This window comes from Haemaphysalis longicornis, unplaced genomic scaffold (assembly GCF_048455015.1).
Source record: "Haemaphysalis longicornis isolate Haplotype H1 unplaced genomic scaffold, Haemaphysalis longicornis Haplotype H1 scaffold_9, whole genome shotgun sequence".
Classification (NCBI taxonomy): domain Eukaryota; kingdom Metazoa; phylum Arthropoda; class Arachnida; order Ixodida; family Ixodidae; genus Haemaphysalis; species Haemaphysalis longicornis.
In genome coordinates this window covers 133,307,304-133,379,392 of record NW_027526460.1, presented here as the reverse complement: position 1 = coordinate 133,379,392, position 72,089 = coordinate 133,307,304, and the positions used below count along the sequence as shown (strand labels likewise).

General features: G+C 46.7%; 1 long non-coding RNA gene across 1 annotated transcript; it reads right to left on the bottom strand.

The window, feature by feature from the left end:
• Nucleotides 1-13,219: 13,219 nt before the first annotated feature.
• LOC144151511 (uncharacterized) lies at nt 13,220-57,496 on the bottom strand. Its single transcript, XR_013318888.1, has 5 exons — nt 57,406-57,496; nt 44,358-44,506; nt 42,690-42,769; nt 37,926-38,006; nt 13,220-13,462 (listed from the first exon to the last, which is right to left on the bottom strand). It is a non-coding gene; the product is annotated as an uncharacterized LOC144151511 (long non-coding RNA).
• Nucleotides 57,497-72,089: the final 14,593 nt, after the last annotated feature.

Genomic DNA, 72,089 nt, shown 5'->3' with positions numbered 1-72,089 from the left:
GGCATTTAAACAAGATCACGAGAAAAGATGTCTAACCGCTTCCGCGCATTCACGACGCTCTCGACTGCCTGCATGGTGCCAGACACTTTTCACCGATTTACCTCAGATCTGGTTACTGGCAGATAGCCGTTGATGAGAAAGACCGCGAAAAGACTGCATTCGTGACCCCTGATGGCCTTTACCAATTCCGGATTATGTCATTTGGTTCGTGAAATGCTCCGACCACATTCGAGAGAATGATGGACTCCCTTTTGCGCGGTTTTAAGTGGACCACGTGCTTGTGTTATCTAGGCGACATACTAAATACAAGCGCAGAAAAACGCGGGACAAAGAGAACTGCACAGGACCTGATAGCGTTATCAGTAGGGACTTCTGTGGTGAAAGTCAGCCCCATCCCGCACTGATTGAACTGCTTCAAAATATCAATCATGTCCCGCATCATGTCCGCTCGGCAGCAGAAGACTATGTAATCGTCGACATATCTACATACTTTTAGAACTGTAGCCTCAAGCGCACGCTCAAGGGACCTGTCCACATAATTTAGAAAAATGTCGCTTAAAACCGGCGCCACTCTTGAACCAATACAAACTCCGGATCTTTGAATATGCACGTTGCCTTCCCATTCAACGAAAGTGGAGCGCAGGTAAAATTCCAACAGTTTAAGAAATCCCTCAACCGAAATCCCGCAGCGATTTCTAAAAGCAACAACATCGTTCAGCACAGTAATGCAGTCTTTCACAGATTGCATAAGCTGGGCATGCGGCAGGCTGTAGAACAAATCCTCAACGTCTACACTGAACGACTGCATTACTGTGCTGAACGATGAGGTTGCTTTTAGAAATCGCTGCGGGATTTCGGTTGAGGGATTTCTTGAACTGTTGGAATTTTATCTCCGCTCCACTTTCGTTGAATGGGAAGGCAAAGTGCATATTTAAAGATCTGGTCGCAGATCTGGTCCTGGGAAGGCAAAGTGCATATTTAAAGATCTGGTCGCAGATCTGGTCCTATTGGGCGTGGAAGAGAGTGACCGCGTGCGCATCAGTCTCCGTCCGCAGTCGGGACAGTTTTAGTGGCAATTTGCGATCGCTCTTATTTCTGCGCCATCGTTTGTGGATTCCTCGGTACGCCTCCCAAAGGTGATTGAGACGGTAGTCTATGATATCGGAAGGGATGTGGAGATCTAGGTCCTTGGTGACTGCTTTAATGTGTGCAAGTAGCTGTTGTGTCCATTCCTTTGTGTCCCCAATGTATTCCGGGCTTGCGCACTCATCCGCATGGTTGCTGCTACATTCTGGGATCGTTCTTTGAACTAATCCCAGTTAGTCATAGTTTTTGGCGGAGGGTTTCAGTGATTTTATGTTTGGGTATATTCACTATCTCGGTTATGAGGTAGTTGCTGCCCAGTGTTTGTTCGGTGACTCCCCATGTTACCCTGTTTGTGTGCAGTGAGAGAGTGAGATCCGGGGTGGTGTCACGTTGTGCGTTTTTACTATTTGTATAGGGGTGTGAATGCCACTCTCTAACGTAAAATGATGTGTCTGTATTCGTTCCCAGAGGTCTCGTCCCTTTGGCTCACAGGCTGGATATACCCAGGCGCTGTTAGTATGAACACGTACCAACTCGCCCAACTTGCAACTGTCCTACATTTCATCCCTGGATATCCCCAGGCCGTGGGAGGAGCATTAAAGTCTCAAACTATGAGCAGGGCGTGTGGGCCCACCTCCTTCCTCGTGAGCGAGAATAGGTGGTTGAATCGGTCTGTCTTAGATTTATGGGCACTATACACGTTTAGAATATAAAGTCTTGTCACTCACCTTTTGCGTGGGAGGACAGTAATTAAGTCATAGGGGATGGCCACGCTGTCGAATTGACTCCTATATGACGGTATATGCCTCTGTACGAGGACCGCCGTTTTTAGGTCCGTCGTACTTTCATCGTAAGTAGCGCTAGATGCGGGACACAGAAGAGAAGACACACACTTTTAAAGGCCCGGCAACCGGGCAATTTGACAATGGCGTTCGTCTCCTGCAGTGCTATAATTTCTGGAAGGGGGAGTCTAGCGTTTCTAGGTACATGTCTAAATTATGCTTTTTGAGTTTGTACCCTCGGCAGTTCCACTGCCAGACCTTCATAGGGTTGTTGTTTTTATTGTTACTGCGATCCATTGTGTGTTTCGGGTTTGGGCGCCAGATTGGGAGCTATACCGAGCCTGTTCATTATATCTTGCATGAAGCTGTGTAGTTCCGAACTGTACAAGTCCACTTCGGATCGGAATGATTTTATACATGTGGTTTCTAGTTTATACATGATTCTATACATGGTGGAATGATTCTATACATGCATGGTTCAGCGTTGCTTCTCCCAAGACCGATTAATTTACGGTCAAGTTCCTGTTGCTGCGGGGACTCTTCTACCGGGTTTGGAATATGTACGAAGGCTGCCGCAATCGCTCGTTTTTTGGGTGCGGGGGAGGCAGGTTCTTGATCGGTGGAATTTGGCTGCAAGATTGCTGCGTTCTGGGGGCCAACCCTGAGGAGGTCCTTTATTAGGTAATTGTTTTCTTTCCTAAGAGCTGCCATTTCTGCTCTTATGTTGGTTAGCTAATATATTAGCTGTTTATAGACGTTTAGAGGGGGCTGGGAAGAGGTGCTGGGGCGGTAGGCCCCACCATCGAAGCTTACCGACTTTACGTTGTCGGCCATCTTCTGTCTGGTCGACGGAAGGTTGGCCCACCTCTTGGAATTGAATTTGGAGCGACCGGCCGCATGGAGATCTTGCCTTGTGTTTGGGCAGCGATCTCGACGGGGCTCTTCCTCTTTCCGGGGTCTGCGTGTTGGGGGGTTCCCGGCCCGGAAGAGCCGGCTAATCTTGCTGGCTTCGAGCGTACAGCGGAGCGTCTTCTTTTCCTGTCCTGTCCTTCGTTGTTTCTGGCAGCGGCCGGGGGCGACGGTCTTGAAGCGCTGCGGGCACTCTGCGGTCCCCGTGAGGTGGGCTGCTCCGCACACAATGCACTTAGGCTTGCACGGGTGTCCCTCACTGGGGCTGGTGAATTTTTGTCTTGTACATGTGTGTTGAAGACTGGTAATAACGTAAAAAAATTCATAGCGCTGTCGGGAGCGCGTTTCGTTCCTCCCGTTGCGGCGGAAAATCCTGGCGCCACCGCCTAAAGTGAAGGTTTTCCAGCGATGTCATTTCCATGACGGATGTGACGTAAGTTTTCTTAATGAACCCGGCTTAAGAACTTCCGTGTTAAAAATTATTTTGTCGCTTAGAACAAAAGTACTGCGAATGAACTTTCAGAAATAAGTGCCCTATCTAAACTTTTTCAAATAAATCCAAGCCTGTTTTTTTAAACCAACCACCACACAGTGATAAGTGACTGAACATAAGCAATATTGCAATTTTGTAAAGTAATATGTTTAGCTCTTCGATACAAGTTCGCTACTGCCATACGTTTTTCCCGCACTTACCGTCAACAGCATAAACAAACTGCGCAGCTGCATATTGTCTATTAAAAAGATGTAAGAGCTTTAAAAATGTCCATACAGTAAAATCTCGTTGATATAATTCGGCAATTACGTTTTTCCGCCTAATACGTTTTGTTTTTCGTTCCCGGCCAACGTCCCTTAGAAATAATGCAATTTCGTGCGTTTTTACCATCACATTTTTGACGAAAATGGGATAATACGATTTCGAAAGCGGATATCCACTGACATTTCTAGTAATCTTACTTTGATTCTTCGGTATACTCGCTCAAACCGCATTCCAGCAAGCCACGACCTGCAGGTTGCAGAGACAGCGAGGGAGCGGAGGCGCCGGTTCTGCGGCAGAAACTTTACTGCAATGCGTGGCCCTTCCGTGCAAGGCTGACGATAAGTCAGGCGATGCACCCCGCCATGCAGCAAATCGTATCATAACTAAGGAAGAAGGCGCACAATTCTAGTGGCAGGCGCGACTTCCCTTCCCGAACTCTCGCATGGACCGTGCTTCCCGCGCAGTGATTTGTTCTCTTTGTCGTGTTCTGTCTGTGGGCGTGTTTCCAGGCTTGTGACAATCAAAGAAATGCAAGGCGCAGGTGAAAATTGTACACCAATTCGAAGAGAACCCGAAGAGGAAGTGCGTGGAATTGGAAAGCGAGCTCTCCTTGGTAGCGTCAACGCTCAACACTATTGTCGGTCAGCAATAGTAGCTTCCAAAGAAGCTGCAAGTTTCTAGACCTGGTGTAAAACAAACGCGAGGTGCGATGCGTGAGTAAAAGGAAAACATCCTGCTTACATGGTTCAAGAGAAGTTAGAGCGACAGGAGTGAGCTTCGATGGGTCAGTCCTACGCGGAACAGTTGACAACGTCGCGCTCTCCTTTGGTATTTAAAACTTTCAATCATCTGGAGGTTGCCTTCACCAATTTAAGGCACGACACAGATTGCAGTACAAGGCAGTGTCCGAAAAGCAATCAATACCGGCAGCTTCTTTTTGAACGTTTTCGAAGTATTTACTCCTGGATATTTACGAGAAGAAAGGGCAGCACAAATTAGAGTTACTTCAATTTTCCACAAAAGTGAGTTTCTGACGAAGATGCACATTTTTCTGCTTTTTTTCACTTATTTGGTAATACGACTTTGGGATAATACGTTTTATTTTCCGGTTTCCGTGAAAAACATATCAATGAGATTGCACTGTATATAGACCAAGAACGCCACATTGCTTCGTCACCAAGCACATCCTGACACAATACTAGTAGCTGGGAACGCGTCGTAGCAAACAAACGCGGTTATTCTAAGAGCAAAGCTGTTGAGAAAATCGTTTGCGAATGGTGTCCGCAATTTTAACCGCGCGCTCGTCCACGGGTGTCTCGAGTGCACGTTCGTCTAAGCGTACCCACTTAGGAAGGTTGGGTAACATTGGCCACGAAAAACTGCAGTGTTCGCCGTATCGTGGCAAAACCTTCTCGGAACGAGAAAGACAGGTCATGGCGTACGCCCGGCGTTCGTTCGTCCTCGTGTCGTCGTGCGCTCCTCAAGTCGCTCGTCAAGTCGTCGCTCTGTACCGTAAGGGAGCCTTGATTTGAATGTCGCAGCTGCTGTAGGTGATCACTGACTCCACATGGCCCCTCCGCGGATAATTCGCACGGCTTAGGAAGAGGCCGCGCATCGAGATGGTCGGCGTGCAAAGCATCCGCTAGAATGGATAAGTCGCGCTTGCAGAGTGGCGTACGAAAACGTCGACCAAAAAGAAGACCTCCACCTGGCCTTGCTCATAAGGTCATTGAAATACCGTGCCGCCGACGCAAACCACGACACCACAACAACACTAAAACTAAACTTTGTGTTCGGCAGTGGTCATTCAATAATAGCGAGGGAGTGCAAGATTCCCTGAATTGTTTTTCTACCATCTGGAATTTTTTCCATCCCTAGGTATTTGTTACTGGCACGATATTTAAATTGCTCTAAGAGAGACAAAAAATTCTACCCCACTTGGCCATGAAAACGACCACTTCGTTACTTCAACATCAGCGCGAGCCCTTTCGGCAGCCAAGGGAAAGAGCTGCTGCATCTGGGATCCTAGATTTCAAGTACCATCTTTGAGCTGTATGACACTTCTCTAATCCCTTGTCGACAAACCAAACTACTTCGTCTTTAACGAAGCTCTCGACGCTATCTATGTCTTCGGAAAGTAAAAAAACTTTCAGTCCGGCATAGAAATTAAAAAATAAACACTTCGAAACACTGACACTGCAACCTTCTCCGTTAAGCTGACCAAACAACCTGCAGCCCCAATCTTTCAAGCTCACATCTTAGGCCACAGAAGCCCAAAGGGCCCCTGCTGTTCCTGTTCCACGGCGATTAAATACCTTTGCCCCTAGTCTTCCTTTATTAACTGACCTTACATGCTCCGGAAGGATAGTTCGTAAATGCAGCGATTCCCTTGCAAAACGCTTTTGAGTAGTCGAAGTAAGGCTATCGCGTCGTATATCCTAAGGCATAACCTAGATGTAGTTTTTAACATTTTCTAGGAAAGGCGGGAATTCGCGTGCTCTGCGTGAAATGGGCGGAGATGCGTGTTTAGCCGATAGAAGTATTCCTAGCCAGAGAAATGCGGCCAACGTTGTGCTTTTTTGGGGTACGACCGGCACCTTTCTTGTGCTGTGAGAAGAGGCCGTAACGTATTGAGCGTAGGAAACGGGCTATGGTAATAAAAGGGCCAAGGAGAGTTATGATAGCTGCGGGTTTATTCCCGGGGACAAAAAAAAAACATGAATGGCGAAATGCGAAAGTGAATATACCGTGGTTGAACTGACCAAAGATATAGGTTGTGCATTCGATTCGTTCCGAGTAGTGATGTATCTTGTTTGCGACGGGGATGTGTCATAATGGGCGGTATTGGTGGGGGCGGGGAGCACTGCGTTCTCGGCATTCCGGAAGACATGCGACGTGTTAGCAAGGAGTGTAGTCGGCGCGGAGCCTCGTGTAGCGGCCCAATTTTTTCAGTGGAAGATACGATGGATTTATTCTAGAAGGTTGAGATTTAGATAGACATGTCATTTGGTTCGTTGTGTGTTATGGTAGGTTTGAGAAATATTTTTGAGCACTCAGGTCACAGAGTATTGGTTCAGATGATTATATGTGCACTCAGTTACGCTAGTTTCTCAATGGGGCTAACCAACGGCCTTATGTGAGTTATATTTGTGCTACACGAGCGTTTGGAAGTACATTTCGGTCGAATGACCATCGAAATTTCAAATGTCATTCGAACCGGATGGAGTTCTGTCGATCTACACGACCATTCTCAAAGGCAGTTGAAAGTTTCCGCGTTCGCCCGCCATGTTTTGGTGTCGCCACTGCTACCATGTTTTTTTCTTGGCGAAAATGTTATTTTAGAGTTAAAATGGGCCAAAAGCAATTATTGAGTTGAAATTGATAACTATCTACAATCACGCAAAAAACATGCACAAGGCAGCCATTTTCTTTTAGATGCAACACATCTCTTTCCCTCGCCTTGTCCCTCCGGCGTAGTCCGGCGGCGTCCGCATCCCTCCCCCATTCTCCTCGCCGCGCCAGCTGCGCGCTAGCGCCGCTCTGACCGCAGCGCCATCTGCGTGTTAGCGCTCGGCTGCGCTCGCTCCGTCGCCGTGCCAGCTGTGCGTGGGAGCGGGTAAACACATGGGCATGCGCTGCTCTGCGCTGCTCTCTCTCATTCCCCTCACCGTACATATAAACGCGGTAACTGCGCCGCTCCGCTCAGTCGTTCCGCCGGTGCTCCTCCGATGACATCCTCCGGTGACCGCCGATGATTTGAAATAGAGACTATAAAATTTACACCATCTTCCCACGAGGGGAACCATGGGGTAGATGCGACGCATCGGGAATGAACATGCTGCGTAAATAGGACACATAACAACAGCAATCCACACGCTAACATAACGGAAACGCAACGACAACCCCCGATGCATCGCATCTACCCCATGGTTCCCCTCGCGGGAAGATGGTGTAAATTTTTGTCTTTTTTCGCACCGCCGGTGTAGAGAGTACCAAGTTACCTCGTAATCGTAGAGAGAGTGACAGAGAACGAAAACAAGTGAACAAGTGAAAAATTATGAAGATCTTTCACTTCAAACACGAAGTTTTACTCGTAAATAATTGTTTTTGTTATTACGGCTTGCAGAAACTGAGTCAGAGGGTACGACCGTTCCTGTTTCAAAGGTCTTTGAGACTCTCAAAGGTCAGTTGTCGTGCTCCTTTGACTCAAATGCCATTTTAACCAACTGCCTTCGAAAAAAGTCGTGTAGAAGCTCAAAGGTGTCATTTGAGTCAAATGGCATTCGACTCGAAGGCCTTCGAAACGCTCGTGTAGCATGGATATTAGCTGATGGGCCTTCCTTACTCTCGGTTGGGACGCCCAATTCGAAAGGGGGTTTGGGAATAAAACAGAGCTGTTTGTTGCTTGGGTACAGACAAGAGGAGAGGCCGGGAGATTCTCGCTTGTGAGATAAGTTCCGCTAAGTCAGTTTAAGTATTGCTCCTGTTTTCATGTGTGAAGTGTAAGATCTGAAATTTTGTGCCGTAATTGTATGCAGATGGCGTCACCGTTTAAATTAACCATGTTCGAAGACACACTGGCACTCTTTATGACCTAAATCAACATGCCACAGCCGCGGGGTTAGAAAAAACCGGTCGCTACCGAACCGTTCAATGAGGTTGGCTGATCCTTTCGGCTGTAGCCTCAAACCGGCACACAACCACGAGGGTCTGGCCATCGCTGCGGTGAAAAGTCAAGTAAACTGAGCTAAAATGGCTCTGCGCCGTACAGGTGCTAGGGTAAACGCAAGATTGTCTAGTATTTATTTCTATAATAAAAAGATTGACGAAGGCGAAGAAGCTTTTGGAAGATTGATGGTAGAAAAACTCAGCTAGCACGGTATTCATGCAAAACGCAAAATATTGCAGCAACGCCCGAGTGCCTTTCAGTGTGGCATACGCTAGGCGGGTGGCAACAAAATAGCCAATTATTTTGGGGCAGAAGATACAAGAGGGAGGGTACGAATATCCCAGATGGCCCTCAACTACGCTTGAGCAGTGGGAAGCTAGCATGCGGAACTCAAAGTCTACAAGCCAAGAAAAAGTATTGGACTGGGTTGAAAATGAGGCAACGGCATGCAACGTTTAGCCTATTTCCACCCCTCATCAGCTGCTTTTTGCCTACCAGAGAAAGAATGTGTTCTGCCCACCACTACCAAAAACATCCGACACAGTAAACACATCGGCAGCTTGAAAGCGGTTAAAACCAAGTGCAAAATGCAGCTACCTCGTCAGGCGCCTTATGGGTCGCTATTTTACGCCAGCCAAAGAGCGGCAGCCACTTCGATTACGATGCTCATCAGTATTTCAGGACGGGTAAGGTAGGTGTGTAACTCGTAGCTGTGTTTTACCAACGTGGTGGAAAAGATAAGATATTATCTGTTGACGGGAACAATTACATAAACTGCATGCCTAAAATACGGTGCCTAAATCGCTGCGATGGCTCAGTGGCTAGGGGGCTGTACAGAAAAAAGCTTTTTTTCTAATGGAGGTGAAATTCCATAGAACCCGGGCTCGGGATTTAGACGCACGCTGAAAATTCCAGGGTGGTCACAATTAACCCAGTGCCCTTCATTACGGTGCTCTTCGTAGTCCTGTCGTAGCTTCGGCACGTAAAGAATGGCGACAACGAAAATTTAGAACGACACGCATAGACAGGCGTTGGCAACCACTGAAGTTTCAATTGCATACCGTTTATAACTGGCCCATTACAAAGTGGTTTTCGAAGCATTTCGCAGCACCGACAAGCAAAACTGGCTGCTCTCGCAAGGCCACCAGCCGCATCCGTTCGTGGTGCGAGCGCGCACTAGGTGCTTCTATTGTCTTGGCTGAGCATAACGTCAGAAGGACGATACTAGGCATTTTCAATTATTCTACTTGGGCATTTAGCTTCGCTTATAATATTCGCCCAAGTGTTTTGTCATCGTTTCATCTGTTGAGCATCCGGTCCAGTACGAATAGACCTTTCCGGAAAGTTGCGCGCGCCCCCAAACGGCGGCCGCAAAGCAGCCTGGGAACTGTGAGCGCCGCAGCAGCCGCCGCCGCTGCCGCCCGGGCCGCTCTTCATGTAGCTCTACCGTGCCAAACCGTGCCGTGCGCGACAGCGCCTGTGGAGGGAGCATTTGTTGACGGTGCAGCTTCGGCGTTTAACATTGTGTGATGCATGCAGAACATCTGCTGTCCTGGACAGCTGACCCGCCGCGGTGGCTCAGTGGATAAGGCTATGCGCTGCTGAGCACGAGGTCACCGGTTTGATTCCCGGCCGCAGCGGACGCTTTTCTGATGGAGGCGAAAAGCAAAAACACCCATGTGTACGAGATTTCGGCGCACGTTAAAGATCCCCAGGTGGTCAAAATTAATCCGGAGCCCTCCACTACGGCGCGCCTCATCGCCTGCGTTGCGTCGGCGCGTTAAACCCCACAATCAATCAATCAAGTCCTGGACAGCTGTTTTCTTCACTGGCTTCTTTTTCAAACTTCAGCATTCTTACCACCGCCCGCATTTCTTCAACAAACTGCTGCATTTTGGGGAGTTGCAGTGTGTATACCGTCCATTCATGCTACACTATGTCTGCATTTGTTTCAAGTACTGGTGCCCAAGAGGTGGCGAGTCTTATTGTGCAATCCTAAGCTCTTTTGATGTTTTCGGCTGTGTGTAAATATGAAAATAGAAATGTTTATTTCAGTCGAAAAAAAGACACGTACACTTTTAATTACTCCGTTAGAAAAACTAACCAGTACCGACTAAAAGGTAAAACTGTTCAGAGGGCGCTAATGCAAAACACGCATAGTTGACATTTTGCTTAATTATCAATTGAGAAGTGGTTCATGTGTGAAGTTGCTCAGGTAGCAACAAATTTTCCGTATCCGGTTTGGCTTGTCAGCCATCGCATTTGGGAAAACATACCACGGTATTCTCAAGTTCTTCACTTCTCGAATAACTCGCTCAACGTGTCTCCCAAGGTTGGCGATTTGCCGTGTGCGTGTTTCCTCCGTTACTGTCAGTTGACGCCGACCATTTAACATGGGGGATCTGTTCAATTTAACGCCAAGCTCACGGAGCTCATCTTCGATCAAGAATCCTGGGTCAGCTATGACGAGCTGTCTCCTTTGTTTTCTCACAGGAAGTACACCACACCTTAAAAGTGGGAAATAATAATTCCACAATGAGCGACCGAAAAGAAATAGTCGAAATGCTGAACTCACTACAGCAGAAACCCCGTTACTCCAATGCCGCAGGAAACAGGCTGCAGGCAGTCGCTGTCGTTGGAGAAACCGCATCGTTGCCTGCTGGAGTGAAAATATTGGTTTATGCCCTGTTACGCCGTTTGTGCTAAAAATCATTACAAAACGGGCGTTGATTACTCTGAGCTGACAGGGGTATCTCGACAGTGCTGCATATCACTAGTTCGTCTTGGATGCCTGGAAGCGGATGCCTGTAATTTACGTTATAATGCTGGGCGTACCTGTCTTTACCGGAGGACACCCCTCGGAGAAGACCCGGTGTGGAAAAATGGTCGCATACGGTTCATGTAACATTTGCGTCTGCTCGCGTTGAAATGGGCTCCACATATCCTGTGATGTTCGGACGGCTCCCACAAAGCGAATCGGCCATCACGACCCTGGCGATTTATCTGGCGAACTTATTCCTTTTTAAGTTTCTTGTCCTTCGGAAACTTGTGCAATGAAACATGCCGGTCTCGTAGCGTATTGTTGTCCCATCCGATCATGCAGCACGTTTTTCCGCCTCCTGCAGCTTCCTTGGCGCCATATCGTCAGTATCGCGTGAACTACAAACGCTAAGGCAGGTCGTAAACGAGTGTAGCTTTACACACGCGGAAATGCATCACGAATAACGTGTGCACACGATATGAGCTTCGTCGTTTTCCCACACAGCTCCCCGCGGGCTGCCGGGGGCAAGAGCTGGTTATTTGTATTTTTCTTTGGGAGCTCAAGTGCACATTTGTTTTTTATTTCCTCGTGTTGAGGAATTTCTATTTTCCCGCGCGCAGCAAGAAGCACGAAGACGCCTTTCAACTGCCAGCAGCTAGCAGACGACGTTGCTAGCAGACGACAAAAGGTTCTCATGCGGTGCAGGAAGCTTCAGAAGGATGCGGAGTTTATTTCTTATTTTGAGTTCTATGGTTTAAAGATGATTTAATTGATGCGCAACATAACTTTGCAAGCCCATCCTTTCGCGTTACTTAAACTTGGTCCTTTGGCGGACGCCGCGAACGCGGCGCGCGGCGCGACCACCCCGTCGGCGCTCGCCCCGCGCGCGCACGCAGTTCCCATGACGCCTTGCGCGCGCCCGCCAGGGGAAGGAGCGGCGCTGTAGTTTCTGGAAAGGTGTATTGCGGTAACAATTCTTCGGGATGCTCCCAAGGCGAACTGTAAGGGATGATCACTGCCCGGATAGCAAAGAACAACGCGGGTGCTAGTAGCGCTGTTAAGGGCGGCTGCATTCTTGTGATGACTAGGCCCCCTATTTCTAATAAAGTGATGTTTCATTAGTAAGGACTCATTGGGAAGACGATACAGTTAGCGGGTGGATCACATTGAAATTTGGGCAACTCCCAGGCAGCGCAGGAGTCATAAACGGAGCTCATCATGTGAAATTTCGCGAAACAAGAGGTGAAACAGTGTTTTGTAGAAATAACATTTAGAGAAGCGAACCTGCGCCCCGCAAGAAAATACAGGATACCACCTAACGTCCATGCCCAAGAAGCCGTCAACAAAGTGACGTGCATAGTTTAAAACAGGAGAAAAACGTGAATAACATTGACAATAATTCCAGTGAAACAAGAACGTGGTATCGGTAATAAGGTGACAATCTTTCTCAATGAAACAAAATTGCGCGGCACGCAGTACGACAGCAGGAGTAATTGGGTCGATCCGTTTGAAACGCCGAAGAACACTGTCGTTACTACGCGTGGTTCACATGCATAAATAAAACCAATGCAAAGGCAAAGGCGGTGGCCAAGTCTTGGTGCACGTAGCTGTTATTATTCCGAAAAAGATGTGAAAAGGTACCGTTGCAGCTGAGTTGTTGTTAACAATGTTACGTCAGTGTAAACAAGTGTCTTTTGGAATTTCGGCGAGATTGCTTGCCAATTTCCTGGGTTTTTTATAGCCACTCAGAACAAGTCACTGCCATAAAGTCGTAGAAAACTACGCTGCCGAAAAAAAAAACGTATTGCCATAGCGGGACGAGCGGCGACCTTAAGGGTGCAGCAGTCTTCTTTTTCTACTACATTCTTGGAGGAGCAGCGTAGCGCTGTCGATTATGATATTTAAATTTAAAAGAATAGTTTTCTTATTTGGCCCATAAGTGTTGTTGTTCCAGCTAACCGCTGTAGCTGCACTTAAGCATTTGAAATAATTTTTTTGTGATCAAAACCTGCGTAATATCGAGTCTGTGTAAAATAGGGTGGAATGATACTGTTCCCAAAATCTTTCATTCCTAATAAAAGATATGAACATGCCTCGCGTCATGTTACACTCATGAAGCTGCAGTCGTGTGAATGATAAGCAAGCATTCGGAATGCTGTAATGAAGAAAAATAGCACTGGAACTTTGATTTACTCAGAGAAACGTCTTCACGAATACACCATAAGTAGTTTTGTGTGTCCGGATATCTTTTATTTTTATACAGATTGCACTGTTGGCCAAACGCAAGAAAACGAACGCCCATGTGGGTAATGTTTTGAGGAGCGGAGCAAGAATTTTCCTAAACCACCACGGGTAGTTTTCTTGTTGTTATTTGCCTCTGCATGCGCCGTTTGAAATCTTGAGCCGTTGGATACAATGTTTCCCGTACTTCGTTAGACAGTCGTCAAAGTTGTCGTTCAGCTTATCTCCCCATGCCCGGAGTTCACACTCTGTTTTATCTGAAACGAGAAAGCAATACTTATTCGCAAATCGCTTCAAGTAGTGTTTTCATTCGCGGGAGCCAAGCACAATCTTAGTTAAGGAAGCAGAAAATTTTGTTCGAGTTTTGTTCAGAAGAAATTATAGTTTTTGTTGCTTGTATATATTTTGAAATCTTTTTTAGCATTAGCGCTTTTAGGCCAATTTGCAATTTTCCCGTGCTCGATAGCCGTCCAGAATAAGCTGTGCTTATCAAGCATCCGCGGAAGTAAGTGCACCATCGCTGCCAACCGAAAAGCACTATTGGGCAGCCAGATACGAGGGTCCAAAAACCTTGAATACGGGTGCAGAGCAAGAAAAAAAGATGAGTGGAAACGACGCTTTCCTGTGGTGCCAAATAAGGTCGCAAGCGTTGGGCCTAGCTTAACCTAGCAGCAGCTGTCGCGGGAGAAGAAACTGTATGGCCGGCGTGATCGGAATTTCACGGCGCACTACCGGATTGGATTGTGGCCGCTATCATATCGTCCAATAAGTACCGCTACCCTCTCCTTCCCCGTTACAGCTAAGACGCTTTGCAGTCCGTGTTGGTATTCGTTGCGACATTATCTGGTCCCTTACCCACACCTGCTGTGATGAGCCGATTCCACTCTTATATATGTTCTTGCTTCGGGAATACGGCTGAGCGATAACTGGAATGTGTAAGGGAGAACAATAATACCACAGCGAAGAAGAAAGCAAAGGTACACGAATTTCCGCCGGTGGTTCGCCTGCCCAGTGAGTTATATTCTACGCCCCGTCGGTAGTTGCATTCTAGCGAAATACGGTGCCCACCGTTTTCGCAACTTACACCATAACCTATCACCCCATCTCAACGGGATTAATGACGGCGCCAACCTTGTGTCACACAACGAAAAAACCGCAAGAAAGATTGAGTCCGGTTTATGAAATTTCAAAAAAGTCCTCGATTAAGGTCAGAAACTAACCTAACTGTATCCTACTAAGAATAAAGCCTGAAATAAGGCTTTCAGTTTTAGCCACGTTTTTACATTTTGTGTGGCCTTTTCACTGGTGCAAGCACTATGCGCAAAACAATTCATGGTGCCACGAGCGCAATTTAAAAATCTTACAAAAATTGGGTCAGGGAGGCGTCGGAGAACACGGTCACGTAAAAATCATCGGCGCGGCCCTTCAGGGAAGTGGCAGAGGCGATCTCGCAATCAGCAAAAAATAGAAACCTTTTAACCATTTGGCGCACATTGCAATACACCTAACCAGAAGAACAGTTTAGAAGAAAAATGTATCTGCAAAGACTTCTGCAAGCAGTGATCACAATATGAATGTTGTGCAGCCTGCCATTGCATGAATTTATCCGCCATGGTGGCTTCATGGCAAAGGCGTTCTGCTGCTTAGCCCAAGGACGCGGGTTCGATTCCCCGCAGCGCGGCCGCTGTTCTGATAGAAGCGAAAAGCGAAAACGCCCATGTGTTCGAGATTTCGTTGCACGGTAAAAATCCACAGGTGGTCAAAATTATTCCAGAGCTCCTCAACTGCGGCGGTATTAAACGGCCGTGTAGCGTCGCCGCGTTAAACCCCATAATCAACCAAATCATTACAGGAAGGTATTTAGATTCAATAAAACCAATAAAAACCATAATAAGGGTAGCATATAAGCCAGCGCTTAGCCTCCCAATTCTCCCGATCACCCAAAAGGTCGGCAAACCGCATATCATTTCTCAAAATCGTTACATTTCTCACACTCAGACATCATTTCTCACACTCAACAAGCCGATAGACTTTTCCTTCCAGGAAACATGCCCAAATGTTTGAAAAAGTCTTCTTTCTACACTGATGACAGCTTACTTCGCAATGACACGCGAATACCCCGGCCTGGAAGGGTATGCCGCAGGCGACGCAAAAATAGCGCACGATCGTCTTTGTGCCTCCGAGTCTCTACTGGGCTTCCAGAAAAAAAGGATAATGAACACTTATCCTGCGTCTACGAACACAATCCTTTTACATGCCAAATGGCCATCTCAACGCCGAAGAATCGCAAGCTCAGAAGAATCAGAAAAAAAATTTCTTCGTATATACCTCTTCTGTTGGAAATGTCGATGAAAGACGATATTCGTCTGGCGGCCCTGCCAAATAAACGCCTGCCTTCTCTTTACCACTCACTTCTCATGCTCTGCCTCTCCCGTCTCGCTCCTCCCAAGATAAACACGCTAGATGGTTGCTGAATTCAATTTAAATTTACCGCGTTCCACTGCTCCGGGCCCTGTCCTTGCATGCCAGCGCTGCCGTACAGCGGAGACACGCGTGAATAAAGGCACCCTACTCCAACGTTTATAAAACCCTGTTAACTTACACCACGTGCGTTCTAAGCGGAACATGCAACCTATATGGTGGAACCTTCCGTTACTGTTGACGTTTGATTTCTTAAAATGCCACAAGGAGCTATGGTGGCACGGGCAAAAGCAGGCGACGGAGTGAATTTTGTTTCTGCAGTGGATGTAGTATTTCATTTGTTATCACAAATACCAAGCATTCATGAATTTTTAAAATAAAGGAACTCTAGAAATATCACTTATGTATGGATTTTATGCCTCGTATTTGCGTAATCTTTTGTTCTTGTTCAACAAAGTTGACATGTATGAACATTGCCACCGGCGCAGACGTTTAGATTTCGCTGTGCTTATATAAACCAATTGTGCAGCACATGTTTGACTTTGGCCGGGTTGTTGAATTAAGTTACAGATAGACGGACAGACATACAGACAGACAGACTGAAATTTATGTGTTTAAGTAGCCCAAAACATAGTGTCGTCTATAGAAGAAGCATGATTGCAATTGCCCCATTCCATAGGGGCGAAACCTCACGCAAGCCGGATATAGTTCCAGAGTTTTGTAGTCTCGCATCAGTGCTGAGCGCCAGGCCGGGGAGTTCCTTCTACCAATTTTTCCGGCAAGTTTCCGGCCCCCCCCCCCCCCCCCAAGGCACACTTAGCCACTTCCACAGCCACAGGGGACGCTAAGCGCCTACCAGCAGTGGCAGGACGTGCCTCCAGATGGTTTTCTTCCGCGGTAAAGCGGTGTTATACAAGGCGAGGGGGCACCGCCAGAACGACAAGAATCAGGGGCCTCTCGCAAGGGTAAAGACAGCTTTGCACGCGTGAAAATTACATTTTAATGGTCCGTACTCAACCAAGGACGCCTGTACGCATCAAAGAAACCGGTGGGGGCCTGGCCTTACGGGGAATCCCACGGGCTATATCCCACATACGAAGCAAGTGGTGCATATCTCAGCCATCTCTGCGGTGAAGTTACCATTTCCAGGTGCCCCATTCCTTTGGGGCGATTTTCTCGTACAAGCCGGGTCAAATTGTCACGCGTTGTAGTGCCATACAAGGGCCGAGTGCAAGGCCGAGGAGCCGCTAGTACCTATTAGTGCTCAGGCTGTCAGCGGCTCCTGTCGTCGTCCTCATCTTAAGTAGTCGTCGTAACAATAAAACACCGGCATAGTCGTTTTCCAACGCCTTGCGCTGGGACGTAAAGTGTACAGGTAAAGTACAAGCACAAGTAATAGCTGATTGTACCCACTGGCTCAAGTACCCACCAACTCTCGGTGTATCCGATCTGATCGGGACTTGGCCTGATGATCGTGCGGTCAGTCGAAGGGTGTACTTAACTTCACGCAGATTCGAAGGTTCAAGACCCACTTCAAGTCAAATGTGTGCGAAGAGTATGGGCCCGCTGCGGCTAGACCGATCACCAAGTTAGCGCGTGCAAGACCCCCCGGCGCGGCCGCTGCTCGGCGTGCACCAACGACGACATCGACTGTAACGCCCCGTGTCGCCGCCGCAAGGGCAACCATCCCACCACTGGCGCCCTCTGGCCCCGCTAAGAGCGGATGCTGCAAGAAATTTCGCTGGGACGCCTCGTGTGCGCCCCAGCCAGCAGGCTCTGAAGAGTTCAAGTGAATTTCCCGAACGCCAGGACTCCTTGAGCCAGCCGGCGTCAATCGAACGTACTGTTCTGGGCTTCGCCACGACGATTGATGAATTACTAAGCGACAGCCAAGAGATCGAACTCTAGAGCTGCCTCTTGCCTTCAGAGGAAGAGTTGCCCCTTCGGGGGAGGCCACGTGATTGTCTTCGACCGATATCCCCTTGTTCACGAGCCTGAGCTCTGCCGAGTGCAATGACCTCGTGCAGCCGCCTCAGCGCAAGCGAGGGCGTGCGCTGGCAAAAAATCGCTCTATCTACTTCCTCGAGCGGCTAGCGCAGCTGCCTGAAGGAAGGCAAGCCCGGCACTAGCGGCAAGGCAGACATCGGCCGTTCTAGTCTCTCCTCCAAGTCGCACGCCGCTGACCACAGTACGGCCACTACCAGTGCTGCTCTCACATCCAATATCAAAGGCTCCGTCTGATCAATTCTGTCAGCCATGTGGCTGATCTACTGGATTCCCCATCTCTCTTGGAGCGGCTCGAAGCGCCTACCATGCAAGGTATTCCTTCCTCGGCCGACTCAGGTAATGCTGGAGACAACGACGAGCCTAGCACTGCTGGCCCCTCCCTCGCTGTGACTGACCCTCACCTCACCAACCCGAACAGCCAAGTTCACGACTTCCTTCCTCCACGACCCTCTCCACTGGACCGCCTACACTCGTCCACTGGGCGTTGCCGTCGTCGCCAGTGGACTCCGATGATGCAGACAACAATAACAAGAAACTGTGGGCCGAAGACGACGTGCCTTCCAACGATAGTGAGTTTTGAAAATTGGAGGCTTAACGTGATCTTGGCACTTATCACTTTTATGCAGGTAAGTTGTCTTATTTTGAATGTCCAGGGGTTTCAGGACTTGGGCATATATGGAGGTGACCCACTATGCTCGGGCGCAACACGTGGACCTACTCGTTTTGCACGAGTGCAATTTTCGTGCACCACGCAAAGTTCTTCCTTTTCGCGAGCGCTTTTGTGTGCAGGCCTTTTTCACCCTGTCATTGAGGATGGCGGCGGGTTTAGGCGTCGTATTTCTGCGCGAGACTTTGCGTCGGAAGGCTCATTGTACCTTTGGGATCGGAGGGCGCGACCTTGCACGTGCTTTTTTCTTGCTCGTCGCGTTCAAGCTGTTGTTTTGTACGCACTTGGGAAGAACTCCTACTCTTCCTCTTGTTTCGCATCCCTCGACGCGTTCATTATCGAATTTTACCCCCAATTTTCGGTGGCGATTTTGTTTGTGTGACCCACACTAAGCGTGATGTGCTGGGACATGGGAAAGGTGGACCCTATACCTAGCAGAAGAAGCCTTCCTTTTGCGCTCGTCTACGATCTTTGTAGTGGTCAGGAGCGTTTTTCTAGTGCTGCATTCAATTCTGTATAGGTTATGAACTCTTTACCTTAACCGCTGGTGAACTGTCTGTGAATTTATTTTCTAATAGCTTGTTGCCTGCGTCGTATAATTGTTGTGGGGCGTGTGGAATGACCGTGTTACATAAAAAGTGAATGAATAATTTCCTGTTCGCAGTACAGCGCCCTAACCACTACTCGCTGCACCATGATATGTGGTTTATTATAAATTCTCGTCTCACGGATCAGGAGAACCAGAAGAATCTGGTGAACCGGGCGAAGACGGCAACTACTTCCAGAGGTTTTCTGGACTGAGGAGACCGGCCACATCGGTCAGACAGGAACCAGGTCTTAGCTAGTCGTTTCAGCAAATAAACGTTTATTTCTCCCACTCTCTCTCTCTCTCTCACTAGCCGCTCCCCCCGTGGGACGATAAGCAGGCATTGCACTGCACATAAGTTGGACGCTGCCACTACCCAAAACTGGGGCACATAGGGCACGCAAATCGCTCAAATGCGCTTCAATGCAAGAGAGGGTGCCACAGCCTCAGCCTGCGCGCGATTGCTCCTGTCACTGGCGCTTATCCGGCGCCAAGTCAGCGTGCGCCATGTGGCAAGAAAAACTCACAATTTTTGAATACGCTCATAAATTGCATGCCTCGCCTCTCCTCCGATTTTCCATTAGTGGACATCGCTCAGCATATTTTGCCGATATATTCTTTGTGCCATCGGGCTCACGAATGCACGTGGTGATTTCCACAGCCACGGCGAATGCTCAACTCGGTAACCGTGAGTGGCAGGACACGCCACCAGACTCTTTAACCCGACAATGATGCAACGCGGCAAGCAAGCCACGCCCCGCAAGATGGACAAGGGTCCGGGGCTCCTCGCAAAGGTAAAGGCATGAATTGCATTGTTGAGGGTCCGCACTCAACCAGGGACGCCTGTACCCATTCAAGAAAAACGGGGAGGGGGGGGGGCGGCATACGCCGATTCCATCCCGGTACCTCCCGCCTCCGAGGCAAGTGCTGCACCTCTCAGCCCTTCGCTGCGGTTGAACGTAATGACCCGTTCAAGTGCGGCATTTCCATGCAACATCGCGTAACTTTCGAGGCTAGATAACCGCTTGCGGGGTGCTTGTACCAATTTTAACTCGTTGATCCCAGCGGTACAGGAAAACCTACCACTTAGCCCTACCCATCATAAAAACCGACGTGGTCTTCCTAAATTCAGTATACTGGAAACCCTGTACGGGGGAGCCTGTACCCATTCTTTTCTGGTGGGTAAATAGCGGCTCCAGAGGAACCTACCACGTCGGTTGCAGTGGCAGTGTGAGTCCAAGCACTTAATCCCCTGCCGATACAAAGGGCCGTTGTGCCCTTTGAATGGTGGCTGCCCAGTGGTCCCAGACACAGCCCGAAGGGGTTCGAGGGACAGAGAGGTAGACAATTTTTTCATTTGGGAGAAATCGAGGCAGGAGGGTTTCAGGAGTGGGTTAATAATGTCCGGCTATGGTTGCCTCACACACAAAGTGCCACAGCCCGGCCAACGCATCTTGGGGCCGAGCGCGTGGTCGGAGCCACTCCTCATATGCGAAGACCCAGTCGGGACGGGGTTTTGCGCGAAACAAGTCTGGTGGGCCGCAGTCCCGATTGCAGCCCCGCAGGCCGATTGCTGGGGTCACTTTGGTTTTGCAGGCGAAGCGTCGGGCTGGACGGTGTAGAACAGCCCCAAAAGTGACCAAATCCACTTGGCTGTAGACACGTACAGGATGATAAGTAGCAACTTGCCGTGCAAAGTGAAGGCCTCCCTTTTCAGCAGCGGCTTCCAAAAAACGTCGAATGCTTCGGTGGTCCTCTGTGTTGGAATATGCAGCCTGGGCCCCTATACGTGAGTCGTGCCGCCAACGTGCGTCCATACAAATCTCAAGGGTTAGATTGTGCCAGAAAATAGCCCCAGCTGCAGCCAGCCACGTCCGCTGCGGTGCGTGCCCCTAACGGTGAGTTTAGGGGGGCTGGTTGTTTCAGCGTAATAAGTATGCTCTCCCTTGGTGGTATGTGGTTTTTTATAAGTGGTGTGTTCGGTGGTGAAATGCGGCCATCAGTGCTTAGTAATCACCACCCTTGTGGTGTGAGTTCGTGGCAATTGTGGACTCCTATGGATTGTGCAAGGGCTATTTATTCAAGAGTGGCAAGCGCAGAATGGCAGTACAGCTCAGTTACCTTCGTGTGTCTTGGAATCCGCATGATGACACGACGGGCGGCCCTTTAGAGCGGCTTTAGTGGTTCTGTCTCACGAAACGTGAGACAGAAGCAAAGGGACGCGTCGTGGGCTTTGCTCACCAGAAGTCTTGAACTAGTCGGCAGGCGATGCTTTGGAGTGCTCCACTGAAAGTGTTAGAAGTCCTTCCAAATAATCTCATCAGATAATTCTATTTTGCTTTCAACTGTCGAAGTCATTATAAAGTTCCTCAGGATTCGTGAACTGGAATCCCATCTGTCTGATGTACTCTTCTTTGGCATGCTGGACACTTTGACCCACCATGGTCACAGTAACTAAATCTGCTACTCTGGCTTACCCCTAATGATGATAAAGTTTGTTTTGTTCAAGAAAAACCCCATTCTGGTACCGGCGAGGTAACTGGTGAATGCGGAAAAAGCTTGTTAGGGTCTACAAACAGTGTTTTCTGAGGAGGAATGGCCGGCAGCTTCGGCCCATATGGCAACATTGTCGGCATATTCCGTGAAATGGACGCCATTGACAGCTGGAACATGTCGCACATGCTTAATCATGACCAAATTAAGAACTACGGTAGGTAATATGGTACTTGGGGAACTGCAGAACGGTTTTCAAATTGGAGAGTGTCTCGGCGGCTAGAGCGGATCTCGAAAGTCCGGTTGTCCAAGAAACTCTGGACACAGTGCCCTCAAGAACAGCTGTGTGAGTAACGGTGTCATATGCTTTGCGGTTGTCCAGGCGACCATGAGGTGCAATCAGTTGTGATTTGGCTTTCGGAAATTGTGCCTCACGAGAAACAAGAAATAATGCGCCGCCAGATTTTCCGGTAATGTAGTTTGACACGGGTGGAAGCACTCATGTTCCTCCTTGAGGTGGTAATTCAGTCTATTTACTGCCATTCGTTTTATTATCCTTCAGAGGGCAGACGTAAGTGAGATAACGCTTGAAGATTGGCCATTACCGACGGGTATTTTGCTGGTGTATAAGTTGCACTTTTGCAGTTATTACATTCTGTTTCAAGACTGGTGGCACCTATCTATGCATACCTATGTTATTTATCGTGTCAAGAAGCTCCTCTCGTAAAGTTGCCTGAAGGTGTTGACGCGTTGTCCACGCAATACCATCTTTCCGTGGTGCACATTGAACATTGATTTGTTCTAAAGCCACCGCACGTTCGGTTATTGGGAATGGAGTCTCGATAGGGTACAACTCGCCCACCTGGAGAGCAGCACCAATGTAAGCATAAGGTATGGATAGAAGCCTCCTCCTAGAAGTGCTCGGGATCAGTGCCAATGCAAAGGATCACCGCCTGCACCGTTCCATCGAGCTAACCGCGTCCGCAGAGAGACCGCAACCTTGACCGAAACTTTCCTGCTCAAGTGTGCGGTGAAAAGAATCTGAATAACATTCGCATCTCTGGCGACTGCGCATTTTTACACATGACGCCGGATCTTCGGGGGTTCTATCCGTATGCTCACTAAGTCGAAGTAAGTGCGTCCACCTGATACGTACGGCTCCCCCAGTTCATTCCTGTGCTTTCAGACATTGACCGGGTGAAGATCTGGTGGTGCGCCATTTCTGAAGGCCTGATAGCTGCTTCCGCAGCCTTCAGAATGCGATCTGGCAAAGGTGCGTAGGTAGGGTTTGTTTGGTCTATCGTGTCCTATCGGCTGGTTAAGGTGTCTCTGAAACGCTGCTAGTTCGTGTAAAGCACGCCCTTCCTACCCATCCTGTCTTTACCGGAGAGCTGGATACCGATGGGGTCATTGCTCATGGCATCGGTTAGCGAGACCATGTGGCCACAACATCGGCTGCTGCTAATGTCAGCTGGGAATAGTATCACGTTGTCCACGGTTCTCTCCTCGTCACATCGGCTGACCAAGGTCGTTTACAAGCTGCAGCTCCGCCTTGTCAGCCTCTTGCGGATCATATATTGTAGTCCTCGACCTGGGGAAAGGTGGTACCACCAGGCCTTGCTTTCGGAATTAGAATCACCAGGGAACACTGCGACCTCATGACGGTACAACGTGCGAAGGCGTCGGATACAGGAGGAATTGACGCTCGTGTAATCATGGTGAGCAGAGTGTGGACGCACGTATGTGGAAGCAGCCGTGAAGTTGCGACATCCAACGCGCAGCTAAGCAGCCACCACCTCTTGGGCGTCTGTGTATAATGCGGCAGTAGGGATCTGGCAGTACGCTACTGACTTAAGGTAGGTCACCACCTTCGAAAAAAAAATTCAAGATGAGCCCAAACGTTACGATTACATTATTGGCTTGTAAATCTTATACAGATAGAAACTTTAAAATTATAAAATTACAAAAAATGTCTACGAAAAAAATTATATAAATCAAAATGCGCGAAAATATGCATGTTGCGCGAACAGTCATAACTACAATATTGTAGGTGCGATTCAAACACGACTTGGCAGGAACGTAATGAAGACAATAAGCTGTGCATTAACCTTCACGAATATCACATCTTTTTGCTAAGTTGCGTAATCATAAAAAGACTGAAAAATATGATATCCGGCATGTTTGGGTTTCACACAACTGGCCGTAATATAAAAAGTTACCAACATTTTTCAGTCACTCTGCTTCATTGCATGGCTCTCTATATAAAGAAACAGCAAGCCAATTTTCGTGCGAAAATAATTAATAGAAGCAAAGCTATCATTGCTCGCGTAACTGATGAATGCAAAAAATGAAGTTTTGAGAAAAATTGCTTTGAAGGTTTAGACCTACCGTACTATAGTATAATCAAAAACTTAGTAGTGGCTTAGCTCTGCTATGCCCGGATATACGTAGCTTGAGCTAAGGTTCACCAATCTAGTCCAATCCAGTCCAGTCCAGTCCTGTCCAGTCACTCCTCCTCGCGCATGCTCAGCACGGCTCTTTACGAGCCACGCGAAACGGCTATCAAGCGGCTCTGGTGCAGCGTCAGACTTGGCTACTGCGCAATTGAGGCGCATACCTGGGCACGCGCCGGCGCCATTACGTCTGCCGAGGCTATGACGCAACACAATCCACTTTAATCCAATCAAAGCCAATCCAATCCAATCGAATGTCCCCCGCGCTTGCGCAGAACGGCCCTTCAACGCACACGCGAAACTACTCAACCTCGGCAAGTGTAGCTTACGCTACAAAACAGTCAATGCGCCTAAAATCCGCCCAACTCGTAGCTTGCTCCCTCGTTTTAACCGGCACGATCTCCGTTTGACAGAGCTGAAGGGCACGTTTTTTTGCATGTTTTGCGTCTTAAATTTGACTCACATACGGCCTTCGTCATACGGTAACAGTCAGTGGTCAGCTACGCCATCCTCGTACTATAACTGTAACTGCAGACTATAAAGTACTATAGCTGTCTCCTTGAAGGCTAGAACTAAATCGGCGAGATTAAAACAGCGTACAAAAAACACGGGCAACCAGACACAAACGCAAGGCAACGCAAATACGCGCAACGTGAATAAGAGCGTGCCACCCACTGCCCTTTAGTGAAAGTTTTGAAATAAATCGTGTGTACAATATCCTGCAAAATGTGTCCAAAAGCGTAGAACGTACCTAAATAAATTAGCATTACATAACATATATACGAAAAAACATTTATGACGATATGGCAGATGCTGCGGAATCGAAACCTTCAGTTTCGGTTTCGCATGCGACTCGGAGAGGTTAAAAAATGATCATAACTTTTGAACCGATTAAGATAACAGCATAGTTTTTTCTAAATGTTCTTCAATAGACAGGGATGTTGAAAATGCTAATATAAAAAAGCAATTTTTTTCAAAAAATGCGTTTGTCAAGGTGGCGACCTACCTTAAGGACGTAAAACATTGTCTGGAATTCTGCAACAGCTTGTGAATGGTTTGACCTAGATGAACATGTTATCCTGGGTGAATTGTATCAATCTGTATCCGTATAAACTGGGGCCGGTACCCTGCGTTTCTTCCAGAAAAATCCCCAATGGCTTGGTCTCTACGTTTTTTATGCACTCATTTAGTTCTGCGGGCGTCCAACGGATGACATGACAGTTCCAATGCAGGAGCAGTGGTTTACCGGTGTTGGAGATGGGTGTTCCCTCATTACGCCACGTGGAGCTTAGCACCGTTTCAGTAGCGGTTGCTTCTTTGGGAATCAGATAGGGGAGGTGTACCCGAACTATGTATCTCACTTAAGCTTGTTCGAATATTCGGACGCTTCAAATATTGGAACGAATATTACAGTATTCGAATTCACTTGGACTCGAATTTTAAATTTCCGATATTTCGAAGTATTCGGGGTGAACGAATATCAAAACTTCGTTCAAGTATCGATTTTGTTAAGCAAGCCGCAGTGCCATTGACATCAGTCCTACATTTGACTACATGTGGAGCCAAGACAAGCTAAGCCGGCGACGTACGTACTACGGGCTCTTTCTCTCATCTTTGTCGCTCTTTCTCCAGGAACGGCCGGGCTGTTGTTTTCTGTTTGCGAAAAGGCTCCGCGCACTCCACAGGCGCGCTGTCACCGCCGCGGAACCACCCGCACGCTGTGCGGGGCGCGGCCGGCCGCGGCAACCAGGCGGCAGTTTCGGTCGCGAAGTGATGCGGGCCGTTGGAGCCACCGCTTATAACCGCTATTTAAACTGCCGCTCAAAGCACACACGAAGTTTCTTGTGCGGTAAATGAGGTAATAATGTGGGCGATAACGCTGATATAAAACATTGTCCGCGGCGCTAGAGAAAGCGCCCATGAAATATCTGCCGGGGTGCTAAGCCTAAACATCTCCGGCAGACCCAGCCAGCTGTCTCGAGCGCTTCGAAACTGCCGCCCTGAGGCGCACGCCTTACCATTGGCACAAATCGTCAAGCTCCTCCCACTGCCACACGCGTCATTTTCTGACCAAGGCACAGGCGACCGCGAGCGTGGAATCCCCGACGCGGGCGTGAAAATATCGCGCGGGCAACGCCGAGGCGCATGAATCGCGTGCAAAAACGCTCCTGTAGTGAGCTTGGGCACCGCGAGTGAGGAGACGAAAGTCCAGAAATTACCGCTCGGCGACATGAAGGTTAAAAAAAAAGCAGAAAACGTCACGGATTTCTCCACGCGAAAGTAAGAAAAGAAATAAACAACTTTTTCTAGTGCTCAATGTTTTGGTCTGTGCTGGTTCATATGAATTTCGGATGATACGAACATTTTTCGCGGTCCCGCGAGATTTGTATCATCGAGATTTTACTGTACAACGCTTTTATAAAGGTCCCGCCTCAGCGACAGGAAGCTCAGTGACACATGACAGCTATTCGAATTCGCTTCGAAAATATTCGACCCCAAAAATATTCGACCCCAAGCGAATGCGAAGCGAATTCGCTTCGAATACACTTCGGCCTAAAATATCACTATTCGCGCAAGCCTAATCTCACTATAGTGGGAACGTAAGTGCACGCCGATCCCGACGCTGCTCCACAGTGTGTAGTCTGGGTTCGACAGTGTAAGGGCTTCCGTAAGACAGCCCATTTGGTCTTCATTCTCGAACTTCTCCCCAGCGAGAGCTTGGTCATGTTGTTTCCGTGGGCATGCAGACAGAGGCGCTCCAGACAAGCAGCTGTGTTACCTAAACAACTGGGTGTCGAACTGAATTGTGCAGCCACCAATGGTCATTGAGGAGATACCACACAGCTTCGTGGCATGAGGTACATTGTCTGACTGTCGCGGAGTTGTGGCGCATGTCTGCATGAGTCTATGTAAGCACGTTCATTGAGGTAGCAGTGCTACTTTGGCTCTAACCACTGCCACACCCCGTCGAGAGATAGCGGAGATGCTGGCGTTGGTTTTAGGATGGCGCGGCACCACAAATATCTCTCCTGTGTTGAATAGCGTCTTGCTGCGACGACAAATAACAGTCGCCCGTACACCACTGCCATCCTTGTCCTCCGAGGTCATAGATGCTATTTGCGGCGCTTTTTGAGGGCTCCGAGGGTCATCGGAAATCTGGTCCCTGCACTTGCACTTACGTACATTCTTCAGGTGTTGCTAAGTTGAGAAAAGGTTTCCCGTCACCGTTGGGGTGAAGGTGGGGGCATGGCCGAGCGCGGCGGTATCTTTCTGGCCGGCCGTGTGAGGTGACACTCAACGTCAGGGCCAATTGGCTTGACATTTAGTCGGAAGACGTGGAAATGTAGCAGGACCTATAACAAAAAAATCCCGCCATTTCCACGAAGTGAATGATGATGAGAGGAGCGAAGCTAAACTGCTTATCGGTAAAACCATGAAACATTCGCCCACACGTCATATTAAGAGTCGACACTTTGTTATAGGTCTTCTTGACGGCGCGCACCATCTGAATGAGTGAAGGACATAAGGCGCGTTCGTAGCCAAGCTCGCGTCTCGGTTTGTAGCGCAGTGGGAAGAGCGCCACGTACCTCCCGTCGCGGCCAGAGAGTCGTGAGATCGAAACCGGGCGCCGCCGAGTCACGACCACCACTCCTCGCTCGCAAAGCTTGAGACTTCCCACCGCTCCGTTGACAAGCCCGTCGACGACGTCGATGTTTGTGGTGATCATGTAGGGCTTGTTTGGGATGATGAGAATCTCCATGGGTAAGTTGGCAAATTCGGTGTTTGACATTTTAGCCACCTTGGCCATCGCGTTCTGCAGAGCGTTGCGTGCGTACCCCCGGTACGTGTCTTGAGCTCGCAGACGACGAACGACGACGTCTTCTTCTTCGTCTCCTCCTTGTTAGGTAGCAAAGAACGCGTTGAACGTTTTGACCTCTTCGTCCAATCTTTGGTTGGCCAATCTCTACGGGCATCCTGCCACAATCATCTTCAGCGGTATGTACACGGCGCAACGAGGGACGGCACAGGGCCCGAGCAAGAGGAGCTTCGCCTCTAAAATGTGGCCATGGCCCAGTTACCAGGAACAGCGTAAATAATACTCGCCACACCACCGACCGGCGGTGGGCGGCCGACCGGCTTCTTCTTCCTTTGTCCCCATCGATTAGAGGGACCTACCACATGGCTCCCACTGCTGCTTGTGGTGAAGCTCCAAGCCTATATTCCCACGTCCAAGGCGTTTAGAGGCTCCGGGGACGCTTGTGTGAGAAGCTGCCGTAAAAGACTGAATTGGTAATACTCCTAACACGGTGTCAAAAAGTTGTTCGTCTTCCTCATCATCTCCTTTCTGTCGGCCCCTGCAACCGCAACGTCCTCTTCTTTATTCGGGTTATTGCTCCAATGAAAGCGCAACAAAATGCCGCATTCTCCCAGCCCCTCAGCAAAATTACGTTAGCCAATCTACCTTTAGGAAATATACCGTCAAGGCTGTTATCCCAAGGTATCATAAATCTGTTGCTGTCAATACCGGTGATTTAATCAGAGGGCAAGTCTGCCAATAGGGCTCGTCTTTTGGGCACACACCGAGAGCACCGCGGCTGTCGACGTATTTAGTATGAAATGTGCAGTTCCTCTTCCATGATACTGAATTATGATGACCATTTTTCAGCGGCCTCAAAAGAGTTTATTAGCGTCTGCCACTCCCTCCTCGAGCTTAGCGATTTGGAAGTTCTACTCTGCATGTGTGATGCATTCTTGCTCTCCCAACAACTCCGGCTGTGTTACTGTTTTCTTCAACCTGAGACGTCCATTAGAGGCAATGGCAGTCTCTTGGTCTTTAGAGAACCTTCGGCCGTTTACTACAAATCTCCAATCTCACTGTTCTACTTCCGCATGTCAATCACTTCTATTTACATGCTCGAGACATTTATTATATAGAACTTGTGGAGATAATTTCGAGCTTGATGAGCAGACTATCTTGCTTCCAGCCATCTCGTGGGAATGGTAAGATGAACTTGAAACACTCCAATTTAGATGTACAGAGTAGTGACGGAATGTTATATAGTGCCCCCTTGTGATGAACAATGTGATGGGAGCGAAAGTTTTTGCCAGCTGACTCTTCATAAAGTGCATTTCATATCGAGTGGCTGGTAGCATATCCGGGAGTAAAAAAAACTTTGCGAAGGCGGCCGACTCATTCAATGACCTAATAATACTGCACTGTTCCATGCTGCCAAACTTTTAGTATTTTAACCGATGGTAAATTCGCCTCATAATGTCAATTTTTTGGTCTTCGAATTCAATGTGTCTAGTCAATTCCTTATTTAAGCAGTCGGTGTTGATGAACTGTTGAATTATTTCATTTAAATGTCTTTACACAAGCTCAGTTGTTTGTAAGTCGCTCAGAAAACACTTCAACATTACACGCACATCAGTGGTCATTATGGTCAACCTTAGTGTTGTTGCCTTTGCGTCGCTGCAAAGTCTCCGAGCGATTATCCTTTCCATTTTCCTCTTTGGCTTTAGTTTTTGAAGCATTATGATAGACTGAGTGAAACTTCGTTCGTGCTGTAGAAGCAGGTTCTCTTTCGTTGGGTGATAAGTTGTGACAGTCACCTCAGTGTTCACGGGATCACTGTCTGCACCGTCCGAGGCCAATCGTGACAGGTCAGGATGCATAGTCGTCGCACTCTCCTCTATTCATCACCTCAGTCGACTTTCGGCAGCAGCACCATGACTCTGCTAATTGTAACCGGCCGCCATCGTCATCATATGTCTCATTCAAGAGACCGAAGGTCAGATTACTTCAAATCAGGAAAACTCTACCTGATATATCTCATCCACCTTAAGTACACTAGCACCGCCGGTTTCACTTTGGTCACTTTGGTTGGTGCCAGTTCCGCCAGCTTGGTAGACCGGACCGATTCGTTTCCTGGTTTCCAGGCGCCATATGCTATAGCAGAAAAGAGTCGGGAGCAGCCGTAAACAAAGAACATCTCTATTTACATAAGGCTGACTTGCGCAATACTCCTAACATGCACTCCGAAAGTTGCTCGTCTTCTTCTTTCGATCAGCCCTGCAACGTGCTCTTCTTCCTGATTATCTCACCATTGTCGAGCGCACAAAATGCAACAGCGCACAAAATGCAACAAGACAAGTGCTTTGCCACTCGGCCACCACTGTCCATTAAGAGTAATGGCCCCTCTGAATGGGTAATTTCCCCACAAACATGGGCACCTTTCCAGGAACTAGACCCTGTGCGCAGGAGGGGCTTGTACCAATTTATTTACTGGTTGGTGCCCAGTGTCACCGAAGTAACTACCCATTTCTCAAACCCATACTTTCCCGCACCCATTTCTCGCACACAGTCCAACATGGTCGAATGGTTTTAGGATCCCCGCGTTGTAAGCGCCTGTAGCAATTTTATTCTGGCTCTTGACCGTTGGCTGCACGGCCCCCAACCCCAGAAGGGAGCAGGGGGTTACCATGTCTGCCGCAGTCATAGAGTGTGTCCAAGCTCTTTATCCCCTGCCGAGACAAGAGGCGCTTGAGCCCCGTTGACTAGTGGGGGCCCAGCGTTCCCAGATTCCGCCCTAAGGTGCTCGATTTGCCTATCACATGGCTGCTTGTGGTGAAATTCCAAGCACTATTTGCATTGATATTTGCAATGTTATTTATTTGCATTGGGGTATTTTAAAGTTAATGTATGGATTTTGTGTTGATACGTGCAGCAACATGTGTTAACTGTATACATTTCTCTTCTACTACCCTTGTTGCTGTTATTTTGTTTTTGTTTTGGTTATGTGAGTTTGAGGCTGTGTCAAGCTATCATAAAACAAATTTTTTCTCACCTTCCCCTCTCAACAGCTGTTGTACAATACCTACAACAGTTGGAAGAAATAAAAATTCCGTTTAATTCAATGTCCGAGGAATCATCATTATTGTCAGATAGCCGTTGATTGAAAGGTGAAGGAGATGATTGGGACTTGCGTGACCAGCTAGCAACAGCGACGATTCACGAGAACAGGCATTAGGAGCATGTTCAAAATCTGCTTCATAGGTTGTCTGATGCGACGGGTTTTTCGTCAATGGCAGGTATCCCAGAACGGTAGCTTAGATGCGACATCGAGACGTGGCACCCGGCAGCACACGGGGGGCTGATCCCGGCGGCATCCCTGGCGGTGCTCTGCTCGCGACACGACGCTTGTCCTTTGCCGACTTTGGCTTATGTGACGTATCATATCCCACACACAAAATGGCGAAACTAATTTAAATTGGGCCCTGAAGGAGGATTTCCCGATACATGGGTGTTCACATTTTCAGGTAAAGCAATTTCCTAGTGATCACCTCCTTCAAGAATTTCGTTAAAGCGTTGAGAATTAGTGGAGTTATTGCAAATCAAAACATCGCATTGTCGCCCGCGCCGCAATTCGCCCTCGTTTCGTCCACCTCCGCGCAACACGCGAGCGTTACTGCCCATGATGCCTCGCTTCTCGGTGACGTCTTCAAGAACATGTGGTTGCGGCGTACTCTGCTATCTGCTCAGCAGCCTCGCTCTGGGACGGAGCCATCCGACTTTCTGCGTACGGTTTGAGCCATTTTTTATCATTTTGCTTATGAATCATGCTCTCCGCTCACGGCCGGAAATGCTGATGGAAGGAATGGGGCCGCACATTTATGCCTCCGCACCCCGCCGAAAACTCACCAGAAAAGAACACGGCCTTGGCACGGCGAGATCGCAGCGAGGACATGTCTTGTTAAATATGGGAGTATAAAATTTGTGAACGAATGGCTGAAGAATCCCCCCAAAATTTGTTAGAGTGCGTTCCGAACCGGCGAAGTTTTATATATTCCTTAATTGGCCGCTCGTTCACGCCAATGTCGAGCTTGGTCGTGTTGTTGTCGTGACGCCATGCACGCGCTTACACAGGCAGTTGTAGTATTCCATTCCGCCATTCCAATCGGTTCTAACCATATAGGACAGTAAAAAGCAGCAGAATAGTTGCACGGTACGGTAGAGGCACGAGTTTTAGAGTGAGTCGTACATTCCATTTCCCCCTTCCTCCCCTCCTTCCTTTCCGGGAAACTCCTACACGACCTTGTGTTTATCAACTTGTAGACAAGTACACATTAAGAGATATTATAAGCTGTCTCGGGGGAGTAGTGTGTGTTGTGGGGCTGTGCACGCCTGCCTGTTGGTTCGACTGTGCATGTAATTGCATAAAATAATTTTTCCACCCTGGCTTTTTCTCCTGGTGGCCTGGAGCACTCTTTATCTCCATAAAAGCTGTTCGTTCGTTTTGTACTTGCTCAGGGCTGCAGTTACGATACATTGGGGATTTTTGTGCCGTTATAGGCCGTTTACAGGGAGCAGTTAGCCCGCCTTAGCCAGATGCCGCTAGCGCCACACTCGCCACTACTGGCCTTTTCCAGCTTTGGTTTCACCGTAGACTGCCATTGTCCGCTCGAAGTGCGTCGTTCGCAGAATGTGTTAAGCACGCAGCAAAGCTGTTCATATTGTCGATGCACTCCGACATCATGTTGCTCGTTACGAAATGAAACACAACGTTCGAGGAAGCGCTAAAGCCTAGGGTCACATGGCAAGTTTTGCACATGGGAAACATGGCCGTTCACACTGCACCACTTTCCGCAGTAAGCGAAACAGAGAGACAAGGAGTCGTTCGTTCGCCATTCTCCAACGGACAAAATTTGCTCGAAGACCATAGGCAAGGGTGACTCTTTCAAAATATAACGAAAGGCTGCTTGCAAGTGTTGTGTAGTCCACACCAATGCACATTTGCGCACTTGTTCTAAAGCATGTATCCTGTTGCGTTGGCGCGTTGCGTGCGTACACGTGCGTTGCTACGAAACAAGTGAGCCGTATAGACCGGAGCGGTATCTCCCAGATTCTTTTCTAGTTTTCGCTAACGCATATGAGCTTTGCCACGGAGTAGAATATCTGGTACCGCAGTATCTCGTGCCTCGGTAAAGTACAACAAACCTCTTTCATCGCACCGCCAGTGTCTCCGGAACTTCGCCGTTAGGTGCTGCTGCTAACCTATGATTGCAACCCGTGACGAGCGCAGAAATCTGGCTTAAGTAAGCTTTGCGTGTGTTTCGTCGCACTGCAGGCCCGTATTATGCAAGTTGGCACAACCAGAGCTAAGCCGTAGCAACAGTTACCTTACGCTGGAGTTTGAAGCTTCGACGTTATTTCCAACTGTGTTTATAACCCGTGTGCGAATGACTACCTAAGTGCTCCTGAGATAAAAGTGTGGCAACCAGCAGATCCAAGGCGTTTAATTTATATCAGGAGTCGTCAACCTTTTGAGGTGGAGGGCCGAGTCACAAGAAGCCGACACTGCCAAGTGTCAGACGACCAAATGGGGCGGAGGGGGGGCGGGCCTTTTATTGGACCATTGCAAAGGAAGAAAGTGTATACGTTATCTGGCTAAGTGTGAAAATGGGAGGCAATGCCAACTGGAGGTGATCTTGTTTAGTTTATGTCTAACCCCATTTGTGGCTATAATTACCCTGTCAGTTTTCAGAAGTGACAAGAGTAGAGGGCTCGGGCGTGGTCCCAGGGGCCGCATAATCAGGATTGGCAACCGTAGGTTGGAATTCCTGATATACATGGTTGCTGTGTCCGTCGAAATAAAGCCAAATGTCGTCAAACAGATACGAAACACGTGAACAGGAGTTTGGCGATGGGCGCCAGTCATAACAGCGTTTAAAAAGATCTATGCACTATCTTTTTGGACTAAGCATTCTCTGAAGATTTCCACACAATTTCTACGAGTCTGATAAGTCCTCATTCGCAGCAACATTCCAAAATAACTAGCAAAATGCGCCCTTAAAGCCGCCCCGGCGCTCGTCGACGCACTCCGGCCTATTGAAGGCCACGGTGAGAATCGCACCCAACAAGACCACCAATGCCAAGTGACGTCACATCATCCAACATAGCTGCGCCCAGGCCACCACTTTAGAGCACTGCACGGGCCTGATTTCAAGGCCCGAGCCCGGCCCGAGCCCACTTTGTGAAGCCCGAACCCGACCCGGGCCCGCAACGCCTAGCCCGGGCCCAGCCCGGGCCCGGGCATTTATAAGCGAGGCTGACCCGGGCCCGGCCCGGGCCCGTCGTCTCAAGCCCAGGCCCGGCCCGGCCCGGTCATTTATTTTTGAGCCTAGGGAGGGCCTGCGTGTGTGTGACCAGGCCCGCTTTTCATTAGACGGTGAAGAAAAATTGTTTATTATATTTTGTTCAGTGTCTTCGTAGCGGGCAATCAGACGGAACATGTAGTCTGTACGAGCACGTCATGAACTGAAACACAAAAAATAAAGGTATAAGAGTACTTTAGCTTACACCGCCTGCAGTTCACGCCACATCGGCGTGAAAGCTTGTATTCTTACACGAGAGAGTCGGAGAGACACCATCACCTTTGACGACCAGACTCTTGGCAACTTCACGTGGTTGTCTCAGCCACAAGTTTGTATTGCTGAAATTTTTTGCTCCACATTTGAATCGACGAGTAGGTACGTGCGTTGAAATATTTTACCTGCAGTGGTTTTTAAGCGGTGTTGTTTCGTCTAGCACGCGAGTTTGATTCCCAGCCACGGCAGTCGTATTTCGATTGGTGCGACATCTAAAACACACATGTACAGTGACATAGGTACACAGCTCCAGGTCGTCTGAATTAATTCCTTCCCCGCTAGGGCATTCCTTGCAATCGTGTCTTTGGTATGTTATCCACCAAAATATAAAATCTTTATGTAGTACATGAAATGTCATTAAAATTACAGTATAGTGACTATCACACCTAGCAAAACACGTTTTTAAAACAATTCGTGCAACTAACATCAAGAAGAGCGTAAAAATAAACTCAGAATACTCATTTCAATCCTCTTTTGTACACTTCACGTCGGAACTATTTGGGGCCGGGCCTATGAATTCAAGCCCGAGCCCGGCCCAGGCCCGCGCTCTTAAGCCCGGGCACGGCCCGGTCCCGCTGAAAACCGACTTCGGGTGGCCCGGCCCGGCCCGCGGGCCGGGTCGCGTATTCCCAAACCATATCCCGTAGGGGCCAAGCCTACCACACCCCCTAAGCAGGGGCGAAGCCAATGAGGTTAAAAAATGGCAATTTTTGAACCTCCTTGGACGCAGCACCGTGACGTTTCTACCTATATGTGCGCGACATCATGCGAGGTGGATTTTTTTCTTTTATTCCCCCTCCCCTCGTTTTGGCTGCTTTGCGGGTGGCCGATGGTTTCGCTCCGCGGGCAACTTGTGTTGTACTATTTATATTTTTATTCCTGCTATTTCTTGTTTATACATTTGTATACTTTTTTGCGTGTGTGTGGCTTACAGTTGAGGAACGAGCTGTGACACAATGCTGGCGAATTAAAAGGCCAGACACTACAGAAATATATATATGTGGTAGCTAAAAATGCGTCGCAGGAAACAGACACAAACTGCTCATCTATACCCATCAGTGGATCTCTAAAAGTGACAATTTTTTGCCGCTATTTGGACTCCGAGATCACTATCGTAAAAATAGTGCGCCAAGGAGATAACTTTTTTACTTAGTTTTATCTCTGCTGTGACTACTATGACTTCAAGCTCACGGGCAACTACTCATTAGTCCCAGAGAAAAGAATATACGCATCTGAGTGAGTGTAACACTGCATTAAATGAGAGGCCATGGGGCCCCGGGGGAGCAAGGATGAGGAGGAAAGGGGAAGGTCACAACTCGCACAATGAACACAGTTGCAGTCTTGGGGTCCTAATCGCAAAATGAACACATTAAAGTCAGTCAGTGGCAGCAAAACGCACAGTTCACACTTAAATGTACAGTTCACACTGTGGACAATGCGGTTCACACTGAAAACAGTGCACGCTGCAGACAGTTCACATTGTATACCGAACGGGAAAGTCGGCCAGGCTGCTGCTCCAATTTGTAGAGTCTGTTTTCAAGGGCGTATTCGGTAATTGCTTCTAGTGCGGTGGGATCGTCATGGACCCGACTAACATGTTCCTGTTCAGTCGCAGGGGCGGGACCTAGAGTTAAAAGCTGGTGGCGATTACGGTCGAATAATGGACAGAGCCAAATTAAGTGGTAACGATTTGGTGTGCCTTCCCGATTACAGGGGGGGCATCAGCGCCATTCGGATCCTGCTGGAGCTGTCTATTTATAAATAACGCATCTCATGCAGCAAAATCTCTGTGTGCATGAAGCACAAATTGTTAAAAATAACTAATCGACATTGCAACAGCGTGAGTGGTAGCACGCATGATTACTGACATCAAACTCGGCCTGGTGGCTTCAGTGAATAGAATGTGGTCAATAGCCCTGTACAGAAGACATATATCAAAGTCCTCGAGTACTTCAGTTGCTGTACAATCCAACTATTACTTTGCCCTTGGTTGGTATATATTTTCGATATTGTTTCCCTAAATTGTTATGACCAGCAGTGTAAATTAGCAGAATTCATGACCGAGTGTAAAACGTGTACGTTTGAGCTGGTGCCTTTCTTATCAATGTATCACCCTTGCAAGAACGATTCACACCTTCCATTGCTGTTAACAAAATGTCAATGTTTTCCTTAGTGGCACTGTTCCTGATAAATAATAATGCAATGAAGTTAATGTTAACGAAATTCAATGTAATAGTGCTGATAAAAGTGCCAAAATGTAGCAGCTCATGCAGCTGTAATATTTCGCAAGAGTAGGACGGTTTGTAAATGTAGTCATGGGTAATTGGCTGCCTTTCTTGTAATCCTTACCTGCAGCACCGAATCGTGTTTTCAGCTGTGTATATAGTGAAAGAGCACCCAACTCAATTGTATACCCTTCTGTGTGCTGTAGAATGAGCTTTCAGTGAGGGTGTTTGCTTTCCGGACCGTGTATAATTGCCACATGCGCGTGAAAGCGTCCATCCGCGCGCGCGCACTTCGAGCACCGAGTCCAGCGCTTATTTAGGAACACGATCGGAGGTCAGCGTCAATTTTGCAGGTGCGCAAGAAGAGCGCAGAGATCAGGGGCTCAGGTACAAAAGGTTAGCTTCTACGACATTTGCGTCAGCTTCCCCAGCGCCGCAGCCCAGCCCCGCCCACGGAGCGAAACCATCGGCCGCCTGCCAAGCAGTCGAAACGAGGGGAGGGGGAAAAAAGAAAAATCCACCGCGCATGAAGTCGCGCACATATAGGTAGAGACGTCACGGTGCTGCGTCCAAGGAGGTTAAAAAATTGCAATTTTTTTAATCTCTTTGGCTGCGCCCCTGCTGAGGGGGTGTGGTCGGCCTGGGCCCCTACGGGATATGGTTTGGGAATACGCGGCCGGGTCGGGCCCGGGCTTTCGGGCCAGCCCGGGCCCGTGCAGTGCTCTACACCACTTCACCTTCAAGCTATGATCACTCATTAGTTCTGGTTAAGTTTAGCGTAAAGACAGCTGATGCAATACATTTGGGGGACTATAGCAGGGTTCTGCTCTTGAAAGTGTTTGTAGGACGGCCCAAGTCTCCAATGTCATACAATTTTGGTCGACAGCGTAACACCATTCGTTCAAGACAACGGGCCGTTTTCTTGCCACTATTTCTAGAAGGTTGTTTTCTTTTCGATGACTATTCTCAGCCTTCATCTCTGTTATTTGCAAAACTTTGAGCTGGAATTGATGGGTAATTTTATATTTCTTTGTAAGCTCGATGGCGGCCATGAACCGTAATCCGGAAACTTGCTGGAAACTGACAAACATTGAGGCATTGTTTACAGCAACACACAAAGGACGTGATACACTTACACAGAGCACAGGCTTAATGAATGAAGCAACAAAGAATCTGGAACGTTTTGAAGTTACGATGGACAGGGTATAATGGGGAAGTAATTAATGAATTCTTGATTAGCGGAATGTCAAGATTACTACATATTGTGAGCTTAAAATGGCGCCGCTGCTTGCAACTTGTTCAAAAATGTTTCAGGGGCTGCGTTTTCCGGGAGACAACAAATTATTTGGTCCACGGAAATAGCAATTACTTTTTTACATTACTTACAGTACTATGTAGTGCCCAGAAAAGCAAATCAGATATCGTAAATTGTTTACGTACCTCCTATTCTCAACGTAAACACGGCGCAGTGGTAGGCTGGATTGAAATATTTAAGTATGTATTTAGAGGTAAACTTTTTTTCTGAAAAAGAAAACAGTTGCAAAATTATCTTTCATCCCCTCCTCAAAATATCGGTGCTTAATAACAACTGTTTTGTTCCTTTCATGGCACTATTCCAAAATACGAAATTTTTACTGAGCAGCTATTTAGTTGAAGATGATAACGAACTTTTACTTTGTGTCTTGAGGAGGTAGCAGAAACGAGTTTTGATCGCAAGAAGCTTTAAAAAAAAGAAATTCACATAGAACAGAGGGAACATATGTTGCGAAAGTTTTACTGGCAGCTAACCAGACAGCAATATCAGTTTTTTGCTGTTACGGCCATCTACAAAACAAGAGGGAAATTACGCCTTCCGTTGAGCTGCTGGTATTCAGAAAAAATATTTACGGTGTTCACGGTGTCTGTAATGAGATCCTCTGGTATCGCTGCTATTCACAGCTGTCATGCGTGTGTCTGCGACCCATACAGATGTCCGAACTAACCAATTTATCGGGATTATCCGAGTTAACGCAGTAAGTAAAATCTGCAGTGGGCAACGCCGAGATCTTTTTACTCCTACACTCCTGCCAGTTCATCAGAAACGTACGATGGCGGGTGTTAACCACACGTTGTCTAGAAGAGGAGCCAGGATGACCAGGCCAAGTTCGCAACCGAAGGCCTCTTTGTTTAGTTTTGAAACGGCGCCTTGTTATACGCCGTAATAAAGATTCTATGCCGCCATCATTTGAAAAATATTAAGTGCGAATGCACTTCTTAAGCGACCCTGAATCACGCGTCCACCGCCGTCCGTCCATCCGCACCACATACCCACTTAGGGCGATTGGCCAAGAAGAGTTCCTTCGCATCACCCGTGCATTCGCACTTCCCCATGCTCCCCTTCGGGGAAGTGCGGGTGAATTTTTTTCTACACCCCAGCTGAGCCCAAACAAAACCCGCTAACCAGAAAAGAACATTAAAAACGACAGAGATAGGGGTATAAGAAATGAAAACAATGTTACATGGCAGCAAGGCAATGATGAGGTTTAAAACACGATGGAATCTATGTACAAGCGCTCAGGGCGGTCCCACCCAGATTGCATGAGGCCCACTCTGTCGTCATTGTAGGAAAGGAGCCGTGTCTGTCAGGCCGCTAGTCTGTAGGCGATACGCTTTGGGAAGTTTATGACGTGTAGAACGCGATCGAAGTGTGTTATCAACCACCTTGGCTAAAGAGAACGGCCACAATTCGTGAGAAGCTGAAGTGCAGCGCTGTGTTGTAAGGTGGCATTTTCCAGGAGAAAGTCTGCAACATCCGTAGATCAGCTAGTCGGTAGTGCACGGGTGATGGAACGTACTGAATTGCATAGTTCCTAGCAACCGCCATCTACTTGTTGCCAAAATCGGACAAAGTAAATGAACCAAGCAGTACAACGCCGACAAGAAAGAAGGGTTCGGAAAGGGTATCTAGCGGCTGGATGTGGCCTGCAGGAGGCGTAGTTTGGTTTTTTGCAGCGCTGGTCATGAAGATGTTTGAGCACGTCTTGACGCAAGTCTTCCGTTACAACGAGTAAAGGGCCGGGACCGTTAAGTGGTATTTCCGGTTATAAAGCACTCCGTCACGCAGGAGGAACGCACATAAGGAAGTACCAGTAGAGTTATTTTCGAGGCGGCTGATGATCGAGAGCAGTTAAAAGTCGGAGCATTGTTTATCACCTATACGGAGGAAATCGGAAATTCCCAAAAGATAGGCATCAACGCTGGTGTCAGTGTAGTTCGGTTTACAGACAGGGGACCGCGACAGGTAGTCACCTAGTTTTTCTGAATTGCCGGATTTATGGAAAACAGTCAACGTGTATCCTTGGGCCCGCTTCCCCAACGACCGAGTCGTCCCGTGCTGTTTTTCATGGACGACCACCAGCGGGGGGCGTGAGAGTCCGTCACGATGGTGAAAGGACGACGTACAAGTTTGTTTGAAATTTGCCTACAGCCCACACCCCTGCAAGCAGCTCTCGTTTTGTCATGGTGCAGTTGGCTTCCGCTGAGGAAAAGAGGCGACTGGCGTAGAAAAAAATGCTTGTGATGGACGCCTTCAACTTGAACTTTGACTAGAACAGCGCCTACTCCAGGTCCGCTGGCACCACGCCGTACTTCCGTCGGAGCGAAAGAATCAAAGTGGCTCAAGATTGGAGAGCTGGTCAGAGTGGGGACCGGCGCACAAAAAATAGCTTTTTGGTCAGTCTCCAGGCAAACTGGACATCGTTCTCGGGGTGTTCTGTGAGAGGATGAGCGATCGTGCGAAGTTTCACATGAATCAGCGGAAATAAGACCATAAGCCGACGTAGTTTCGCACTGTTTTTGCTGAACACAGAAAAAAAAATCGCACAGCCTATATCTTATCAAGGTCGGGCTGTACTCCGTGGGCATCAGATGGCATACAAGGATAGTGACTTGCCGTCGTACACAGACATTTGGAAGAGTTCAGCTGCAGTACGGCTCTGCGAAAAACGGCCAGTGGAAGAGAGGCCCTGAAGGTCTGCTCCAAAAATCGACGAAAACATAATAACGTCGTCCAAATAGCCCAGGCATGTTGTCCATTTGAAGGCATGCAACAGAAATTCCATCATTCACTCAAATGTAGCCGGAGTGTTACAAAGGCGAAAGGGCATTACTTTAAATCGGTAGAGCTGGTTAGGAGTCACAAAATCCATCTTTTTGCACCCCGTGTCGTCGACAGCCACCTGTCAGCACCCAGACCGGGGATCAATAGAGGAGACGTATTCCGCACCATGAAGGCAATCTAGCGCATCGTCGATAAGTCGATACATTCTTTTTCCGACCTTATTAAGATGTCTTGTCTACGCAGAATTGCCATGTGGCGTCTTTCTTTTTCACCGATACAACCGGCGACGCCCATAAACTAGAACAATATTGAATGACGTTTTTTGAGCGGAGTGGGCACTTACTTTCGAATAACAAGCAACTCTTCCAGGGACACGCGATACCGCCGCTTGTGCGCTGGACTGGCGTATCTGGTGTTGGTGCGCAGCGTTTTCCTTGAGGTCTTTCCCAAAGAAAGATCACCAAAATCAAATGTGTCGCTGTATGACTCCAAAGAGCGTCGGATTTCTTGTGCCGCCATGATATCCGTAGCGATCACCTTACGCAGGTCAGCCTCAGATAACGGAGGCAGGCGTGTGGTTTCTACATTGTTTAACGTTACTTTGAAGGCTGCAGCGGAAACCTCGTAGTCTTGTACCCGTGCAAGAGTGGCCAAAGACCCGCCACCATGAAGGACGTGCGGCGAGAACCCGAAATTGAGGATTGGCACACTGACATCATTGTAGGCCAATTTCGCGACGAGATGACATAACTTCACACTTTGTGTAATCAATACGTCGACGATGAATAACGAGGCGTAACCACCGTCTGGATTTTATTTACAGGACAAGAGGACATGGGTCACTGTTCCTAGGGGCCAAGCGAAAGTAGTCTTTGGAACAAAGCTTTTCGTTGGGTACGTCGGGAAATGCGGGAGAAAGCGGCCGTGCGAAGGGGAAGACACCGGTGGAACAAAAAGTGATTACAGCCTTATGTGATAAAAAGACCAGAACAATAATAAGTTCATGGGCGCAATGCTCCAGCACTGTAAAAAAACAGCACTATGGCCACCAGCTACAGTAACACAGGCAGTGCACAGGTGTCCCACCATCTGGAGTCAAATGAGGTGGGACGTTTGCGGCGTCATAGCCTTCCGTGAACGACGGCGAAGATGCACACACCAGCAATGGCTGGAAAACCACCATGGGCGACGCGGAAAGACGTCGTGAAGGTGTCCAATCATTGTAAAATATTCAGCATTTGTGTTCCCTCGTCAAGATGCAGCAGATGGTAAAGATGTTCTAGTAGAGCCGTTCTGCCGAAATTCTTCCCAAGACGTGTGCGGAATTCCGTACATGTTGGGTGCCTTAATAGTGGACGGTACGACAAATTTGTGACACCCGCTAAGTAAACTAAAGCATCTTGTTAATTTTTTGCATGCGACCAATTTACTTGAAATACTCGTTCGCTCTGAGAGCAGCACCAACTTTTAGAGTTCGATTTCTTCTCTCAAAGAACAGATCGCCCAATCTCTGGCACACACTTAAATTGTAGTCCTGGTGTTCCTAGTGGCAGCTGACGCCGACCTGCTCCTTTAGAACTTGTAGCCGGCAGCATAATAGTAAGCATCTTAGTGTTGTTTTAGTATGGTGCATCACTTTAATGTTTGTAATATAGATAGGGGCCCCAGAGTAACATAATGTAGTTGGACCCAAGTTTTTGCGGTGTTACAAAGGATCGCTGCACCAAAAAAATGGCAATAGAGACCTAACACAGGCCGACATCCAGCTTTGGGCGTTATTGCGCCTTTCCGTGGTAGTGATTTAAGAGAGATCATGGCATTTAAAACAACACGCGCACCCGGAAAACGGCTAATTAAATATTATGTCGCAAGTCTCAAATGTAAATATATGCTCATATTCCTCTGCACTGTGATTAAATATTCTCATCCGTTTACGTTATTTGTGTTTTGAACATACATCCCCAGCACATATGCCACAATGTTACAGTGTATTGTGAGGATTAAAAAGTGAAAATTATTTGAAAACACCTTAACATTAGTGGTTTTTGCGTGCAACTGAATTTAAGTAAATGCAAATGTTGAGAAATTGGAGAGAGGCCGCTTACCATAATGGTGGCGAACGTCTATACCGGATTCGTTGGTATTCTTATTAAACCATAATTTTCCAACCAATAGTTCCTGTTTCCTGTGTAAGAAATATTAAATGCCGTACTTTATATTTGGGCTTCAGAGTAAGCGTTTCGTAGGTAATAGGACTCATAACAGCCCCAGAACTAATCCTCAATTCCTGAAATTGTTGGCATGTAAAATAGAGCCTGATATTAAAAGAACCAGGTATTTTTTTAAAAGGTAAATAATAATGAAAATAAATGACGCGAGATATTTTCTTAAGGGCACCCACGTTCTGAATGAATTGTGATGGAACAAACTAAAGCTGAAATAGTACGGCATTCGTCGGGATAGAGCATTCGAAGGCGTAAAACCATGTCTGTTTGGCGGGGTAACCGTAGACTGCATGGTTTCTTAGCTTACTGCGCTTGAGTATTAACGCGCCGCGATTACCCTTCATTTTATTTCAGTAAAAGCTACAAGCTATAGGTATGGGTTTCAGCATATTTCTGCCTCGACTTTCACTCTGCGTGCGGCACTATGTAATTGTCAACATCCGGTTAAAATCCCGACACAGAATTATAAGCAGCTTGATTGCAGTTATTTTCTGGCGTAATTGTTTCAACCATCTTCCGCTGCCAAACGCATAATAATAAAGTGCCTTGTTTCGAAGTGTGTGATATACTGTACATAGACTAAACCATTTGTGATTGCACTTCCAAGTCTTTCAACAAAATTAAGAAGATTGTCTTGAATTCTGACTGAACTGTAAATCCTGCATTACTCCGCATCATTACGAATATCGCCAAGTTGTTAAAATTGGTGGTTCAAATTTTAATCGTTGTTTGTTAAAACAGGCGCAGGTATCATTGCGATAGTGGCAGCCAGCTTCGACACAATCCTCGCAAGTTGCCGGGTTTCTTACTCGTAAAGGGAAGGGTTGGTTATGAAATCTCAAATAGACGGAACGTTTAGGCCATGACCTCGTTACGTAAGGCACCTCGGCCAAAAATGTCTGAAAGTTGAAATTTTTGCGAAGTAGTTTCGGGGTGTTTTAGAGGAGTACATTGCGTGACAGGCTGAAATATTGCAATAATGTTTCGCACTATGGTGCTGCTCACACGTCGATGCAGCCCATTTATTACGTCAGCTACGATACTCAACCTTCGTAGGGTAAAAGCCGCAATCGCTCGTTTGATTTCAAACGCCCTGAAGCAAATAGTATTTATCGATTATGCCTTCCGAGAAGACGTACCTAAGGAACATAACAATGCAAATCCGCATTTCAGGGTCTTTTTGAACGCATAGTTGAGCAAGATAAATATTAACAAAACATAAAAGGCCGAAATTTCTTTTCGTTGGAAGGCGTTTATCGCAAGGCGTATATTCTTGTTTTTCTACCTTATTCCGTAATATTCTCTGCCCACACACGCTAACAACCTTTCGCACTTGCTTAGAGGCACAAACATCTGAGCGACAGGCAATTCAACGGCAAATATACTCGTAGTTTACTTTCCTTAAATCTTGCATTAAAGATGCTTTCCAATCTGGTCACAAAATAATCAAACAAGAGAAAATCAGGTTCTCTAATCGTTTAGACCTTATGCCATTAGCACGAATATGTAGTGTACGCAAAAGTGTTTTGATTTGATAGAGATGCTTACTTTACGTATCCGGCATACCAAATGTGAAAAAAGTTGTACGTTGTATTGATAATATTAATTTTCGCAGCACGGTCACACGTGACGGCACGACCAGCATAATCAGCGGAGAAGCTCCGCCGGATTGTCCAGATATTGTTGGTATCCAGAAACTGCACAAAACATGGAATTGAAACCACTGTTGGAAATTGGGAATGTGCATAAGGAACACACAACATCAAACAACCATACTTCAAATTTACAAAAAAAACTTTTATATACCCTGTTATGAAAGCAAGTATTCTATCATTTTTTTTCACCGCACAGGTCAGTGTTCATAAGCGGCACGAGCAATTTTCAACGTTGCTATGTTTTCCTGTGCCCGTCAACGTTCTGTTTATCACAGGGGGGAGGGGACTACACTTTGGAGGGTTAAGGTGCACTTTGGAGTTCGTCAGTAATGAGCATCGTGGAGCAATTATTGCGTTCGTTTGAGCAGGGTATCTGTTCTGCCTTACACCAACAATCTACCGTTCGTGCTAAGCCACTCGTAATACCTACTTGCGCAGTTTGAACTCAAGTGTGTTCTTCCAGTGTGCTAACGTCAACGGGAGTGGTTGTGTCTAAACCAGTGGATGACTTTTAGAGGAAGACGACGGAGGATTTCGCCTCCATAAAATCACCTCCGTATCCACTCCAGTTATTCTTTCTAGGGGGGATTCAGTCATACGAGTTTTCTACTGCGATGTTGTACTTGCACTTGATTTCTTTGTAACGGCGATAGGCAAGCTTGCCGGCTAGACAGTTTTGTGCTCATTTCTTCCTTTTTTCGGACTCTCCGGTTACATTCTTTCCTTCTTTCTTTCTTCCTTCCTTTATTTCTGCCTGTCTGTCTGTCTGTCTGTCTGTCTGTCTGTCTCCATTATTTTTTGTAAAATAAAGCAAGTCACATCCTCATCTTTATTGGCAGCTTATTGACCAATATTGTTATGTTTATGTTCCACGAATCCGGGGAAACCAATCACGCGACCATAACGTTAGCCTCGTATCGGTATATGGTAATATAAATAATGTAACTGTACCTTATTTTCGGGCTTACACATCGTGGCATTTAAGTGGAGGCAGGGACTTTCGAAAATCTACCACGGCTCTTTGAAGTATACCGCAAATACGTATGTGAAGCGCGTACAACTGTACAGGCGTTCGCCTGCAAATCAGGATTTATTTTGTCGCATTCAGGGACACTAAAATATCTCGCCGCAACAATGATATTTACGGCAACGAGTGGATCAGTAATGTTACGTTCCCAGAGGCACACTTGCGACACTTCGGCTGATCACACCATCAGCGAGCCTGAAGGTCCGAAGAGGAGGACTAAGTGGTCGGGTACTGTAAACGAGAGACACGGCGAACCAGTTGGTAGACATTGCTAAAAAAAACAGCCAAAATACAGGGCCAAGAACGCGCTGCGTGTGTCTAGTTTGCCTTTCTCCTATTGTTTGCGCTTTTTTCAGTTTAAGGTTTATCCCCAGCTGTTTAAGCTTTGTATTAACAGCGCACTGCCATTCCATTTTCGCCCTGTTAACCTTTTCGCCTCATTAGAAACCTGTAAATAATAAACCCATCACGCAGCAGTTTGGTAAGGTGCGGGTATCGCCATTACAGATATCCAACCCTAGCCTACAAATATCCAACCCAAGCACATGGCCCTTGATAGAAACGCTTATGAGGACGTGTAATTATGGCTTACTCCGAACTGGGCGGTCTGCGGCTGCTCAACTCATTAATGCCGTATTTCGGAATAGGTAATAGCTGAGAACGCTATTACCTATTCCGAAAACCACAAATAGACGTTTTGAACCTAGGACCACACCATCTTTGCCCGGAAGACATCTCCATATTTCAATCCTTGATTGGCTTACTTTCATAATATGCGCGTGTCTTCTATTTGTCTCACGAACAGCAGTGCATACCAATGCCATACCCCGGGATCCACGATTCAGTGCACAGCGGTTTTGTGAACCCAATACGTCATAAGCCGTATAGTGTTTCCCCGTCTGCTCGCAAGGTTCTCAATGAGTAAATAAAAGAGAAATTGCATAATGAATTTTTTTGCGAACTTCCAAATTTTCAAGTTTCCCCGTGGTCGTCGTCAAAAAGAAACATGGCTTACGGAGTATTTTTGTTGGCTACCGTGCCTTAATGGAGTCACAAAAATAGACGTCTACCATCCTCCTCCTACAGACTAGGCAACAGATAGTCTTCATTAGCCATTGTACGTCTCCCCATTTGGTGTGAGATCCTTCTACTGCAAAATTCCTATAAACCCATTGATAAAAACGTTTTTAATCCCCGATGTACTTTTCCAATTGAAAGTAATGCCTTTTGGAGCCTTCAAATCTCGCGCCACTTTTGAGTGCATTGTGAACGCTGAAAAGTGGCGCACAAGTGAAATATGACTATATGCTTTTGGGCACTAGAATAAAATACCTGCATGTATTGCCTAGACTATAGTGTGATGATCGGCTGTTCATTTTGTGGGCGCACAATGCGTTTAGCCACAATACTGGACTGTAAAATAGGCGGGGCTCGTCGATCGAGAGAGGGCCGAACCCTTGTTCTAGGCCTCCTTATTCACAAAATGCGCATCATGCCTGACCCACAGAAAACAACAGCTAGGCCTCCTTATTGACAAAATTCGCCTCATGCCAGACCCACAGAAAACGACAGCTGTAAATCTTTAAAATAACCATGTTCTGGCAAAGGTCTTCGGAGCGTCTTAGGACTCTACCAGTATTTTTCGCCATTTTATACCGGTATTTGCGGACATCGTCTACCCTTGAACGTGTCTTGTGTCGAGTGGAGTTCAGAGGGCTGTTACAACACATCTAACAAAAAAGATCGTTAGAGCATGTATAAAACACATGGGAGGCGTGTTTGGTTTGTAACGGCAGAGCTGTTGTTACTCGCCGTAAGTTCCATGTTGCAGAAAGATATGCCAAAAAATTACACCATCTTCCAGAAGGGAACCCTGAGGTAATGCGAAGCATCGCGTAGTTCCCTTTATTTTCACTTGCGTTGGTTACCCACATCGCCTGAGCGTTGTTGGAAACTCCGCGATGATTCGCATCACCTCAGGGTTCCCCTCTTACGAACGGCTCTGTTAACTGGTTGGCTGATGCTGGCTGAACTTGTGTCAGCCAATCCGCTAGCAGGACTGTCGGTACTCATCAGACGCAGGAGCGAGACTCATCCGACGAAGCAACTGAGGCAGCGGCGCGTGCACGCGGTTATATATAGCGCTGGCATGGAGAGGAGGACGGAGGGAGAGGCACGCATGCGCGCGCTATTGCGCAGCTGGCGTAGAGAGGAGGACGGAGGGAGCAGCGTGCTATCGCACAGCTGGCGTGGAGAGGAGAATGGAGGGAGGAGCGCGCTATCGCGCAGAAGGCGTGGAGAGGAGGACGGAGTGAGAAGCCCATTATCGCACAGCTGGCGTGGAGAGGGGGATGTAGGAGAGTTGCGGACGCCAACGGACAACGTACAATGGACAACGGACAACGGACATAGGCCCGAGCAAAAGATGCTTTGCGTCTAAGAAATGCGGAGCGCTCGCGAGTCCGTGCCTCACGGCCGCCGCCCAGCGTCGACAGCACGCGCAGTGGCTTTCGCAAAAAAGGGGCAAAAACCCCGATTTGCGTGAAAACGCCGAGCGCTCCTGAGCGGGTGCCTAGCGGTGACGGCCAAGTCCAAAGCTCGTGCAGTGGCTTCAGCAAAAAAAGAACTCCAGCTTTCGCCGTGGTCGGGGCCACACTTGCTCGAAACGGGAAAGTCACGTCATAGCGTACGCTCCCGGTTCGTTCAGACGCGTGTCGTCCTGCGAATGCGATCGGTACCATGAAATACCCCTTGCGCACGTCAGTGTCTTGAAAACACCCACCTTGGGAGAGGTCACCACGACCGCCGCATTCTCTAGAAACCATTACGGATAATTGGATACATGGCTACGAGAGTCCCACTCCTTCCACAGATGACATAAAGATCCCGCCACCGCTGCGCTGACTCCACGATGAAAAGCTGGTGGAAGTCTACAATGCTTAGGATGCCTTTGCATCCACAACACACCGTCAATACGACGACCTCTTCGATGTATATGACTATGATTATTACCGTAAATATGATTATACCGTAATTCATCAAAGTGGTCAAACAAAGTTATGAAACTACATTCTTTATCTACATAGCATTCGTATCGTCGTCTCGTCGATCGCAGACAAGATTGTCATTCGTAGCCAACGTAAATAGACATCTCCAACATGAAACCCTTGTCAAAGTACCTGGTAAACACTTCAGAAAAACCACGAAGTATGACAACACTATCATCGCTACAAACATCAAATCGCCTATTTTTCGGCTCCGTCTAGCTCGAAGACGTCACATTTCGAAACTATGCCTACTCCGTAAAGTATACTATATCTTTCCTGACATTTCTTCCTGTTTTTTTTTTCGGGCGATAATGTCATGGCCTCTTGAATTCTTTAAGCATCCAGCGCCTGCATGGTTCTCTGAAGCTTTAAACAAATGTGCCCATCACGTAGCAACAGAACGATGAAACGTCTTGGCAGATTCTGTCGTTGCAAAGCGAAGCGCGTGAAAATTCTGATATTTCCCAACTGCTCATATCCTGAACTCATCGTGTCATACTCTTCTCGTTGTTTTCTTTTTTCTTTAGTGTAGACTAATTTTATGGTATTTTTGTTTGTTCCTTTTTGCTGCTGGTCGTTAGAAATGCTAATGTTACTGTGTCGTTGTTGTTGAGAAAAGCCCTTCAAAATACCAAAAATAAAAACTTTCCTTATCCTGAATTGTTCGTGAAATAACCTCTTTTGTTTTATTTTTAGGCGCATCTTGCTGCATTTTTCAGCTGTTGCTATTTTTGTTTTACACGCCATTCCGGCAACATCTGTGTTATTGCACACCTCCATATGTACACCCCGCATGGGCCATTTAAGGAATTCGTAAGTGATCATGATAATGATCAATATTTGATTCCCACGTGCAACTCATTTAAAAACGGAGACGTAACCACATAAGCAGTTTGCGTAAAATGTGCGTTGCTTGTGAAAAGCCGTACGTACATGAAGATTATATAGGTTCCCGGCGTAGTAGACAAGCCAAAATATAACTTTTATTACGTAGAGAAAACGGCACCTTTGTTTTTAAACTACTGAGTACGCCCACATAATGCGATACTCTACTCGTGTTAGAATTAATCCTCCGAACAACGAGGACGGTTTTCTGAGGCATTATTAATATAAGGTTCTTCATAAGGTTCTTTTATATAGGGTTTTATAAGGTTCTTATAAGGGTGTACAGTTCTTTTAGGTGCTTTTAGTATCTTGCTTGATTGCTGCAGCGTGTTCCAGAACGTAATAAAATGCCACCCACTCCTTGATATTGTGTTTGTTTCTTGTGCCCGAAAACGTTCAGGCAATCCTAATAACAGCCTTGGGCGGAGCAAGAAATGCATTAAATGTAACAAATTTTCAGTAGAAGACAAAGCTTTCAGCATATAAATGCCATTACTCGAGACTACAATAACTAGGGCATCCATATTACCAAGAAGTCTTCTTCTTTTACCAACACTGTTTTCAAAAAGGGAAAAAATCATCTCATCATCTTATCACCATCGCCATCATCATCATGGTCATCATCAATTTACTCACACCCACGCAGGAAGAGGGCTTCTTCCACTGACCTTTAACCGCCCCGGTCCTGCTTTGCTGGAAGCCAATGTTTGCCCCCGAAATTCCTTATTTCGTCACTCCACCGAGATATTTGCTTCACCTTCTCTAGCCCGTTCTCTCGGTATCTGTTATCCTAGTGGTTCAGGGGTTGCCATTTTGCCACTGTAAATGGCCTGTGCACGACCATTTCTTTTTTATTGGAACTATGATGTCATCTACTCGAGTTTGCTCCCGAATCCAAGAAGCTCGCTTCCTATAACTGTCACCCCGTTATTCCTTACATGGTCCGTTAGCCGAAGTAAGTTTGTTTTCCAGTTTAGTAAGGCGCGGAGATTCCGCTCCATATCTAATCATCGGCAGAATGCATTGATTGTATATTGTTCTTTTGAACGATAGCAGTACTTACTTTTTATTATTTAGGAATGTTTGCCGAAGGCACACCAGCCCATACCTCTTTGCCGAATTTCTTTCGGGTGCCAGTCAGTGTTATGTGATTCGAGGAGTGCAGTGCGGAATTATGCCAAGGGCAAAGTGTGCGGTGAGGCTGTGCGCGTTCTGTGCTCGGTCGACCTCGAACGCGAGAAAAGGTGTGTAAAAACCAAGTGGTTCCCGGCGCACGCGGGCAACGATGCGTCGGACAAGCACGCCAACCACAACGAGACGGCACACGCAGTGGCGCGAGCGCTAACCAACCGCGCCGCTGCAACCGACCGTCCACTGTGGTGTAGCGCCAAGGACCGTTTGACGACGTTCAACGAACTTACACAGTTCTACCGCTTGGCTCGAAGGACTCTCCCACCCCCGCACCCGGGGCTGAGCCGAGCGGAGGCGGTGCTGCTCAGACAACTGCAGACTGGGTCCTTACCCACCCCAGTGTTGATGAAGTATGTGTACCCGCAAGTGTATGTGAGTGATGTGTGCCGCGTGTGCCAGCGGGAGAGGGCCACCCTGACGCACATCCTATGGGACTGCACCAAGTTCCCCGACGAAGCGTCGACAAGTACAACGATTCCGCCGCGGCTCGCGGCTGCGGCGAAGTGCTACGACCAAGAAATCCAAACCTGGGCCGTCCAGCAGGTCTCGGCGGCTCTTGAAAGACAAAGGCCGAGCGAAACCGCCGGGACGTTGCCCCAAGGGCGACCGAACGCGGGAGTTGCACGCGCCGTAGTCAAGTAAAGACCACCCGCTGAGAAGACGTAGGGGCCCGCGTCGCGGCGCCATTTAATGGTGGTGTCGCTCTGCAGGCGACTACAATAAAGTTGCTTCTATCTATCTATCTATCTCGGTAAGCTCTGACAACCTGTAAGAGGCGCATCTACTCTTCTAGTTGTTCTAGCGTTTCGTTACATAAGCCGAAGAGGGCGCTTTCGGCATGTTTATTTACCATCCCACTCGGTTTATTCATATTTAGCTTTACATCCACGGCCTCGCTTTGTGATTGTAGTTTCTGAAGCATTTTTTCAGGTGTTCCGAATACTTACTTAGCAAAAATATGGCGTCTGCAAATCTGAGATGAGTTAAGTATTCCCCGTTTATCCGTAAACCTAGTTTTTTTTAATCAAGGTTCCTGAATGCCGCCTCCAGACAGGTTGTGAATAGTTTTGGCGAGATGGCATATGCCTGTTTAACGCTCTTTCGGATCGGTGATTTGATTGCTTGTGAAGAATTATCCTTCAAGCACATCGTTGGTATATATCGTCTAGGAGTCTTATAGCGGTCTTCACTATGCCCTAATTTCTTAATGCGTTCAGTATTGCTGAGTTGTGTACTGAATTAAGAACTTCTTCGTAGTGAGTAAATTACATGTAAAGGGGTTTAAGTGCTATGCGGATTTTTCTATTCTGTGATTGGTGACATCAATACGTTGTATTGTTTAGTATCCTTTACTAAATTCAGCCTGCTGTCTGGGTTGCTGGGAATATAGGCTGTTGCGTACGCTGTTAACTATTAGTTTGGTAAACAGCTTTTATACAACTGACAGAGGGCTGATGGTCCTGTAATCCATTAGGTCATTGTTGCCTTTTTTGTGAATCCGAATTACAACGGCATTTTTGTAGGATATGGGCATTTTTAAGTAGCTACGCATTCCGAGAATAGTGCGGCGTGCCTTTCCAGTACAATATGTACTCCCTCCTATAGAAGACCTATATTTATACCGTCGTCACGGCATCTTTGGCTCTTTTCATGCCCTTGAGAGCCTTTAATAACTACGGAAACAACGATATCCAAGCTTGTACACTCACTAGTTGCCGCTGGTCTAACATCGCAGGCATATAGCCTGGTGTAGAATAGGGCGGCTACATTTGTTTCCCTCGTCCATGCTATGCGTTATGTTCTTCTGGTTGTCTCTGAGTGCGCACATTCTGCCTTTGCTAAAAGTGACTTTCTATAAGTTGCTTTTAGGTTTTCTCTTCATTCTAGAGTTTCCTCGATCGCTGCCGTGATGTACGCACGAATGTTTTACGTCTGTCAATCAATTTCGAGAGCTCTGTAATTCGGTTTCATCCGCATTACTCGACAATTTCATGCGCTTACGTTCCCCAATTACGTCCTTCGTCCTGGGAGTTATTTGTCGAGTTTGTTTCGTACACGTTACTTGTTTCCTCCTCCATGCTTTCTACAGGCTGCGTGTTTCCTCCTAAAGCTTCTAATGATTCCTTTTTGGCGTTAATATGTTTTCATTTAGTCTGTCCTCATTCTCCGTGATTACAAGCGCGACTTTGTTTTGAAGGAATATTTAAAACTCTTGATAACGGCTTCTGAGTGATGTCATGTAGGGTTTCTTATTGTTCACAAGTTTCCTTCTGTCGATTTTGAGATTCGGCCTTACCTTGCTTCTAAGATTCCTTCTCATCGCTGCCCTGGGTCTTGCCTAGTTCCTATCCATCCTTCACAATACTTGGATTGTCCCTACAAATGAAGCCAAAGTCATGCTCTGTTGAACCGGCGGAACCGCTGCATGCCCATTCCCTATTCTTTTGTTCGTGGAAGAGTGTATTCATTATCGTCAGGCGTTTGGTCCCCGCCAAGCGCATCCTTGCATCTCCTCGACTGTTGCGACCGCCTATTCCAAACTTTACCAGTGCCCTTTTTGCTATTTTCTTGTCGCCTACGTTGTGTTAAAGTCTTTTATCACAATCGTGAAATCTGTTTTACTTTTCTTCAATGCTTATTCGGCATCCTAGTAGAAACTTTCTACGTCATCATCATTGTAGTTAGCTGTTGGCGCATAGCCTTCAACTATATGTAACCTGTATCACTTGTTTAGCTTGTTTAGAGCGACTGCTACGTTTTACTTAATGTTGAACAATTTTTCCACTTCCCCTGATATTTCTTTGCGAAATTCAAAACCACCCTTTCTCTTTTTTTCTGAGGATAGCACAGAATATGCCCACTAGTAAGCTTCATTAGGTCCTCTCCGGTTCTAACTTCACTTAACCCTATAATCTGCCGCCTAATGTCCGAGATCGGTTCTTGCAGTACAGCTAAGCTTCCCTGGCTGAACAGGGATCGTCTCAAACGTCGCCAGGTTAAAGGTCCAAAGGAGGCCTGTCAGGACACAGGGATTCTTAGCACCCTCTGCCACAACGCTGGCCTGACCGCCGCCGTTCCAGTGCCTTACAGATACTGAGAACTGAGGGCGGATGGTTTCATTGGTCAGTCATTGGAGGTGGGGCCAACTACTGCACCAGGGTGGCCAGATTCTTCTCTAGTGAGGGAATGCTGTTTGTGTACCAAAGAGACTTCCTAGGGTGGTTACACATATCTAGTTTAGCGTCTTAGGTATACACGATGATTTTTGCTTCCCGAACAAGCAGCCTTCTGTACCAAAATGGCTCGTGCACTGGTAGCCGGGAAAGTAAAGCAGACGAAATTAAAGGGAAGGAAAAGCGAAAAAAGAAAAAAGAAAAGAAGGAAGAAAGGATTGTTCTTTCTGCGAATGGACGAAACACCGATATCAACAAATCTGGCAGTGGTGTACCTTTCTTTTACTGTTCCGCCCGGAACGCTGCCGCGTCCCAGAAAATTAACAAACGTGCTATTGGAAGCTCGCATCTTATTGTGATGATCGCGGAGAAATAAGCCTCGATGCTTATTTCTCTGCGAACAAACAAGCGGGTTTGTTCCCAGCTATAAGGCATGTGCGAGACATGCCTGTATGGGGTTTAGAATTTTGGAACAGTATGGGAGTAGAAGCTTAGTAAAAATGTTTTGTTCCAAGGAAGGAAATTTAAAGACCGCAGCTGTTCTCGAGGTAGATTGAAATTCATATCTTATTAGCACTCTCACGAGTATGAAATGCTATACTCACTCACTTGCTAACTGTAGTTTGTAATGTGGGTTGGGAAAAAAGATAATCTTCAGACTATCTGGTCTGCTGGGGTGTTTGAAAATTAGCTAATAGCAAAACTGTTTACGCTGCGCTAGCATTCTAAAGCGTCCACGTAGGCTGAGCGCTATTTAGGTGAGTCCCGAATTTGTCGAAAACGTTTCCAAACAAAGTGGAAGCAAACGTCATAACGTTATCTACACATGAGGCGAAAAAGTAATTTTGAATGAAAAATAAGTGATTATGATGATTTTAGGATGTTATGCTTTGTACCACAGAGCATGTAATAAATTGACAAGAAAATTCATTGTGCAATGGAAACTCATCTGTAGAAGATGGAGGCATATTTCGAACAGCGTTAACACGACGGGGACAAAGAAGGAATTACCAACCCAGGCGCTGACTATCGACTAGCTCTATTCAACGCTAACAATATTTAGATACAGATACATCCGGTCATGGTTATTCACTATGTACATCGATAATTGATTCATTGTAGGGTTTAACTCGCCGACGCAAAGCAGGCGATGAGGCACGCCGTAGTGGAGGGTTCTGGTTTAATTTTGACCAGCTGGGGATCTTTAACGTGCGCCGCAATCTCGTACACACTGGCGTTTTTGGTTTTCGCCTCCATCAGAAAAGCGGCCGCCGCGGTCGGCAATTCAACCCGAGACCTAGTGCTCAGCAGCGGAACGCCTTAGCCGCTGAGCCACCGCGGCGGGTTACATCGATAATAATGCTGAAAGTTTTTTCGTCACGCTTTCCCAAACACAATTATGACATCAGCGAAGCAACGTAGTTATGTCACAGGGATAAGGATGAGTGGCTTATGCAATATTTATATTTCTCTTCCAATATGTTAATGTAGAAAGCTTCGACTACTTACCTTGATGTTTGATTACTGTGTTCGTGCATTATCTTCATGTCATTAAGAGACGGTGCACTTGCATTTTTTTCACAATGAAGGGTCAAATGACTGCAAGGCCTATCTTTCAGTAACGAAAGATGCTCTCCTAGTCTAGTATTTACACACCTGCCCCACTTCCCACCGTCCCCATGATCACCATTCAAAGGTATCTGATACAGGACCCCTTCTTGGTTTCACTCAACAAATGTTATGGTTAATATCCCATTTACTCACGCGGCTTTCGTTTTGTTTTTGTTTTTATACATGAGCTCAACAGTGTTACACACTCGTCTCAGTGTACTTTTTTGCAAAAAAAGCAACATTTTCACTATACTTTCTATCTTTTTCATACCATGTGACAGCCCATGACGGTAAGGTATTACAATAATTTTTATGTTCGTGTCCCTAATTTTCTCAGGTTCAAGTGGAAATTTAAAAACTTTGAGGGCTTTCTCACAGCCAGTAAGCACTGACATGGGCGGGAAACCTGCTTGTAATAACCTGGTAACCTGCCCTCTAATGCTTTGATGCATCATCTTACAGCAGTACTTTGAAAGTGTAGACAACGCAGGAGAGGGCAAATTTTTTGACAAGTTTCGATTGCGACCATATAAAACTAAAAAGCGGTTTCTCTGACCGGGCGTGTATATTTACGGCATGTGTGATCTGAGGCAAAAGTTGAAGTTAAATTTAAAAACTGCAGCTTGTTTTCTATGGGTACTTTATAAATGAAGTATAAACCATCGCATGCTCTTTGAAGCATGTCAAGACCATGTATTTAAAGTCATCCCAATTCTCAATCTAAGCAATCGTCCTTAAAATTGGCCGTAACAAATTTGGTTTGCACAGGTAAAGCTATTGGCATCCTGAAGGCGTACTGGCAAGTTGATAACACTGTGTTCAGCTATACGAGGCTATTTGAGGGACCTGTATCAGTAAATATTTTCAGCAACTATAAAAAGAAAGAATTGGGATGTCGGCTATTCTCAGGTTTCTGGGGTGGTATCTGAAGCTTCGCTGTCCGACATAACATAATCTAAGCCTTTTCTCTCCTTTTCGTGTCATACAGAACTATGCATACTATGCCTTGTGACAACAGTAGGCATTTTTTTAAAACTTAGGCTTTCTTCCCGTCATTTGTGTGGAAACCAGGCATCTTTCTTTGACCTTTAAGAATAATTTTCAGCATTTTCCCCATTAAGGGCTAGAACTACGGGAGACGCCCTGGCCAACCCCTTTCCCCCCACCTACGCAGCCGCGACAAGCCCGTCTACATCGACGCTAGACTGTGTACGAGTTCGTCAGCAATAGGCAGACTCTACCGTCTCCATCTCACCTCTTACCCCGGGCAAATGCTTGTCGTATCCGGCAAGCGCAAACGGACAGACTTCCAACCCCACACATACTGTATCGATTAGAAGGCCATCGCAGCCCTGCACGGTGCTCTAAGTGTTGGCTTTCCCAACACGCCGCATGTTCTTTGGGACTGTTCTGCTTCGCAACCATCACTCTCAACTCATCTTAAATCCCTTTCACCTCCTCCCTTCTCTCTCCAAGACTGGCTCGCACCGCCGGAGGGACCGGACCGAATGGCCTGGTGGCGAGCTCTGGTGGCTCACATTCGTCAGGTCCTCCCGTCTGCATAGATAATTATTTCCTCTTTCAGAACCCCGGACTTTGGGGGTCTTTTGTGTGTGTGTGTGTGTGTGTGTGTGTGTGTGTGTGTGTGTGTGTGTGTGTGTGTGTGTGTGTGTGTGTGTGTGTGTGTGTGTGTGTGTGTGTGTGTGTGTGTGTGTGTGTGTGTGTGTGTGTGTGTGTGTGTGTGTGTGCGTGTGTGTGTCAATAAAGTTTACCAACAACAACGAGAAAATTCATGCAGGAATTCCGTATACTTCCTGAGAACCGTTAACTATCAGCGGCAACAAAAGCTCCGGGACAACAGTGGACATACGCAATGCTCTTCAGGTGTTATTCTCACAACCGAAACAACCAGCAATATAACATTTTTTTGAAGAATTTATAGTCCTTCAGTGGTTTTCCTGTTAGTTAAGTGAGCGAAGCACCGGATAATAAAAAGAAAAATCATACCTTCTTCAGGTCCTCCAAAGTGGTAGCCATACATCCGACTAGCATAAGTCCAAGCAAGCAGGCGAACTTCAGGGCTCTCATGATTCGTGAGTGGTCTAAAGCAAGGCCTTAATTTTGACAGCTATAGTGGGCTGGACGATATTTATATCAAATCCGTAAATTCTCGTTATAAATATCAGCCCATACACCACGCCTCTTTTCGTGCAACAAATAAATATAACTGTGGACCTTTAAACCTGCACTTAAAACACTGTTAATGTTTGAAATACATAACTTCCAGAAGACAAAAACCTCCCAAAGCAGAATCTTTACAGGGTATTTACAGGGTATTTTCTTTTAATGTCATTTTGAATGGAACCTGAGAGATAGACATTCATAAAATTGTAGCAAAACGTTTTGTAGCGCACTAAATAAGACCCATAACACGAAATGTCGCAAAATATTAGCCCTCACAGAAAGACTGTGGAGCTTTTCGGCTAATGGCCACTAGTGCAAGCGTCGTCGCATTGAATTCTCTTTTTTAAATACCCGGCGTCCGGGTCAACGTTCGTATGTCGAGCATAAATGTAGAAAGAAAAAAAACCGACTTCTTCGTGGAAACGTGGACTGTCGACGAACTGTCCAGCTGACTGCGAATGATAAGGCAGCTGTAGCGCACCACTGGGGAACAACAGCAATGAGGATACGTTTGGATAGCGAAGCATGGGTAGAGATTATTTGTTGGCCGGACGAAAAAGTGTGCTGTGGTGGTCAAACTTCTTCCATGTTTTGTTTCCTTTTCACAAGTTAAAGCCAGACAGCACACAAGGGCCAGCATCCCATAGAAAGGCATGCAAAAGTCAAGAAGCACCAGCTTACCTGATATTGGTTGAGCTTAGTGGAATTGGGTTGAACCCTCTTGCTCTCGAAGGGCCAAGCAGTATGTTCCCCATTGCAAAGTCAGAGGGTTTTTGCTCTAGAACTTCCTGCAGGTCGCGGGCAGCGGCCCGGGGTGCCGGTTAGACCATGAAAAGCACTTTCTAAGACCCACTGCGCGGTGTCTCAGTTGTCTTGTGTATATGGTATATATATTTATATAACATGTAGATAATTGGCACACCACAGTTTGCCACGTCCCTCACGGCGACATGAGACACGGTGGCGCGTTCCCGGAGGAGGAAGTGTCCTGAAATTTACTATGACGTGTAGTGTTTGCCGGATATATGATGCATGTGGATCTGGTCCCACTCTTCACAAGGCCACTTGTCACAGGCCAACTCATCAGAAGGAGTTTCGCACGAGGAATATTTGTGTTTCAAGAATTTTCAGCACGCTAAAAACGCTCATTATTATTTTCTTTTTGTTGTTCGCGCCGGCCATCACTTTATACAAAAAGGTACAGCTGAGTGTGCAAAATTTAGACTTAGGAAGCTAGCTTGAAGAGACCATCTCACCTTATCGTTTATTTTAAAACTATAATTAGGTTCAAAGTTTTATTATGTGACACACAACCAAATTAACACAGAATGGTACATATGACGCCGTGAACAAGTTGATCACGAAATTAACAATGCTGTTTATTGCTGTCGGTTAACACATCAGCTGAGAAGCGGACGTTCTGGGCAATATTGCGAAGCGTGTTGACTGGGGCTCTGCTGAGGGTGACAAGGGGTGACGGTGTTGCTGTTGACGCGATTTGACCGTAGCCTATTCTTTCTGGCCCTTTCCGTTTACAATGCCGCGGATCAACAAAATACAAGTACCAAAAAATTAGGCACGCGCACACATAACTAACGCGTAAGATTGAAGGTAGCGAAACTGTGCGCAAGCGTCACGATGATCACGACGGTTTAAGTACACGATTGCAACGTATTTGCTTCTTCACTGCCGCAACGTCTTTTACACATTCTTAGGGTACATAAGTGTGAGCTTCCTTCATTCTTTGAAACGTTGCAACGATGAAGGCGAACACTGGAAATTTTTTGCCAATGTTATCCAATCTTGGCCAATGTTGGACTAGATGAACTTGCGTCCCGGATGTTGGACGGCCGCTGTGAGACGCGCACTCACTAGTGCTCGGAATTTTCTTGTTTTTCAGGCTGCCGGGTGGCCGCAGGGAAGCACGTGCTCACATGCACTCGGTATTTTTTATTTGTCGGTTTTTTTTTTCGGACGCCGGAATCCATGGGTTGCCAAACAGCTTCGCTGTTGAAGAGGCACTGGTTGGCATATAATATATGTCCACAAATGTCCTGCGAACTTCCTGTAGTATCAGCCCCACTGCCAGACACATGTGCAGGATGCACCTGCTTTCTTGCCCTCTCCCGTCCCCCATGGAGAGCGCTTATTTATTTTTATTCATCAGTACTATAAACCTTGTAAGGATTTTATAGGAAGTCGGCGCTCGCAGCGGGCTGCATGCATGAATGTAAAAAGGGGTACACTGCGCATGGGTACAACAATGGGTGCACTGCGCATCGGTATTTAGTCGAGAGTATAATAAAAAAAACATTAGAAATCGGTCATGTTATTGCCAAAATATGCAAAAAAGAAGAAAAAATACGTGCCGTTTCTAAACTGCCCGGTTAAGTAGCACACAGCTGTGGAAAAAAAAAACAAGTTATAATAACATTGTACAGCCTCTTCAACACACTTAACGCAGTGAGACACTTCGGAACCCAATACAGCCTCCGTTAAATAAAGGCGATTAGGTACAAACACCAAACCATGCGGGAAACAACAGTTGACACTGTGCTTGTCTTGTAATCACCGCTATATTATTTACAATAACAGGATAAAAGAATGCACAGATTTTTCCAACGCCTTTACTGTTACAGGGACAAAGTGAAACGCAATTCTGCTTTCTTAACAAAGCTGTCAAAAGTAGCGGCCTTGATAACGTCAGGTGGTAATATATACGTGACAGGTTTCAATGGACCACGGAAAAAAGAATACTGCAATGTATTTGTACGCGCAATAAATGCCCCCATATGTGTTAGTTGGAAGCAGTATATGTCTAATCTTCCCAATGTGGCAAACAATCGAACGGCAAACAATCGCTAGCAAACAATCGAACGGCTGCTCCATCTCCAACGCAGTCAGTCATGTCGTTGACATATACAAGAAAAAGGAAGGGGCCCAAGACGGAACCCTGTGGTAACCCTGAAAAAACCTCAAGACGGTCAGATTCCCGTTTGTTGATGGCTGCGTACTGCCAGTGATTGGATAAATAAGGTGCTACCCACGATATTCAGTTTATTCATAATATGTATTGGTCCAAGTCACGGACTTCGGTTTGGTGATGAGAAATGCCTTCTCCACTTACTTCAGGGGCAAATCGACGGGATACAAACGTGAGATCAAGTTCTGTGTACGCACTAACTTGTATGTGCGTGGGTTCTTTTACCAACTGAGGTAGCGAGAAGCTTTACATGCGATTTAAAATGCACTCACAGCTGTTTACTTCGTGACTACCAGTTGTTCGCTGATCCCAATGCCACCTAGGTGGAAACCACCAGTTATGACAAGTATAGGGGGCTCAGTTACATTCTGGTAAAGGAAATCATGTATTTGAATCAGGTAATCTTCAGGGGCCTTAGGTTTTATATACATTCCGCCTATCACAATTGATAATTCCATAACCTTAAAAGTGCACCAGGTACTTTCGTGGTGGGAGATGCCTTGATGGGCGAAAACAAAAACAGTATTTTTATGGCAATAGCTACGCTCCATCTTCGACTGTTACGACCCGTACGTAGTAGGGTATAGGACAAGGGATCACTTCGGAATGGTGTATGCCAGTTTTTAGCTGCGTTTCTATTTTAACTACTTTATCAGGGTAGTAGAAGAACTACAACCCTTGTAATTTATCCACTTTGTTAACAATAGTTCTGGCATTGAAAGAGAATGATGAAAGCGGTGTAGGAATCTCGATGCGCCACTCCTCGAAAGTCATGGTATCTTCTGGCAAATCTTCATGGGATTGCTTTATTCCCACTCGCTTTTTCTGAGCATTGCCCCATACATTGTAAAAAATGCCAGAATTTTTATTGTAAGTTTGTCATACACCCGAATAAATTTATCACCGTTGTCGCGGTTAACTATTGCCGATTGCCACAGCTTCCGACGCGTCTCATAGACACGCAGTCTAAAATCCCCCAAAGGCAATATAGTTGAACCCTTAAGCTTGAAAGAGTTGCGTAGTGCTGCCATTTCTTCTGTGAATTCATAAAATCGAGTGGCAACAGGTCGCTCTTGCGTGGCATTTTTCTTGCCAACGCCGTGCCTGCGCTCGACCATCGTCACTTTTGCCCTTAGCACGCCCGCAATGATATCGGTCACGACACTTTCCACAAGAGCGCCATGAACTCCATCCGGCTTTTTGTATACGCCACACAAAAGTAGGTTACTCCGAAGATAAGGATTCTTTAAACTATCAATTTTTTATTCATCTCGTTGGCCTCACAACGAACGGCAGTTATTGCTGCAACACAATCGTAAACCTTCTCGTCGTATTTGTTAAAAATGGAAAGAGTCCCCTCTATATACCCGATTGCGGTCTGTACACTCTGTAGACCAGTCTACGGAGTTGTTAATATTTGATCTCAGTGACAACTGAGATTATCTCCTCCAGTTTAGTGTTAAGAGCAGGGTTTTCCTTGATGTCACCTCTTAATTTCAACAACCCTATAATGCGCAATGAATTACCACAACACACAATGGTACACTGCTTCAGCCACGTTTAAAGGGTGCAAACGCATGGCCAGGTCACACCATCGCCTGGTCACAAATACCCCCCCCCCCCCCCCCACGCACACACACAAAGAGAACAGCGCTCAGCAACAGCGGCTCGGCGGGATAGCTCTCGAACCAGGACAGGGGCGGTCTCGTTTGCCGGAACGTCGAGATGACCAGGGGCCCGGATGATCTTTATGAAATGGTTTGGGGGTGCTGTGCACGAATCTTGAGGGTTGTTCGCTGAATTCTCCCGTTGGTGAAATTTCGGCACGCCTGCTGCGAGTCGGTGATGATGACAGTAGCTGCGGTTTGGCTCACGGCGAGGGCGATGGCCACTTCCTCCGATTGCAGTGAGTTGTGGTGTGGTATATTGAGACTGGTGTGGTGTTGTTTCTTCATGGCTACAACAGCTGTCGTGGCCTGAATCCCGGGGTGTGTGGCAGCATCCGTGTAGGCTGTGTCGTATTCGTTTCCGTATTGCCTCGAAATGGCTTTCGCCACTCGTCTCCCCGCGTGGTGCACAGGGTGAATGTTGCGCGGAAGGTTGGGAACAATGAGGCATTGACGAGTTGTGTGTGGGATGATTATTACGTCAGGGGGGGAATATTGAAGTGGGACTGAAAGTATCAGGCAGAGCAGAATGGCTCTGCCCGCTTCTGTGGCTCCCAGTCGCACTCTTTGGATTGAGAGGTGAGCCTCAATTAACTCTTCTGAGGTGTTGTGGATGCCAAGCTTGAGAGGTCGGTCTGTGGAGGTGCTTCCTGGGAGTCCGATGGCTTGCTTGTAGGCTTTCCGGATTATCGTGTCTACTTTCTTGAGTTCTGCCGCGGACAGAAAAGCTTACGGTATAGAGTAGGTGATCCGGAATATGATGAATGCTTGGACTAGTCGAAGCGTGTCCGCCGCCCCTATACCTCGCGTTCTGGAGGAAATGCGTCTGATCATTCGGGGGACTTGTGTTGTGGTGTGTTTCAACTTGTTGATTAGAATGAAGGATGTGCGGTCCGCTATAAATGTCATGCCAAGGGTCTCGATGTCTTGAGAGGGGGTGATGGTATGGCCACCCATCTAGATGTTGATCGTCGGCGATCCAGGTGGTTTTTTTTTTCATAAGAAACTTTATTCCATAAAACACGAAGTATGTACAAAAAACTGTTTTGACCGATAGCTGCAAAGGCTAGTGGCCGGTCCAATATAAAATTACAATCAATTCACAAGCAATTCACAAACACTTAAGCGGCACAGCGTGGAGGGCTCAAGAAAAATTGAGATTTACACAAGGTTACATGTCATACAACGCAAATTTTACGCATTCACGGATAGACACAACAAATCAAACAGAGAAATATTGACACTAAAAAGATGATTCACATAGCAAGAGTTTCGGATAAAATTTCACTAGACTGGTAATGGTGTTTAGTGGTCATTTTAAAATTCCTCGCTGTTTTCACCTCTATCGGAAGGTCGTTCCATATTTTGACTCCACTGAACTCAATCAGGCGTTCACCATATACATTGTTACATTAGGGAAGGTTGAAATTGAAATTGGAGGCTTGCCTTGTACTACGAGAGGGTAAGGTGAAAAGGCTTAACGGAAAGGGAGAATTGGGGTTTATTATATTGTTGATCACAAGCGAGATTTTGTAATTGCGCAAGGACCAAAACGACAGTACGCCATTATCCCGGAAAACGTTGTTCCTGGAAAGACTTGAATCAGTTGTCAACGCAGACAGTGCTCGTTTTTGCACACGAAGTAAAGACGATACGTAGGTTTTATATGTTTGCCCCCCAAGATTCACAACAATAACTGATATGTGAATGACAGAAAGCATAGTAGAGGGAGCGTCGTACATCGTACGGAAAATAATATCTCGCCTTAAAGAGCGCGTGTCAACCGAAAGCTAGTTTCTTGCATACGCTATTAATCTGTTCTTTCCAGTGTAAATGACCGTCAAAAATAACTTATAGGTATTTGAAATGCGAGACTTGCTGTATTAACGAGCTTCCAAGAGTAAGTGCAAAAGAATTGTTGGTGGTCTTGTACCTAGAGTGAAAAATGACGTGCTTAGCTTTGTCTACATTAAGTGTTAAGCGGTTTTCAAAAAACCAAGAAGACATGTTTTTCAGCTCATTGGTTATTTTGGTTTGAATTACATTAAGAGATGGTCCAGAAACAACAAGAGCGGCATCATCTGCATACATTATTAATTGTGAGGAGTGAAGAGACTTTGGGAGATCGTTTATATAAAGTGAAAACAATATGGGACCCATAACGGAGCCCTGTGGTACACCGCAAGTTATCTCTTTGACGTCCGACAAAAAACCATTTATAAGTACCCTTTGCTTCCGGGAGGATAAATAGCTATGAAGAATTTAATGGAGCTCTCTGTAAAGCCTTAACTTTCTAATTTCTGCAGCAAGATGGGATGATAAACTGTGTCAAATGCCTTTTTAATATCCAGGAAAACAACGACAGCTATGTTATTTTGATACATTGCAGAATTAAGAGCATGTGATAAAGTAAGTACGGCTGTTGAAGTAGATCTATTTTCTACAAAACCGTGCTGATTAGGTGTAATAATATTATTTTCTTTAAGAAATTTTTTAAGCTGTTGCGCAATTAGTTTTTCGAAGAGAGTGTTCAGCGCACTCAGTACTGATATCGGCCTGTAACTACCTGGTTCGTTTGGATCTCCATCTTTGTATACGCCTCGAGCGCGGCCTGTAGGGGCGCCACTGAAATCCCCCTAGCGGCCCGTTTCGAAAGCAGGCGCGGGAGTCCGCGGCCCGCTCCCCAGTGCCGCCGCTGCTTTTGCGGCACGTTCACGACTGAGATTTACCGTTTGTGGGCGTTTGAAATTCATGTTTGTGTGGAGCAGTCACTCTGTTCGCAAATGGGGTGTGTTTACGAGAGAGTAAATGTTTCCGTCGCGATCTTAGTGTGGTATTTTCGGTCTGTATAAGCGTCAGGTGTGTGTCACTGGCCAGCGTCGCGGAATCGGCGTATGATGGAGCCGATTGTAGTTACACTGACCTGAATTTACTAGCCGTGTCTCCGTAACCACCGGTTCCTCAGATGTTCATGCTATGGCTATACACTACGATTTAAATCGGTTTTGTGCGCTTACATAATCAGCGGAGATCTCATACCTGACAGCACACCAGTTACGTTTTCCAATATTATACCTCAGATATTGATCACCACCATTTACAAGCCAGTCTGTGTTAATTTCGGAAATATTCAACAAAAGTACGATGGACAATGCATAATTATACTCGGGGTTCAGCACGCGACAGAGTCGTCTTGTGAGGTGCGCGCCCGCAGAGCTTCATCTGCTCCATATATCCTCTGCGAGCAGCGCGGAGACGGGCTTACGATATAATCCGCGTCCGCGACTAAATGCTTCTTCACAATATCGTCATATGGCCCAGGGAGCCTGCAGAATAAACCAGAAACTGAAATCAGAGGGCCTTATATAAGCACATACCACAGTCTTCCAACGACACATTTCATCGCTTGTTGAACAGCCTACCCTGTATACTTCCAAAAATGCGTCCGCCGTACGATCAGCTCTTCGTTGAAGTAGAAAAACAAAAGCCAAGTGAATGCCAGATTTATGTGTGGGATTACTAAAACGTTCATTGCTTGATTCCGCTCCGCATTTGTACACGGCGTCCCCCTCCACGCCCCCCCACCGATTTCTCGCGAAATAGCAGTGCATTTCGCGTTTAGTTGGTCTAGTGAAACCTACCTGGCTTAAGTTTAGACGAACGTCTTTAGCATGCCAGAAGCTGTACTGTTTTTTTTTTATTTCCCTTAGAGCTATTATGTTTCTAAATTCCGCATTGGCATAGCATTTATTTTTCTGTGGTTTCATTTCATTGGTTCTTGGGCACATATTTAACGACGCACAGGTTTGGAATATACTTTACATTTTCGCATGATTTATATTCTTATAAAAGGCATAAGTTATTGTCCGGGATTAGGTAATCACAGCCCCGAAACATATTTTTCTGCGGCGTATATATGCGAAACGATGCCGCATTCGTTGTCCACGCTGCAAAATGAAGCCAACCTCTCATTGTGCCAGTATCAGGTCTAAACGAGGCGTCAGTAGAATTCATTTGTGCCTGATGTTTTGGAGGTGACATGGGTGATATGTTGCTGCCGTCGCCGACGCCCGGAAGAGCGGCGACGAAGCGCGCAGAACCGCGTCCCCGGGTAGCTCTTGCAGGCGATCGCGTACTCTATGAAGACGCTGCTGCTTTTTAAGTGACCTAAACCTACTATTTGCCTATAGTCGTCACCATAACAAGTTTTTTTTAGGGCGCGGAAAGGCTAAAAGAAGTGAAAAAAAATTGGCCGCGTATCTGCTCCTTTCGTTGCAAATGTCTTTATCGGCTATTGCGAAGTAAATGCCTCCCTTCGCTTTGCCGCTCACCTCTCGTGTTGTTCCTCTTGCGTCGCGCTCCTCCAAGGTAAAGACGCCAAAGGTTTGCTTAAATCATTTTAAATTTCCCGCGTTCCACTGCTCCAAACCGGGTGTCTCGATGCGAACGCGGCTGTACGGCGGACACGCGCGTTAATCGAGGCGCCCTACTTCAACGTTTATAGAACCGCGTTTCCCTACTCCACGTGCGTTGCAAGCAGAACGTGGAACCTATCTAGTGGAACCTTGCGTAACTGTTGCCGGTTGATTTCTTAAAATGGCGCAAGAAGCTATAGTGGCGCGGGCGACAGTAGGCGACGGCGAAGTGAATTCTTTTTCTGCAGTTGATGAAGTATTTAGTTTCGCAAAAGCAAGCATGTTTGATTTTTTTATAAAGGAACACTGCAAATATCACTTCTGTATTGATTTGCTGGCTCATATATGCTTAATGTCTTGTTCTTCTTCAACAATGTTGACAAGTATGAACCTTACACCCGACATAGACGGGTAGATTTAGCTGTGACTATATAAGACTAATGGGCAGGCATTGTTTTGCTTTGGCCGGGTGGCTGAATCGAGTCACAGACAGACAGACGGACCGACATACAGACATACAGACATACAGACAGACCAAAATTTCTGGGTTTAAGGAGCCCAAGAAAGACTATCGTCTTTAATAGAACCAAAACACTGCACGAGCCCCTATCACTCACGCAGCGCAAATCCCGTCAACGCCGCGGAGAAGCGGCGGCAGGCGGCGCGGCGATCGCGAAGCTCGAGGCGTATATGGGGACCACTTTTGCAACTTTGAGTACATAACGGTAACAGCTATTTTCAAGGGAATGGTTGAACAGGCGACATAAATACGGACCAATGATATCAATGTTTTCTTTTATAACCCGCATCTGGATGCCATCGAGACCAGATGCTTTATTTACTGCTATTTTACTGACACTGGCTCTTACATCTTCCGTAGAAATTTTATGGAAACAGAAGTTATTATATACAGTTCTGGGTGCAGGTGTAGTTGATAACTGCAAAGGAAATTGCCGGGTAAGGCCAGAACAAACATTAATGAAGTAATCGTTAAAATTATTCGCAACGTGCGGGGAAATATTATTGGGTGTGACATTGTTTTGTCGGTCTATTCCAATTACGTTTTTGACTATCTTCCATAGTTGTTTCGTGTCACCTTTGTTTTGTGTAATCATTTTTGCGTAATACAGTTTTTTCGATTTTCTAATCATTGCTACTGACTTGTTTCTGTAATACTGAAACTGCTTGCGGTAATACTCATTTGTTTTGTTTCTTTTCCATCTGTTGTAGTACGAATCCTTACTCTTCAGGACAGCAAGTATATCACGAGTTATCCACGGGCACACAGGATCTTCATAATTACGCTTGACGTATTCGCGTGTAGATTGGGTAATTACATTTGTGATGTAAGAAACAAAATTTTCAAATTCAATGTTTACATTGTCACTATCCAGGTTTTCAAAGTTATCACGCTCAAGTAGTTTTCTAACGCTCACATAATCAATACGAGAAGTTCGCTTCGGGTGTCTTTGAAAAAGCTGTCTCATACAGGCTTGTGGTAAGAACATAAATGTCGGGCAATGATCGGCAACGACAACATCGCACACACCGTCTCGCCTATTTATATCTAAATTGCACAACATATGATCGATGAGAGATGCGGATTGACTGGTAATTCGAGTTGGGGAGTTAATGACGTTTTTTAAATTGAATGACTGCAAAAGGAAGACATAGTCACTACAATCGTGCGATAAAAGATCAATGTTAAAATCACCGCAGACAACGATGGGATTGTTGGTTGTCGCATATGACATCAAAATGGTTTCCATTTCAGAAACGAATTTTTGCACTCTAGAATGCGGCGGACGATAAATAACACCAATTATGAGGCCACACTGGAATTTTACGAAAAGGGCTTCAGTTGCGTCACTGATGTGTTTCTTAACTTCAGAAGCTCAAAAGGCAAGTCCAGCTTTGATAAAAAACGCTACGCCACCGCCGCGTGTAGGGCTGCACCGAGGCAGCGTTAGCATTTTGTAGCCTGGTATAAAATCAGATTCTCCTGCCTTCAACCATGTTTCAGTGACGGCAATGACGTCATATCGGAAAGAAAACTGTGACAGGTAAGCCAGATGATTATCGGAGTTTTTACGGATACTTCTTACGTTGCAATGTAGAATAGATAAATCATCAAACGCAAGCCTAGCTTGCTCTATTTCGGAAATAGTAAAAGCCATCTGATTAAACAACTCTGTTCAGGTCTTCTGCGCATGTCACATGGAGTACTTTTGTTTTTTCTGTTTTCCGCATTAGAATTTCGCCGTCGGAAACCCAAGTATATTTCCAGTTGTTTTCTCGCTTCGCTGCCAGAGCCTTTCCTAGTAGTAGCTTATTCGCAGGACAAAGATGTTCGTTGATGAAAATAGGATCGTTTTCCTCAAATTGATTGATTGATTGTAGGGTTTAACGCGCCGACGCAACGCAGGCGATGAGGCGCGACGCAGTGGAGGGCTCCGGATTAATTTTGACCACCTGGGGATCTTTAACGTGCGCCTAAATCTCGCACACACGGGCGTTTTTGCTTTTCGCCTCCATCAGAAAAGCGGCCGCCGCGGCCGGGAATCGAACCCGCGACCGCGTGCTCAGCAGCGCAACGCCTTAGCTACTGAGTTCCTCAAATCCCAGCACAGATGTATTTAGCCGGCATTTCTTGTCTGCTAGTAGGACACAATTTCGGTTTTTCAGGGGGGCAAACTTCACAATGATATTTGATTTAGTTTTATCTTTCGTTGGGACACGGTGTATAACTTCGATGTCTGTTTCCTTGATATCCACTTTCAGCGAAGAGCAAATGGTCTGCAGTGTTTCTAGGAGATTCTCATCTTGTGTCGAAGGGATGCCCTTAATTTCCAAATTTGGCTTCCGACTGTACTGCTGGAGGTCAACCACCTCCCTCCTTACTTCTTTCGATTCTTTTACAAGGCGGTTATTTTCCTGCTTGAGGTGGCGGTTGTCCTCTTTTACAGAAGAAAGGTATCTTTTAAGCGTTACTATTTCTGTCTTGAATTCTTCGAACTTCTCGTTTATAAATTTCAGCGACCCTTTCACACTTTTAGTTCTTTTTCAATTACTTTTGTCAAGGCCTCTTTCAGCCTCTCCTCCTTGCCATTGAAGCGAGCCTCAAAATCGGCAAATGCTTTTGCCAACTCTTTTATCGTGGAAGGTGTCTTGTCAGCCATTTTACTTGAAAATCTACACTAACAACACAAAACACAAAATCACCCGTGCCACTTGGAGCAGACCAGGAGCTAAAAATGGTGGCTAAAAAACCAACATACCTGCGCAAAAGGTGAACAGCAGGTGAGTCACTGCGCAACCGTGCGGCTGCCTGGTCTGCTCCGAAGTGATGGTCCCCTCAGGCTTTCCCGGGGTAATATAGATGCCACGCCGCCTGCCGCCATGTCGTGTCACGAAACAGAGCAGGGCAGGCGTTGCAGTGACAAATCCGTTGTGGTCGTTGCACGTGTGAAGCGCTGTGGTATCAGGCAGGATGGGCACTTGGTCCGGTCGTCCGGTACGAGGCTTTAATCTTGAAGATTCCACCGGTGGGAACTGCGCAAAAGGTGAACAGCAGGTGAGTCACTGCGCAACCGTGCGGCTGCCTGGTCTGCTCCGGTTGGTTTTTCGGTGGGAGGCCACCAGAAGTTCAGACTTCCGGGTTGCACAAGTAAGACCACACGATTGGGAGTAGCGGTTGATTACGTCCGCCAACATCTGCAATCGGTTCTCAATCTCCTATATCGATCCAGTGTACGACAAGATGGTAATGTCGTCCGCATACAGGCCGTGCCGTATACCCGGTATGTCGTTTATGAGCGAAGGAACGAAGGAAAGATGGAGCGAAGGAAGTCAATTTGGATGATCAATCTCTATTAGACCTCACCTCCTACCTTAACCAAATATGGCGGGCTGGTATTCTTCCAGCTGAATGGAAAACGGTGGAGGTCCGCCTAATACCGAAGTCGGGCAAACCACCTAGCATAGAAAATTTACGCCCCATTTTCCTCACATCCTGCGTGGGGAAGCTTCCGGAACATATCGTCCTAAACCGGCTTCAAACATACCTAGAAGACCCAGGAAAGCTACCCGGGACCATGGTAGGGTTCCGCCCCAATATTTCCACGCCAGATGTTCTACTTCAAATCAAAGAGGAGGTAATGGCACCTGCCACACGAAATTCTCCTACTGCCATTTTGGCACTGGACCTGAAAGGCGCATTTCACCATGGGAAGCACACCGCCACCTTGTTTCGACTTAACTTCTTTAGCTTTGGCGCAAGAACCTACCACTACATCCGAGACTTCGTCACCAAGAGGGAAGCCATCCTCATGGTCGGGGACCACGCCACAGATCTTTTCTATCTGGGTGGGCGCGGCACACCTCAAGGGTGCAGTCCTATCCCCTTTCTGTTTAACGTCGCCCTGCGAGCCTGATAAAAATTATCTTCTGCAGTCAGCTTCATGCTGCGGCAAAGCTGGGCTGAAAGTTGTTCGTATTACAGGCCGACAACAAATCTGTCTCGAACCAAGCGGCTTTCCACCTCTGAGTTTCTCTAGTTGCACTGCTTGACCAGGTTACCCATACAAAAATGCCTTATGGGCGTCTATTGAAAAATGTATGGTGAGCTATGGCCGCCTATGGGTCTCTATGGTCACCCATAAAAAGGCATAAATTAGGCTATAGCCAGCTATTGAAGTTTTTATAGATCCTGCACTAAAGACTGTAAACCATACAATTCTCTTTAGACGATTATAGAACATCCTAATGTGTTTAGTCTATAGAGTCACAGCTATTCAGGTAACTGTAGCCAGCTAAAGAAATATGTATGGCTTTAGTTCTATAGACCAGCCGCGGCAAAGCTCTTTTGGCTGGCTATAGACCATTTTTTAGCTTGAAGTCTACGGACTCAAAACCATTCAGCTGTCTTTTGCCGGGTATTGAAAAGAGTTCGTCCTAAAGCTATAGAGAGAAAACCATAAAAGGTCATTCGGCTGGCTATAGGCCGTTGTTTCGCTCTAAGTCTACAGACTTCAAACCATGCAGCTGTCTTTTGCCAGCTATTGAAAAGAGTTCGTCCTAAAGCTATAGAGAGAAAGCCATAAAAGCTCATTTGGCTGGCTATGGGCCGTTGTTTAGCTCTAAGTCTACAAACTTGGAACCATACGGATGTCTTCTGCCAGCTATTGGAGAGAATTTGCTTAAAGCTAAAGTGAGTCAGCCATAAAAGCTCCTGCGGCTGGGTACAGTACATTATATAACTGTAAACCTTTAGATGTGTGATAATTAAGCAACATTTTGCCGGCATAAGAAAGCGTTTGGCGCAGAACTTACAAGCCTGCATCCATAAAGGCTTCTTTTACTAACTACATAGTAACATACGGCTCCAAGTTTCCAGCCGCTAATCGAAAAGTGTTAGCCTATAAAGGTGTAATTCGAGCAACC